We start from the raw sequence: 72,089 nt of genomic DNA on the forward strand, positions 1-72,089 counted from the left end.
ACTAAACTAAATGGTGGGAAATGGAATCTAGCTTTGCAAAAATAAGCTTTGGTGCTTATCCCTTCATCTCCCTCCTCTCAATCATTTGGAAGGTGAAAATACCTAGTTTGCTCACTAAGGAATTATTACAGGGCACAGCAAAGGCAGGGTGTTGTTAGTCTGTTGCTATTAATCCTGACCCAGCTCTAATGGATGTGAAAACTCCTAATTGTTAACCAAAGCCAAGAGTGATAATGGATGAATCTGTTGTTCCAATTAATCAAATCTTGATATCTAAGTGCCCTCTTCTGTCTTCTCAGGGTTTTCATAGTTTGGGCTTTGCAATTATGATGAATTAGGGTTCATAATGCATTAATGCAAAGAGTTTCAGTGAGCATCCTGGTTAATTTTCATTCAAGCAGTTATTGAATAAAGACATGACAATTTGTGAAAACAGTTTGCACAACTGGTGAGGGAATCAGTCATCCAGCTGACCATCTCATCCGTCCGATGTGTCTAGTAGAGCAGGAACGTCTCCTGATTACTGCCATATCCATAGGCTCTTTAACTACAGGTTGTTTATCAGAGGAGAAGCACAGGCACCACAGCAAGATGTGTTATATTAATCCATCTAGTCCAGTACTTACTAATATGACTAGGTGCAGTTTCTTCAGGATCTCAGGTGTTTGGTTTTTCATATAATATATGTTTTCCATATAACAGGTGTATGCACATGCATGCATTGTGTTTGTTTGTTTGTTTATTGATTGATTGATTGATTGATTTGATTTGATTTGATTTGATTTATACCCCGCTCACCTGGTCAAATTGACCACTCTGAGCGGCTTCCATAAAAAGTATACAGTGAAGCATAAAAAAATATTTCAAATAAACAACACCCCATTTAATATAACAAATAATAAATGGAAAGAGAAAGGAAATTAAGTATTGACAGGAGGGAAGGCCTGAACATATAACCATGTTTTTAGTTGATTCTTAAATATGTCCAGCGTAGGGGCTGCAGAAATCGCTGGAGGAAGGTTATTCCAGAGGCGAGGAGCCATCGTCGAGAAGGCCCGATTTCGTGTTCTTTCCTTCCGGCCTCCCTCGGCGTTAGGCTCCTCAGCCTCACCTCCTGGCTCGTGCAGGTGATCCGGGTAGATCTAGGTGGGAGCAGGCGTTCCGCCAAATATAGAGGTCCTAAACCGTTTAGGGCCTTGTATGTGAGCATTAACACTTTGAAGTCGACGCGGAAATGGATGGGCAGCCAATGCAGCTTGGCCAGAATAGGAGAGATATGATGGTGTTTTCTCACTCCAGTGAGGAGTCCGGCCGCCGCGTTCTGCACCACCTGAAGTTTCCGCATCAGCTTCAGTGTTTGACTTTAAATGCAATGCATGCATGGACACAAGCATACAGAGAGATGTCAGAGGCTGACCCTGGGCCAGAATGTTATAGTGGTTCACATTTCAGAATAAGAAGATCCAAATTTTTATTAGAGATACCCAAGTTCTGTCTGTGTTTTAGGAAAACAACCTGATTTGCCTTTTGTAGGCCTATACACAGATCAGAACGAATCTATCTGAAGTATTGTGTTGTAAGTGATGTTAATAGTAACATTTTTCTTTCTGAGGTAACAAGGATGCAACAATATCCCTTTTGCAAAATAATGTAATAACTGGTGGTGTCGTTAGGTTTTTTTGGGTGTCATGAGTAATGTTTAACAGTGGTTCCTAAAATGTTTTGAGGAAGTAAGACATGGGAAAAACATTTGAGATTGTAAAGCAGATGGCAATTACAGAGCTACTGGAACTGTCTGTCGTATTTACACCAAGACAATCTCACGCCTACAGGAGATGGTCATGGATTCAGTTTATGCACAGAAGTTCTCACTAAGGAACAGAATTCATAACTGTGCTGTGGGCTGATAGTTAAATTGGGTGATGTCAAACAACACTATGATGACAATAATGTTCTCATCTAGTCAAGCCAAAAGGGGGAGGGGGACAAAACAAAAATAAAAACCCAACATCCTGCTCTGAAAAGTAATCTCCAATTCCAAATTTACACCTAGGTTTGGACAGTTGCAAAACCTCAATACATCTTACATAGAACAGATCTTCCAAAGTACAGTACTATGGCATTTCATAGTATGGCATTGATTATGGTGCAAATTAATAAACCTCTCTACTAGAAATAGTCAGCAATGTACAATTAGAAATGTTAATCTCTGAGGCCCTGAAAAAGCATAAAATACAGCAAAGCAAAGTAATCAAATTGCAATATAAAACAAAGTTCAAACACTTGAAAAAACAGATCTGTTGTCCACAGACCTTATAATACTAGGCAGAGTATCAGAGAAGTAGAATGTAAGGGAAACTCACATTCTAAGTCTTCTTAGAAGACTTAGAAGTCTTCTTAGAATATACCAGAGAAATAATGTTTTCTGGAGAACACTTCCAAGAATATTTCAGTCAAACTCAGAACAAATTGTGTTGTTTCAGCCTTAGAATTCCATGATGCCAGCCAATTTGTTTATTTCAAATATAGAATGCGGGTGAATAAATTCAGATGTAATAATAATTTTTTAAAATGATTGAGAACAACCAAAAAGGAATAACAAAAAAGCTGTTCCATGACATTCAAGAAATTAAAAGGAAATTAAACTGAAAATAGGGAAGCTGAAAGATCAATAGGGGAATGCATTACCTGATCAGGATATGAATAAAAGATAGAAACAGACAGAGAAGATGCGAAGAATCCTTTAATAATGAATCTGTGGTTTTAGAAAGCTAAGTGAAAGCTGTTCTTAAAGCGGTAGGAAGAAATAAATCACCAGGAGTAGATGTGATCTATCTAAGCTTGTCTGAAACTACAGACACTGAATATATCAAAATCATTAAAAGAATATACCGACAAACATGGAAGATAAAACAATGGTTCACTGACTGGAAATGCTCAATATACCTTACAGTCCTAAAAAAAAGGTCACACCAAAAATTGCAGTCACATTGTGGGCACAGACCAAAGATTGGGAAGAATTTTTTTCTATCAAAAGTTTCGGACTGATAGAACAATTATTACTTTTATCAGATATGACAATGAATTTCCGTTAGTTCCTAGGCTGAGAGCTAGGTATGATTTGACAACTTGATTGATTGATTGACTGATTGATTGATTGATTGATTTTGGGGTGGGTGGGGTCACAAGGCTCACTGCAGAAGACACTAATGTTAGAAAAAGTGGAAGGCGGTAGGAAAAGAGGAAGACCTAACATGCTTTAGTCTCATTTCCAACACTTCATTAAAACTGTTAATAATAGGACCTCTTGGTGGTCATTAATTCATAGCATCAACATGGGTTGGAAGCAACTCAATGGTACATAACCACCGGAAGTCCAAACTAATCTTTCCGAGGCCTTCTGTTTATATTTGTGGATTTTAATCCAAAGGAACTCTGAGGCTTATCTCTGGAGCACATTTCTTGGATTGGCAGCAGAATATTATGGAATGAAGGAGCTACTTTTAAAAATGTATATATCGATTGAATGTCTTTTGAACACAGGCTTTCTCTCTCACTTACAACTTTACAATTGGATATTCTCAGGAGAAAGTGCAAGGCAATCTGCAGTCTGCAATATTTAAAGGCAAAATTAAAAGTTGACCAGTCCCAGTCAAACAGACCGAATTGCCCCAAATAACCTGATGGGTGTAGCTTCAAAGTAAAAACTTTAATAAACAATAGAGGCAAAATTGCACAGCCTCATTCCAGTGCACAGAGAACATAGGCCATAACACTTTCTTAAGGAAAGTGCTGTGGGTGTCTGTTATATTTCCAGTTTGTGGCACAACAGTTTTACTATTTGTTATTTTAGTGCTTCCAGTGGTTTATTTGATGATGGAGTTAAGAATTTAAGGCCACAAAATTCTGCTTCTTAACACAACCAGCCCAAATGCTTTTGCTGGAGCTTATTAGGAATGGGTGAGAATTTGGGGTCAATTCTTATTTGAGAAGAATCTACCAGAATTCACTTATTTCTTCACCATTCCAATTGAAATAACTTCAGAATTAAAAAATAAATAAAATAAAAATGGATTCATTCTGCTCGGCCAAGTACTTAACTTTTTGAATGTTTAACTCTTCAGCGCCTGGTTTTGCAACTCAAGTGTTTGTTTGTTTTAAAAGAGAGATTTCTCTTCTCTAATACCAGTCTAGTATTCAAGTGTAACAAGCCTTCATACTGGCAATAGTGCTACTGACTGAATTTTGCTTCTCTTTGTCTTTGAAGCATTTGCCAACATTTGCACATTTCCTCATGTTCAGGATTGAAAGAATTTGGGATTTTAAAATGTTGGAGAACAGGAGGAAGTGAAATTGACAGGTTTGTGCATTCTTAGAAGCTGCATGGCAGATAGCATGCAACCCTACTTTGTTATTTATTTCTAGTGACTGATACTTCAGAGAGATATATCTAAAAATAGGGGCTTTATAGGTAACAGTGAGAAGCTGAGATATCTTCCATAGATATGCCTTGCTGTTTCGGAAAGCTTTTAAATTCAATTGCCACTGGTAAGTGTTTCCCACAGACATCTGTTGATTCTTATGTTGCTTCACTAATATTGTATATGTCTTCATCATGTAACAAATTTCAGGAAGAAATGGTCCATTTATCATGTAAGTGATTTTTTTCTCTCTAAAAGGACAATATGGCACTCTGGACAAGAACATTTTATGACTACTTCATGAATCACCATAAAAGCACCCGCCCTTGCTGGATTTTGGAACCTAAGAAGGTATGGGACTGGTTAGCAACCAAATTGGAAACCACTGTGGTATGTTGTGGACTTCATGGAAAGGCAGGACCTGGTAATCCTGCCTGAAGCCCTTCAGAGTCAAGCAGAGATGTCTGTCTGAGGCTAGATGGACCAATGGTCTGACTCAATATAAGACTGTTACCTACCGTGTTTCCCCGCAAATAAGACAGGGTCCTATATTAATTTTTGCTCCAAAAAAACCACATTAGGGCTTATTTTCAGGGGACATTTTATTTTTTTCATGTACAACAATCTACATTTATTTAAATACAGTCATGTCATCTTCTTCTGGTTGCTGCAAAATGGTGGAGGGCAGGGTTTCACTAAACGAGGGCTTATTTTGGGGTATGGCTTATATTACAAGTATCCTGAAAAATCCAATGTTTGTGTTGGCTTGGGCATGTTGTGAGAATGGCTGATGGTCGGATTCCAAAAGATCTCCTGTATGGAGAATTAGTGCAGGGAAATCGCCCCAGAGGGAGACCACAGCTGCGAGACAAGGATATCTGCAAGCGGGATCTGAAGGCCTTGAAAATGGATTTCAACCTTGACATCTGAGTGTTCAGCCTGGAGGCAGGCGGTGCATCACGGCTTCTCCCAATTTGAAGAGACCCTTGTCCAGCAGGCCAAGGCAAAGAGGCAGACCCAAAAGCAGCAAAATCAGGGAGCTGGACAAGGGACAGATTGTATTTGTCTTCAGTGTGGAAGGGATTGTCACTCTCAAACTGGCCTCTTCAGCCACACTAGATGTTGTTCCAAGTCCTCCATACAGAGCATGTTACCATGGTCTCTCAAGACTGAAGGATGCCTAACCTGAAAAATCATACTAGGGCTTATTTTCAGGTTAGGTCTTATTTTTGGGGAAACAGGGTATGTTCCTACAGTCATCATGGTGGAAATTGATAGACAACCTAGATCAGTCTTTTCTCAGTCTGGTGCTTCTGTATATGTTGGACTACACGTCACATCTACCTCAGGCAGCATGGGAAATATAGAGACCCTATACCACATCTTGAGGACACCAGCTTGAGGTAAACTGGCCTAGAGCCATCATTATTTTAAATTCAGCCGAGTCATTGTCATTTCTCTGGAATGACATCTGATTTGAGGCAGCCAGGCATTAAAATACCAGACAAAAGCTGGGCTCCTTGAACCTGACTGAACTATAGGAACACACATTTCTGGTAAGCTGCCATGCTGATGTGACTGTTTAAGATGCTGCTCTTTGCTGAAGGGGCAAAGGTTCAAGCAGGTTCACTTCTTACCTCAAGACAGGCTCTCCTTCCTCATTTTAACATAGTGTTCTAAGCCTTCCCTCCCACCGTCTCTTCTTTCTTGCCCCCCCTTGCTTGTCATCTCTTGCAGAAAATCCTGCAAATGTAGATATGAAAAGCATTCATGAGATTCTGTTTTAACAGGACTTCTCAGAGAAATATGAAAAACATTCTGTCCTGTCCTGGGAAGCTTTTGCAAATAGCCTTTCAAACGGGAAACAATTTTTCTCTGTCTTGGGTGTGATATTGGACAGGTGCACTTGAACATCTCCAGCATGACCTAAAAAGCAATAATAGAACAGACTGGCGTTTCAACTAGAACTAAAACAGAGACATCTTTTTTTTTCTGAGAAAGCTCCTGAGGAGATCGGTATTTTTCTTTTTTCTTTTCCTCATCCTCTTACAGAAGGAATGCCACTTTGTGGATTCCCCTCCATTTTTGGTGTGGTGGACATCACTTTATGGATTGGTTGATTTACTGCACTTCTACGCTGCTTTATTCTCAGCAACGGGACTCAAGGTGGCACACAGTTCATTAAAAGAGACAGGAATTTAAAGGACAGAAAATAAATATAACAATTATTAAACATGGAGATATTAAAATTATTATTTCAAACTGCTTTAAGGGTATAAAAGCATTTTCAAAATCGCATTAAAAGGCTCATACTGGCAGCAAATGTAGGGCAACGAGCTACTGTTAAAGGCTGTTGTACCAAAAATGTTTCCAGCTGTTGCTGAAAAGACAGGCCAGTCTGGCCTCACAGGGGAGGGCATTTCATTACCTGGGGCAGGTAATGTCCTGCTCTCAAGTCCTTCACAAAGAGGGCCATTCCAGATAACCCTCGAGAATTATTATATGGGAAGATGTGTTCTGTCAGATAGCCTAGGCCTAAGCTGTATAGGACCATATAAATCATAACCAGCACTTTGAACTGTTGTTTGGAAAAGCACTGGTAGCCAGAGAAGCTGTTGCAACAAGGAAGTCACCTGCTCTCTGTAATCAGCCTTGGTTAACAGCCTGACTGTCGCATTTTGCACCATCTAAAGTTTTCAAACCATCTTCAAAAGCAACTCCACCTAGTGTGCACTGCACTAATCCAAACAGGATGTAATTAAAGGCATCTGTTACTCTAGCCAAATCAGATATTTCAAGGAGTGGGCACAGCTGGCATTCTAACTTTTAACTATGCAAACGCACTCCTGGTTGCTGCCAATACTTGGGCTTCCAGGCTGAAAGGTGAGTCTACAAGTACTTCCAAATTGCAAAACTGATTTTTCAAGGGGCTATAAACCACCTAGCATAGATTCAATCCTTATTCTTAGATCTGCCTTTCGATTGGCCAGGAGCACCTCTGTTTTGTCTGAATTAAGTTTCAGTCTGTTTGCCCTCAACCAATACTGTACCAGACAGTGATTTAAAAAAGGAATAGCTTATGTAAAGTTAGGTGGAAAGGAGAGACAGAGCTGGGTGTCATCTGTGTATTGATGACACTGAACTCCGAAACTCCAGACAACCGCCCCCAGCAGTTTCACATAAATATTGAATAACATGGGGGATGAAACAGAACCTGGAGGATAGCACAGGGCAGTTCAATGTGTTGGAACAATCCTGGGACTCAGAGGTGTTATGATGGAAGCAGAATGGTGTCCAGGGTGCCAACACAGTAATTGCTGTTAGAACGGGCAATGGCAGGAGACACAATGGCTTACAAAAAAGGAAGAGAAGAACTTATATGGGCCCATAATCAGCCCTACCCTCCAGAAACTGCAGGAGATTTTTTTTAATGAAATAGCTTGCCCCATTACTTCATCTTCAAGAAAAAGAGAGAATAAGATGGGAATAGAACATACACAAGATTTAAGAACTCTTGTGTCAAACTCCCAAACTACTTTTGTAATTTGGGCAGTTTTGTAGGATTGTTAGCAGATTTGAGCGCCTAACCCTTTATGACAGGTAGCATGCCATTAGAAGATGAAATCTGTTAGTGTTTTGGAGATGTGATTCTGACCTTTGTAACTGAAAAATCATCTGCATTGCAAACTTCAGGAGTGAAGTTTGCAATGCACGTTCATTCCAAGTGAAAAACTCTTGTTGTAACAATCAGATAGTCTCAGCACTTAAGGAATTACCTTTTCCAGTGACATGCTATCTGTAATTAATAGCTTGACCTTCCCCCCCCCCCCAAAAAAAAACCCCTTGGAAACTGATGGCAAAAAAAGTCAATGTGTGTCCCCCTTGCTTTGTAAACCTGTTTGTCAATAACTGCCTGCACCCTGTTAGTGAAGACTGCACACATATTCCTCTGGCTATAACTGTACAGCAATGCAGGAGACCTTCTGTGACCTTTATTGCAAATTCTCAATATATTCCACTGTTTAGGAAGCATTTTAGAATTTGTTTTTGCAACACCACAACAAGGGAACATATTGCAGAAACAACTCCAGTCTTTCAATAATTCAGCCCCTACTATTTCCAGAGTTCTCTCTCCATTTTCATCAGTGTGATGTAAAACATTTTTGCTCTTTGTTTCTTTATATATTTACAGTTATAATTTATTTTTTGCATTTCTTATCTATAGCTTTCCCAATTTTATACTACAAAACACAGTATTCAGTGTTTTATTGAACAAGTTCATAAAAGCATAGATAAGTTTAAACTTAGAGAACAGACAAGTTCTTTAAAAAAACAAAGGAAAAAGAAGTATAAACTGCTTCAAAATAAGCCGGTTGTACTTGTCTTGGGAGGGTGCTGTATGAGGCAGGGGGCCATCATTGAGAAGATCCTGTCTCTAGTGCTCTACTGTGCCAACTTTACAGTGGTTCAGGAAGTGGGGTTTTGGAAAAGTAAGGGGGTTCATATGGGTGTAGGTGGTCTTTCAAATAACCTTGACATGGACCTTAAATGAGACAACCAGGACTTTGAATTGGCTCTAGAAGTGTGATACAACACATCTTAGACAATGTCAAGTCAACCAAATAAACTCTGAATTGTTTCCTTTCTGTCTGAGCTCAGAGGCTCCCTGGTCATTAGAAAACAGAAAGCAATCAGACAGTTTTTATGTTATCACAGAGATGATTTTAGATGAAAGGTTAGTTGCTCACAATATACCAGGAGTCCTTTCAGCCTTTCAAAAGAAGCTCACAGTATCATGCTTCAGGAGCCCAGAAAGTTGCTTTAGGCTGAACCTGACTCCTGAATGAGACACAAACTCACTCTCCCCCAAAACATGTGATCTTCCCCAGGTGGCTGGGCTTTTCCTTATATATGGCAGTAAGTGCAATAAATGTTCTGTAAATTATGTCATAGAGATATGTAAGTGACAAAAGTACTTTATATGGAATGTAGCCACCTGCATAATGATACAAAGGCAAATGAATTGATTATTTTTCTGTGTATTTATTCAAGTCATAGCTGATGTAACCCAGACTAACCTTCTCTATGAACATATCAAACTTAAAAAAAAAACATTTCTGAACCTATCAGCTGTCTGACAATTAGTCCTTTGTTTGGATTAGAAAATACTTTCACAGCAAAATCTGAAGAAGGAATTCAGGAGGTATTCAGTTCATTGTATTTGTGGACTCAAAATACTTGAACCTGTTGTTTTAATTTCCAACAGTAATATGTTTATAGAGGGTTTTTTTTTTTTAAATTTCACCCCCAGCTCACTGCATTCCCAGTTCTTGCCTATTATTGCTTTAAAAATTAATAAATGTCTTTGTGAAGTTGTTGTTTTCATATAATATTGCTAACCCTGACCAGAACTCTGTCCAAGATCATTAACCACTTGATTTCCAGTCTAATGAGGACAAAAGAAAGTCAACAGAAGAGTTAATTATATCCTGTGAGTAGAGGGAGGAGGCTACCATCACCTTCTTCCATTCTGTTGGTATTGTTACATGCTGTCAAGTCAGAACTGACTTATAGCAACCCTAATAGGGTTTTCAAGGTATGTTAGATATGTCAGGATTATACCAGTTCCACACCTCCAGTGAGTTTCCATGGCTGAACAGAGATTTGAACCCAGGTCTTCTGAGTCCTAGTCCATCATTCTATCCATTATACCACACTGGGTTATCTATGACAACACACCTCCATTCTAGCTCTGGCCAAATCAGAAGCCTCTATCTGTGGAAGTTACCTGCATCATCAAAAAATGTAACCAATCAGATCTCCTGATTGCCTGAAGATACTCTATATGTGAGACTACTCTCCTCTTCAGATTTAGCTCTGATATTAACTCAGCCTTCTTGCCTTCCAAGGCTGATAAACTGAGCACCCAACTTGTTTGAGGAGGAACAATGTATAGCCTACATAATTAAATTTGTAAACTGCCCAGACAGTGCTTTAAGCAGCAAACGTCTCTTTTTCTCTGTTTAACTCCCAAACAACAGTTACAGAACAGAGTAAGCTAAATTGCAAACTACATGGTGTAAGAAAAGCACTGGCTTTGCTAATCCATTCTTTATAATATTGGGTTATTTGTAATGTATAGTTTGGCCCCAGGACACATCAACAATTTTCCCCCTTGGTGATTTTCTGTTGGGATTGCTCTTGCACCTGTGCCTTTAATAGCAGCTTGAGGTGCCAATGTAAACATTGATAGCATACATCTCTTTTGTAATTTCTGCTTATTAGGTGGCTTTTCAGAACAAGGACAAGTCAAACTCCTGTGCTTACGTTGTAGTTGAAATGATGATAACAACATGCAGACCCATATATGAAAACATTCTCAGAAGTCATTTCTTCAGTATGCTTGGCAATGTTTCTTACCAATATTGTAGACTAATTCTGCTTCTAAGGATTACTCTGTGTTATTTTAAATACATAAATATACATGCCTTCGTTCTTCATTTCCTGGAATGGCACAATGCTTTCAGAATTTTTAGAAGCTTTTAGAGGTATTCACGTTTAAATGATTTTACCTTATTGGGTCGTCCATGCTCAAAATTACTGAACATTTCCCTGTTTTGTGGCTTTTCCTTGTCTGTTAATATCTTTAGAAACACTTGTTAACATTCTTTTTAACAGCTTTCCAATTTGCAAACATTCTTTAAAAGGCTGGTGGTGACAAACTTGGCATCGCTTAAATGCCATTTCCCAGGCCCAATAAGCTGCATAGCTAAAGCAGACTGTTAAAACTCATCGAGAGAGCACTGATCAAATGTCAGGACTGACTAGATCATCCCAAAACGCATGTTGACGCTATCCTTTACGGGCTTGATGAAAGGCTCCCTCCTTTTCCCCCCACCCTCCAAACTGAGCGTCCATAGAATACAATCAAAATCAAGATGGTACTAATGAACAGAAAACCTGCATGGGTGGAGTGATGTTCCCTTCGGAAACATTATACCCCCTGGTACTTTAAGCTCTCCAAGGATCTGAAGTCTGTTATTGTTCCTCTTGGGAGGTCCATTTATACTTAACACACATCTGGCTTAATTAGGCTGACAGCTGCTGCAGGTTCTGTTGGACAAGCTCCAGGCATGAGGGTGCATTAGCATTTGTCTAATGGTTTAACCTTTCATAATCTGATCTCCGCGGCAGAAATGAATTAGCGAGAGAAGATTTATCGCTCGCTAATGTGTTATGTGCACACGACACGCATATTACAAGGCCCAGTAAGTTACACATTTATGTCACATGGAGCTTTGGGATGCACCTTTGGAAAAAAAAAACCAAGTGTAGTTTTATGACCAAAAAAGAAAAAGAAAAAGAAAAGGGAGAATCCAGAGGCTCCTTGCCTCTGGAATAACCTTCCCCCTGATATTCGCGCGGCTCCCTCGCTGGGTATTTTAAAAAAACAACTAAAAACACTGATGCTTCGGCAGGCCTTCCCCTTAGCCAATTCCTGATTTCCCCTCTCTCTCCTTTTCCTAATGTCTGTCCCATCTTGTCCAAAGTTTTTCCCCTTATATAAAATTGTTTTTAATTATATTGTTATATTTTGTTGTAAGCCGCCTAGAGTGGTCTTAATCGACTAGATAGGCGGGATATAAATAAATAAAAATAAATAAATAAATAAATAAATACTTAGGATTGATTAGAAAATGGCTTAAAATTTTAAAATGGCCCCCTTTCTGGGCAATCATTTGCATGTCCACTTATATTAAGTCTCACTGAGGTCAGTGGGGCTTATTTTTATCCGGGGTTGCACGAAACTAGTTACAGATAAGTTACAGTTATGGTAATGAGTTATTTTCGAACAAGCAACTAGTAATTACAGATTTAATTTTTGGTGTAAAAATTACTTTTTAAAGGACATGTTACAGTATTTTAGAGGCATCATGACAGGTTTTTTTTTTTAAAAAAAATGTGCCATTCTCATCAGTCAGCATGCTTTGATTTTGCCTTCTGTATTTTTGTTAATCTTTCTAAGCTGTGATATTATAATTAGACACTAGGGGGAAATGTAAGTATGGATGTGCACTGGAGACCAAGACCAAGATCGTCCACAGCTTGCATACCCAATCACTGTGTATGAGTGTGAAAGTTGGACAGTAAAAAAAGCTGTCAGGGGAAAAAAATATTTGTTTGAAATACGGTGCTGGAGGAGAGCTTTGCCAATACACTGTATTGCCAAAAAGAGGGGAGGGGGAAGGGTCCTAGAGCAAATCAAGCCTGAACTTTCTCTGGAGGCAAAAATGATGAAACTGAGGCTGCCCTACTTTGGGCACATCATGAGAAGGCCAGATTCTGTGGAATATGCAATAGTTCTGGGAAAGGTTGAAGGCAGCAGGAAAAGAGGAAGACCAAATATGAGATGGACTCATTTCCTAAAGGAAGCCACAGCCTTGAGTTTACAAGAACTGAGTAGAGCTGCTGAGGACAGGAAATGTTGGAGATCTCCCATTTATAGGGGCACTGCAAGTTGGACTTGATGTCACCTAACAACAACAACAACAACAACAACAACAACAACGGAGAATCAGAGAATAGTTCCTGTGCTTTTCAGATGCTCATTGCAACAAGAGAGCCAGTGTTGGTGTTGGACTAGAACTCAGGAGACCTGGGTGCAAATCCTTGCTTGGCCCTGGACACTCATTGGGCACTGACAATCAAGTATGTGCAGCATATTTTGGGGCATCTTGTTGTTTCTAATGTTAAATGGCTTCTTTTCACAGGTGGATCTTTGACCATCTAACCTTTCACAGGTGCAAAGCTCTGTAGGTCAATAAAAGGCACCTAAATGAAAAGGTTGTCAGTTCCAGGATTTCCTCCTGACATGCTGGCTCTAGATATATATATATTATAATTCCAAGCATGCTGTTTCCCTCAATTCTGCAAAAGGAAAAAAATTTGGTGGGCAGATGCCTTGCCTCAGCAAGCCCTACTGTTCCCTCTGTAACATCTGCAGTTGACTTGGATATGGAGTGGCTGTGCACAGTTATACTGTAGTGACATAAAACCACTGACTTATTATTGAGAGCTTGCCTTTCCTCCAGTGAGGACAAGGTAGCGGAGGTGGGACCCTTCCTCCTCTTTATTTAACTATCCTGTGAGTTAGATTGTGGGGATAGAGAGAGGGTGGTAGATCTTGTGCAAAGTGATAGTGCCAGGCCTAAAGTCACCTGGCGAGTTCCACGGCTTGGTGAGGACTTCTCGTGCACACTGACTGAAATCCTGTTTGCAGAACCATCCAGGGAGCAAAGATTTTAGGAAATCGCTTCTCCCCACCACATGACACCCAACAGCTTCCCAGTGATGATGGAGAGTCCATAGGAGGCTTGGGAAATTTTTTTTGGGCAGGGCGTATCAGCATTTTTTAATATTCTGAAAAATCACTGCTGTCAAGGGAATTTCACTCACCAACCACCAGTCCAGCACTTTAACGGATATGCTACACTGGCATCTGGCTTTTAGCCACAGATCCACTCTCAGACTAACTCAAAATGTTGCTATTAAAGCACCCCGTCTTCTACTTTAAAGTTGACCCCAAATAAATACAAGAGATACATTTCATTCTTTGATTCAATTTGCCACTGCCGACGACATCATTCTCATTCCAGAATGGATGGAGTTGGCTGCGTAATGGGGTTATGCAGTAGTGTTTACCTAGAGTACAAGTTAAGGTGCAAGAAAGATGAGCCAATGTGCCTACATTTTGTGAGTGCTGCCTTTGGGGTGTGTGAATCTGTGGCCTGAAGTTGCTTGCTTTGGGGGACATAGCATCAAACATAACTTTTTGTTTTAAACAATTGTTTCCTCTTTTGAGCAATAACATTATACATTCCCCTATATAAATGTCTGGTTGGTGCATCTGGAACGCTATGTGCCTTACAGGACATCCCATTCAAAAAAGGAACATTAAAACTGGAGAAAGTGTAAAAAAGGCAACTAAAATGACAACAGGATTGGAGAATCTTCTTTCTGAGAATAGGCACATGCTGTATGTTTGGGGCAATTTTGCTAAGCAAAAAAGATGTAAGAAGAGAAGGCTATATGGTATTCCTTTATCATATTTTGCATGGCTAAGGGCAGACCTGGGCAAAGTGCGGCCTGAGGGCCACATATGGCCCACGAGCCACTCCTGTCCGGCCCGCCGGTCATTGCTCTAGTCCAGTGTTCAAGCACTTGTTCAAGCCCAAGGCAGACTGGATTTCTCTCACTGAACAAGTTGAACATCAAAACCATTTATAGCTTTTTGTCTAAAGTTGATCAGTTGCTTATCTTTTATTTTTTAAGTAAAGGTGGTTTGGCCCCCAAAACACAGTTGCTGCTCGGGCCCAATTCAAAGTGCTTACTTTGATATATAAAGCCCTAAACGGCTTGGGACCTGGTTACCTAAAGGACCACCTTCTTTCATATGAGCCTGCCCGTCCTCTAAGATCAGGCCAGGATGCCCTTCTGAAGGTGCCATCCCTGAAAGAGGTGAGGGGGATGGCATGTCTAAATAAGGCCCTCTCGGCTGTTGCCCTCCAACTTTGGAATGCCCTCCCTATAGAGATCCGCCTGGCTCCAACACTCTTGGCTTTTCAGCGCCAGGCAAAGACCTTTCTGTTTAGCCAGAATTTTAATTAAACAGTATTCCCTAGCTGGCCACATGAGCAGCAGGACTTATTAATATTAATGTTTTAAGAATTGTTTTAATATATGATATTTTATATTGTCTTTTAAAATGTTTTTAAAGTTTTTAAGTTTTAATATTGTTGTACGCCGCCCAGAAGCCACTGGTAATGGTGCGGCTTAAAAATATCGTAAATAAAAAATAAATAAAATAAAATGTGGCCCCCTATAGAAATTGATTGCCCACCCCTGGCTTAGGGAGATTTTTTTTCCTCATACTTCTGGGATTTCAGTCACCAGCAAACCTGGAAGTAGTTTCAGAACAGACATTAGTTATTTCTACAATGTTATTTGTACAGTATTTATTTATTTATTTATTTATTTATTTATTTATTTATTTATTTATTTATTTATTTATTTACATTCCTAACATTCTTTTCTGAGAAGAGAAGACTCCCTGGAAAAGACCCTGATGTTGGGAAAGTGTGCACGAGGAGAAGGGAACGACAGAGGACGAGATGGTTGGACAGTGTCATCAAAGCGGCCAACATGAATTTGACCCAACTCCGGGAGGCAGTGGAAGACAGGAGGGCCTGGCGTGCTCTGGTTCATGGGGTCACGAAGAGTCGGACATTACTTAACGACTAAACAACAACATTCTTTTCATTTTAAAATGCTTTATAGCTGTTTAAAGTCCTAATATGCTAAAAAACCACCAAACACATTAAAATTACATAATGAAACTATACAACAGTGATTAAACAGTAACTCAGCTGGAGCTATCAAGTAGAATTATAAACTGCTCTGTCCCAAGTTGACAACTCCCAGGGGTGTGTCTAAGGATGATGGCAGCAGTATCCCAATATACAGTACCTGGAAGTGAGGAAACAGCAGTTTATGCAAATATACAAAGGACGAGCCCTGTCTGAGTGTACAAGCCACAATAGCTAAATGAACTTTCTGGATTCAGCACCAGTGTTACTTCTGGTATCTGGCAAAAGCAAATTCTGCTCTTGGGGGCCATTGTCAGAAATAGGGTGCTAGATTAAATAAACCTTAGATGGCCTGGTTAGTGGTGTTCATTTTATCTTTCCATAACAGATTGACATTCTTGCAGTCTGTTCTGTGTAGGCAGCAAAAGACTGCATTCCAGAGCTTGGTTTTAGAGTAGAGCTAATTCTTCCAGACAGATTTACTTCCTGGAAAATGAATGCTGGAGCCTAAGATTATCAACCTCTCCCCCCCACACACACACACACCATGGCCTCTGTGTCTTTTAACAGAAATTCAACAGGTGCCAGCTTTTCTGGGCACTGGGATACACTGATGGGTAAACCTACAGCTGTTGGGTTTTGTCCACCATAAAGCCATTAAAATGTTATTTATTCTCCATTTATTCGTTCTTCATGTTTCACATTTGTGGCAACCCTAGCAAGACCCCCACAAATTAAGTGAATGCAAAATATTCTCTGATATTTATGTTAGTGGTATTTAACACACACATCAGCCCAGATTTTAATGGATAATTAACTGAAAACAACCACTTCCCTCCAAATTTAGAAAGCACATTGAGTTGTGTCCTGTTGTGGTTTGATATGGGATGGAAAATCTTTCAGGGAATGACAGTGTTCTAAAAATTAGTGAGAACTACTCTTACATCCAAAATTAAAAAAAAAATATGGCATCTGCTCCCCTACCCATTTGTAAATGAATTAATCATCCATTCACTACCATCCTCCCATTTAGAGCCATGCAGATTTTGTCATTGCAACATGCTGTATCATATGATTTCCACACCTTCATTATCTTCAAAAAGTCATTGTCACACAATACAATACACAGTTATATTACTAGTGTGGACCCAGGATTTATCTTGTCCAGTATGTGATACTAACAGAGGACATGCACACCAATGCAGGACTTCCTATTCTATATGCATCACTTTCAGCTGATGAACTGATTGGAAATAATGCCCCTTGCTCTTCCGGTTTTACTCATAGCAAGTGGGACACTGAAAGAAAATATTACAGCATGCAATGACTCTGCGTGGGGTTCCCACACTCAATTTCATTGTTCAATAGAACAGTCATTCTCAGTTCTCATTGTTCAGTTTGGTGCTGGCGGTCTCTATCATGAGTTCTGGTGGGGAAGGGTTAACACACTGGTGGCCAGTCTCAGTTACATTAAAATCTTGGATTTCTTCTGCGATGGTTTCTCCTATTTCTTTTCTACCAAGGTGCTGTCCTCTGTCCACCATTTACAGTCATTTCATGTTTCTGTCCTTTCCACACCCTCCTTTTCCATCTTCTGTAGTTAACAGGAGTTTTGGAGGAGTTTCTAGATTTTTGTTTCTTGCTTAACTTCTGCATCTTCAGGGGCATCCTGAATCTACTCAAGTAAAGTTATCCTGCACCTGCCCTGAGTTACCTTCCACTTTGATTTCATAGTCATGAATTGAATCAGAAACGCAAGAAATGAGAAACAGAATGACCACACCACCAGTCAGATTTCTTGCCCTTCAATATTCATTGTTACGCAAGTAATATTAACAATGTTTATTAGTATTTTCTCAACTTATATACTGGACCATAGTGCTTAAAGCACTGTCTGGGCTGTTTACAACATAATTAAGCAAGGAACATTTTGAACGTGTGTTCAAAACACACACACACACACACACACACACACACACACACACACACACACGCACGCACGCACGCACGCACGCACGCACGCACATGCACACGAGTAATAGAGAGAAATGGGGAGAGGTAGCATAGCCTGCAAAACAACTTGTAAAGACTGTAAGATTTTATTCAGCATACTGTTTCATGGACAACCATCAATTTCTTCAGATGTATGTAGTACACCTTAGTAGACAGATGTTTATACATGTGTGAGGAGCTGGTGGTAATGTAAAATGTAAACAATCCCACAAATGTTCCACCTTGGCGATAGTCTTAACAGTGGATATTACAGGTTATTTAACTGTTCCTGGGAGCTGACAAGAACAGATCTTAATGGTAGTTAAGGGTCATTCAAAGATCATTGGTGACTGACAATCCCAGCACAGAATAAGCAGGTTTACACATCCATCCGTGATAATTCTTTGTGCGAGTTAGGTATGACAGAAGGGTTTGCGAAATAGACATGCCCTGTTCAGTCATCCAAAATAGGTAAATGTGAAAGCATGCCTGTTGCTCTTCCTATTTGAAGAGATCCTGCTACATCCCTCCAAACTGGCAGACTCTCCATAAAATTGGGAGCTCCCGTTATTAGGATCCCTAATCACATAGGGAGAGTCCATGGGTAACAGAAGCTTTCTTCTTCAGACAATTCATAAGGCAGGGGTAGGCCTTGAATACTGTTTCTGCTTGTGCTTTCAAATTGACTTTGTTTTGAACACCCAGGTAGTGTTTAGTGTGGCAGTAGGACTGAAGTTAGAGGGCGACAGGAGGAATATGGATGCAAAGATCACACGCAGAGGAAATTGTCCAAAGATAATAGGCATCACACTCACTTCATGAGTTCTGCTGAAAGATCACCTCACGTTTGGCTCTTTTTCTTCCTGAATTGTTAGCATTCCAGGTACTCATTCAAACTATTCCTATTCAAATTTGCAAATTCGTGCCAGAGGTTGCTATTTTCTTCACGCCATGAGATCCCATTTTCTTTTGTGCTTTTGTGTTTATAATCTTGTGGGCAGGGTTGGATTTGTATATCTGAGCCAAAGTCCAGAAACAGAAACATTGGTGGTAACCCATAATTAAAGATGAAAGCCTTTTAATGTTTCGAGAGAGGTTACTGAGGGAATCATCTTGGATTTGTGAAATCAGTCTTCAAAGGGATCCTGTCCTTAAGTTCTGAGAAGAAAGCACCAGACAAAGCAACCTAATTTGCATATGCCTGGAAGTAAGAGAAATTGTATCCTGCTTTTTCATTAATATTCTTAAGGCAGCTTTTTTTTCTTAAAAAAACACACCTTTGCAAACAGTTAGAACCATTAATTATAAAATCATTAAGGATCATCTGCTTGGTTAGGTAACCTGGATTTCCAGTTAAATCTATGAAATACTCCATTTCTTTGTATCCTGGAACCAAAGTATGACAATTTAGTGTTTAACTCATTTCCAAATGAAGCATTAGTATTTTCAGACGTGGTCTCCAAGCATAGCCTAAACTTTTGCAACCACACTAAGGCAATTAACACAGTATATGCACCATTGGAATAGGACAATTAATGCAAATGTTGTACTGATCCTATTCCCTTAGTATCCACAAAAGCTTTATAGTATTGAGTTTGTAATCTGATGAATGAATAGTGGAAGCATATTCACCCAATAAAAGTCAGGGCAGAGATGGGCCAGAGTAGTTTTGTCAAAATTCAGAGTGTAACATGCAGAAAAGACTTTGAAGCTGCCTGTGATTATAGTGCTCTGTATTCTTGATTCTGCTATATCAGGTGTCCGCAACCCCCAGTCTGCGGCTCGGTGCTGGTCTGTGGGCTTCTTCGAACTGGGCTGTGGAGATGGATCTCCACCCCCTGCACGCCCGCACAGTGGGCATGTTGCACTTGTGGGTGGGCGTGTCCTGCTTGCACATGCCCCTCCATGACTGTGACATGCCCCCCCAACCAGTCCGCTGTGGATGATCACGGAACAAAGGAAGGGTGAATCAGATACATCATGATGACCTTCTTTATGGAGCAAATAAATCAAGTCTCTTTTATGTTGTAAGAGTGTTCCCCATTTAACTAAATACTCACTGGGATCCAAAAGAGGATGTGAGGGTGCATCTGGAGCCCTTGCTGGGCGAGGTGAGCTGCTTTGATTGCCTCAGGCGATGTTGATGTCAGGTCCCTGTTTGATGTCCCTGCTCAGGCGCCAGATGTGGTTGACTATAACCTTAGACTGTTATTTTATTCAGTAATAGTGGTGCTTTAAAATTTGACAGGGTTCATGCCAGTTGTATTAAGCTGAAGTATCTGAAAGTCTAAGGGCTGTTTTGTGGGAGAGCACTTTTGAGAAAGCAAATTAAATAAACCCATTCAGATATCATGCTGTATATGATCCTTGCATTCTTGTTGGATGAATGTCATCTAGGAGAAAGAGAAACACCAAAAACATCACTTTATGTTAATAATTTTATTTCTTCACTGATTTCAGAAAAATGATGCAGAGCATAGTTTTGAATCAGGAGTACATGAACAGTCCCCCCCCCCCCCCAATTCAAGAACAGGAATTATATTACAACCTATATTTTCTCCTTGCTTTATGGCATGCAGCTGTTTCTACAGTTTAGGGGCAATTGCAAACCACATTAAGTCTTTTGGGAAGCCGTGGTGTGATGTTAAACTTGCAAAGTGAAGGCATTTGTCACGGCATTCCCCATAGTCACACACCAAAGAACATACCAAAGCACATACCAGAAATATAAGAGGTATCAATCCATAGCAATAAGCCGATTTTTCTAATTAATATGCTGTGGCTTGGAAAATCTGCTCCTCTCCACCTACAGTGAGGACTGCCGTTATGTTCAGGGAAAACAGATATACCCAAGGAAGGTGGCATTATCATTCTCTCTGCTAATTAAAGAGGTGTCAATGTCTGTGCTAATCAAAACGTGCAAGTACTATGAACCTGCAAACCTCAGTTCTTCTACTCTTATCTTTTAGCAAGTTTTGCTGGCAAGATAGGACAACGAACCTGTTCCTGCTTTTCGATGTGATCAGCCAATGAGTGAAGTTATAGAGAATTTGAAATGACAGTGTAACAGGATCTGTCATCCAGTAACTCCAAAGTAAAGATGGTAATTTTGTGAAAAGCCTGGCCTGTGTTCAGATGGAGGTCCGTTTTTTCAGAACTGCCCATAAACAGTGCACAAACAGCAGAGGAGCAATAGAAATGAACTGGGAAAGAGGGATGTCAACAAAAATAAGTATTCATGTAGAACAGGATAAAAGCTGCTAGCGCTATATAAAAATTAGTGGTGTTTTAAGGTGCAGTAGATTCTGTCATTTTGCGGCAGAAGACTTGACATAGAAAAAACAATTATACATCTAGAAAGAGAAGTAGTTCCAGTTTATTTTCCACAAGTTTCTGGGAACTGAGCCCAGTGCTTCTTTCCTTTTCCAGAGGAAAGAAGGAGTTGAGAGAAACCAAGAATAGGCTATTATTAAGGCAGATGTTTACTGTTACTCTTAAAAGTCTGGAAAGAGGTTTCAGAAAATGATAAGGAAATGATAATGTCCTTTTGAAAGGACTAATTCCACATCTGCTTATCTTGGGAGTATAGCCGCCTAGAGTGGTCCAGTGGGCCAGATAGGCAGGGTATAAATCAAATAAACAAATAAATAAATAAATAAATAAGTAAGTAAGTAAGTAAGTAAGTAAGTAAGTAAGTAAATAAATAAATAAATAAATAAATAAATAAATAAATAAATAAATAAATAAATAAATAAATAAATAAATAAATAGTACGTATGGCCATTAGAACTGCTTACTTAAACTTAAATCCTACTTTGCTAAACTGCTCCTACACTTCAGTTAGTGTCCATAGTTGCTGCATGTATTTGTGTTTATTAGGAAGACCATTTGCTACTGTAACATAACCCTTAAAAATGCAAACAGCAGGTACTGGGTTTGGGTTTGTAGGATGTATGTGTTTTGAGCAAAAGTGAAACAAAATGGAGAGTGGAGTTAAGAGGGAAAAATAGTTCAGACTGACTTTTCCTTTCAAACACACACACACACGCACATGCGCACGCACGCACACGCACACACACACGCACACACATTTTAAACTTTTTGGAGGTGGTAACTGTGCTAGCTTGTTACAGAAACATGAAATAGAACAAAAACAAAGAGTCATGTGGCCAGTTTTTGTAGACTGTAACCTCTCTGATGGCTTGAGTTTCATGGAAAGTACTTCGTTTAGTTCACCTCTCCCCAGTGTCTCTTTTCTTATTTCTGGATTTCCATATCCCATGCCTTTTGTTTCTGACTAAAGTGCTCCAGTCTCTATATGACATTGATCCATAACAGTCTAAAATTCATCTTCGACATTGACCTTAAAGATTGTCATCACTTTTTCTTACTGTTTCCTCCAATTCCTCACAACCAACCATCTTTATTTTCTTGTCACAGGTGATTTTACTTACATATAACACATTTTTAACTGTTAACTATAAAACAGGCAGTTGTGTTATTAAGAATGTCAAGTAGTTTTCTCTCTCTCCTGAAAGCAGCCTAAAACAGTATATAAATAACTCCCATGGAGGAGGAGGAGGAGAGGAAGGAGGAGGAGGAGGAGAGAAAGGAGGAGGAGGAGGAGGAAATTTACATTCTCAACTGTAGCAGTGAATTTCCCATTGAGCTGCTTGTGTAATTGAAGGCAGAACTGACCTTGCTGAGTTGATATTAGAATAATGCCTGGATAAATAAACTAAACTTCTGGGTGCTTCGTAATCAAAACTAAGCTCCCCACTACAGGAAAACAGAGTCTATCAAGGTTCTTGAAGGCCGAAAACAGACATGGTTTGCTTTCCTGGTATGTAATCTAATATCCTTTCCCAAAGCTCAACAATAACTAATGTTTGTTTAACCATTTTACCAAGGCCTCTGTTTCCTCAGTGATGGGGATATCCCAGCCATGGCAACCTGCAGGAATTTTGAGGAAACATGGTACTTGTCCCTCAAAGCTGCCCATCAGAGAGGTTTGGGGGATTATCGCTTGTTCAAATAAGAAAGGATATTTATTTACCAAAGTGAGCCTCTGAAGAGCACATCAGTTTGAGAAATGTCATCCATTTTAGCTCATTAGTTATCTTCCATTTACAGTATGTACATTTACTATTTCCCAACTTTATTGTGAAATTTTGAGTCTCCGTTCAATTGTTTGTTCTAAATAGAGTAGACCTATTGAATCAATGATGCTTCTGTAAGTCTTGACTGACTATGTCATTGATTCAGTGAGTCTGTTATGGTTGGGACTAAATATTGGATTTAGGCCTTGGTATGACTAGAAATAAAGAATTACAAAAGGATGATGAGGCATTTAGAAACTAACCTCTTCATGAACAATTAAAAGATGCAAACGTATTTATTCTGTGGAAGAAAAGAGTGAAATTGTAGTGATCTATAAATATCTGAAGGACTGTTGTGTGTAAAGTGGAACTGATTTGCAGGACAAGAACCAACACAGAATAACAGGTTTGGGTTATGCATCAGAGCACCATTTTGATGATAAGAACTGTTTGATGTAAAATATACTGCCTCAGAAGGTTCACATTTGCTGGAAACTATGGCAGACTGTCTGAAATGCGACTGTTCCATTTAGTAGTGCTCCTATTGTACTAAGTTGAACTAAATGACTTTCATGATACCTCTTATGACTTGTAAAAGAACTTAACTCTATGATTCTATTCCAGTCGAGTTGGGGAGAGCCATATATTTATGTTCCTTGTTCAGTGACCATGACATCAACTGAATGTTTTGCATGAAGAAAAGACTATTGGGGTAGGGAGGGAAAGGGTTGACAGCAGGTTCAAACAGGGTGTGTATTTGCATGTCAGCCAAAGGAGGACATATTTACCCTACCCCACCCCACTAAAACAAACAAACAAACAAAAGGTCAGAATAGGACAGTGATTTACTGCATGTGTGCATTTATATGTACAACAGCAATGGCAAGATTTTGATTAAGTTAATGTATTCTTTCCTTTTATTGTCACAACAATGTCAAGATTGCAAATGATTTTTATAATTTAAACAGAATTATAACACATCTTCCTAGTGTAACCAAAAGACTTGCATCTCTGCCGAGTCTCCTGGGAATGAACAACTCTAAAGCCCTGATTTCCCTTCTTATGGTCCTACAGTATGTCTTTTAAGGAGATGTGGACCAGACAACCCCTCAAATGGAGGATGCCTTTGAGAAGAGAATTGTCTTTGGGCAGCATCTTGAAATATCTCTGCGGTAGAGAAAGAGGTAGTTTTATTGACCAAAATGCTGTTGGCTGGGGTCCACCTGAACAACCGAAATGACATCATTGGCAGTGGAAGATTGCCATGGACTGAAAGCTCCCTTTTGTGATTTCAGAATGCACACAGCTTCACTGCATCATGTGTGGGCCATGTGCACCTTGAAATCGCAACAGGGGGCATTTAATCAGCAGCAATCAGCTCCTCCTGCTGCTGCTGTCATTCTTTGGTGCAGGTGGAGGTATGCAACAGGATTTCAGCTGTTCTCTCTTACTCTAGACAGCATGGCTGGTTCTAATGGTCTTAAAATACAGATGGATATTTAATATTATTTATTTATTTAAAATATTTTATACTGCCTTTCTCCTCACAACGACCCAAGTTAGCTCCTATCACTGAAAACAGTGATATTTAAAAGCTAAAACCAGCAAGTATAAAAATATTTTTAAAAGAATTATTATTTTTTATTTATTTATTCTATTTGTACCCTACCTATCTGGTCAACATGACCACATAGAGACGTATTCTATTAAAACCCATAAATAAAATCAATATTAAAAACACATTTTAATGCAACAGAGCACAACAATCCATTTTTTAAACTGTTAAGACTGTCAGTCACTAAGGGAAAGAAGAGAAAGGTCTTCACTTGCTTGTGGAATGACATCAAAGATGGGCCCAGTCTTGCTTCGCATGGGAGGGAAGTCCAGGTAGCTTTTCATTGAACATGAGCAGCAACTTCTCAGTGGTCAGAACAATTCACGACAGCAGCCAATTTCCTTGGGAGGCAAACACCAGAAACCTATCTGCTGGCACTCACTCTGTTTTCCTTCTGTTGAATGGTGGGTTGTAATAGATCACAAGCAGATTTTCCTCCAACTCTCTTGTTTTATGATTCTGTGACATTCATCTAGAGAGATGAATATTGAATGCTACTCCCTGAGCTGGAGCAAAATGAATAGTTAGACATCCCACTGGTCCTTCTCTATGCAAGCTCCCTTGACATTTGAGGGAGATATTCTGTTCTTAACAGAAGCTGGAAACGTATCATTTGGGACTCCAGCTATCAGATTCTCCGAGCTGGTATGGTCAGTGTCAAGCCTGGATAGGGGAACACTGCAGCTATAATCCAAAACAGTAACATTTCTATTCTCTGTTGTTAATAATATAATTGTAGCCTATTTGAATGTTGAATATTTTTACAATTGCAATAATGTTTTATGGATTTTTAACGTATCAGTTTATTTGCATTTTATATAGTTTTTGGGTGGGATTTTTCCCGAAGACTGAAATCCCACCCTGTTTACTGCTAACTGACTGTAGTGACGTTGCTGCTCACATTTTTTTCACATGTTAAGTATTCAGTTTTGCCTAACACCTCATTACTCTGCAGCAAAAGGCACACAGTTCATATAAAACGTCATTTTCTTATAGCTGCCCTGCAATGACCTCTTCTTGCAAGACATTTGCAAGAAATGATACATATCACAGCTAGTGGTCATGGACCAGTATAAATATTTTTTGGTGTGTTAACACCCTCTGGCAGTGGACCAAGAATTTTGCATAGGAATGTACTTGCATTAGAGCTCCTGAGCTAATAAATTTTAGCCAACACACTCAAGTATCCAGTTTTATTACCACGTCTGATTCCCACCCCTTGCTCACATAATTTTAATCTTTCTTAATAATGCTAGTAGGGGTATTTTCAAAGCTCTTTCTTGGAGGCATGATCTCAAGCTACTGCTTAATTTTTTAAAAGAAAGGATCCCCCCCCCAGCACTGAACTAGAACTCATTTCAGACCCCAGTCCAGTTGTTGATGTAGACTTACAGGTGAGTGCTCGGATTCTTCTTTAGAATTCCCCCAGCATTCTTTATTGAATCTATGCTGTTGGAGTGGGACCCTTCTCAGGGCTAGCTTAACTAAACACTTGCATTGATTTTAGGAACTTAGTGACCCACCACCAAAACAAATGAGGAACCAGGACCTCAGCAACAAACATTAGCAAATTCTGTGTGTAAAAATGCACGGAAACAACAGTTTGTTACCTTAATCTTGAGCTTACTTTACCATCCTATTATGGTGCTCTAATTACAGCTTAGAAAAGTTTTTTTTTCTTTTTCGTCTACAACACCCTGAATCACTTCCAGGTGTTTTTTGGTTTTTTTTGTGTGTGTGTGTTATTTCAACCCTTTAAGGGATATATGCTTCTTCAAATAGAGTTTAAATAGATAATTATGCTCCTATAGGCAAGTGTACATTTTTAGGCAAAAACAGAGATTGAGACTGGGGATCAGGGTTACCTTGTGAGTCTCTTTGTGCTTCGTACACCCGTAAATACATCTTAAGGTTAAAACAATTGCACAAGTAATAAAGTTAAATCCAGTTTGAAAATAACATGACAATAACAGCAAACCCCACGTCATTAAAAGGTCCTAGCTTAGCCTCCCTTAGAAGGGAGCTTCAGAGCCTGAGAGCAGACACTGAAAAGGCCTGCTTTCCTGCCCTCCCCAAGCCATAAGAGGTATGGATGGGGTGGGACAAAAACAGAAGCCTCTCTTGAGCATCATAAGAACAGGGCAGGCTTCTGGAGGGGTCTTTGCAAACCTTAAGATGGATTGGACCCAAGCCATATAGGTCATAATCAACACCTTGAATTGTGTCCATAAATGGACAAATAGCCAAGGAATTTGTTGCAGCTAAGAATTTCTATTACTATATGTGGCTCCAGTCAACAGCCTGGCTGTAGCATTTGGGACTCTCTGGTTCCAAACACTTTCCAAATGGTGCCCCATGTAGAACACATTGCAATAACTATAGAATAATGGAGTCCAACTCCCTGCTCAATGCAGGAATCCAAGTTGAAGTATATCTGTCCGATGGCTGTCTCATTTTCTCCTGAATGCCTCTAGCATTGGAGCGCTCACCACCTCCTGAGGTGGATCTCTGTAGAGATCAGGGTTTGGTTTCATTTGAACTGAGTCATACTGTATGTTATTTCAGGAACAGACAGCTCCAGACTAAGACCTAAATAGGGTGGTATTGGATGTTACAGATAACCTGTAGTTAGAACAAGAGAAACCAGACATTTTGTAGCACCTTTCATGAGTTTTTGTGTGTCCAAGCACACTTGTTCAGATGACACTTCTTTTGTGCTACAACAGACTAAGAGCGCTACAGGCTCAATTGTTGTTCAATGTGCTTGTTTCTTAAGCGTTAAAAGCCATCTGATGAGGATCTGAACATGATCCCACAGACTTTTCTGATGTCCCGCAACTTGCAGATTAGCTTGTGTTGTTTTCTGGTTAATCATCAAGCCTTAAATGCTGGCTTAGTCTGTATTCCAGTTGCTCAGACATGGTCCCATGTGTACAGCCCACAGTATTAAATTAAAAAAAAAAGAGACCGTCATGGATAGATATATATCCATGGGGCAAGGACAGGCAAAACCTTTGCTGAATCCCTAAAAAGTTAAAGACATACTAGATGGAAGCTGGGACTTAAATTGCTTAAATTGCAACAGGGTGGCCAGAATCCTAGTGGTATTTATGATACGTTTGGCTAACTTGCTGAGCCTAATTGCCAAAATGCCGGGTTCTGCTTTGACTGTGCAACTGGTTGTGTGACCATGTGTGCGATCAAAACATGACTTGGCACCTCATCAATTAGCTGCAGCTAGCTACACAAATCTTATACGAACACTAGTAGGGTTCTTACCAGTATAGTTTGCAACTTCACAAACTTTATTTCATAAACATGCACGTTACAGCTTGAATTATTTTCTAACTGCAGGTTAGAAAATTTACTTTTTTTGCCATGCACTTCTCAGAATCCTAGGAGTTGTAGTAAGTTTTAAAAGCTCTGTTTCGAACCGAATAGGCAATTCATTTAGGGTATTTTTCTGTGTTTGTATCAGTCACTACACTGAATGGAAAGTTTCAAGGATGTTTCAGGTTAAGTACCCTTTTGACCTCTCTGCTACTCTAACATGCTTGCCAGGTTTGAAGTGCCCTGAGCCAGAGGTGGTGATAAATATTCAGTAGTAGATGGTAGTGGAAAATCAGTTTTTTTTTCGTGTTTTGCTTGGTTTCAGTGTATGGAAAGCTAATTTTGTAACCCATTCCAGGTAATAGTGTTCTTAATCTACTTTTGGCTTTCCATCTTCTTGAGACAGTCATTTGATTCATATTATGAACATTCCATGAAGAATTGAAATCTCAGATAGAGACCACAGTTTCCAAACTGTTACTGAAATACTGACTGGTTATGCAAGCTTGAAAACCTCTTGATTTTTGACAGATTAATGCACTTTACTGTGTGCACCATCACAGCCATGTATATATTTACATCCTTGAAATGCTAATGTAAGTTCATATACCAAATAACTGATCTTTTTCTACTGTGCACACCCCAGTTCAATGGCTAAGCCATGTGCCCTCCACCTTTGAGGTTACAAATTACACAAACAAGGGAAACTGAGAAAAATCATGCTGAATATAACTAGCTGCCTGTTTCTATGGCTCTTCTCTCCTGTATACAAGCTTCTTCAGATATCTCTCTCCAGGCCTCTTCCCACGTTGAACATGTTTGCACAAGTGCTGGTCCTTCTTCGAAGTATGTGCAAAACTATTTCATGCTTTCTTTTGTGTGCATGCTTTCTTTGTGTGTACCGACCACGGTATCCTCCTGGGGAGGCTCTCCGAGCTGGGAATTGGTGGCCTGGCACTTGCCTGGCTCCGTTCCTTCTTGGAGGACCATCCCCAGAGAGTACAGCTTGGGGAGAGTGCCTCGGCCCCGTGGAATCTCAATTGTGGGGTTCCACAGGGGTCGATTATCTCCCGAATGCTGTTTAACATCTTCATGAGGCCGCTGGGTGGGGTCATCAGGGGATGTGGGGCGTCGTGTCATCAGTATGCGGATGACACCCAGCTCTACATCTCCTTTTCACCAACTGCAGGTGATGCTGTCCTTTCCCTTCAGCGCTGCCTGGGGGCCATACTGAAATGGATGCAGGAGAATGGGCTGAGGCTGAACCCGGTCTTGAGGGTGGGTGCCCCCACTGTTGGTGGCTTGGGCGACTCCCTCTCGTTTGGGAGGGGTGACCCTTGCCGCAAAGAGCGGGGTTCGCAGTCTGGGGATCCATCTGGACCTGGCGCTCTCCATGGAGACCCAGGTGGCGTCGGTGGTCCGCACCGCCTTTTTTCATCTCTGGCGGATAGCCCGGCTGCGACCCTATCTCGATGTGGGCGCGCTCACCACCTTGGTCCATGCGCTCGTAATCTCAAGATTAGACCACTGTAACGCGCTCTACGTGGGGCTACCTTTTAGGCTGACGTGGAAACTCCAAGTGCTGCAGAATGCAGCGGCCAGACTCCTAAGTGGAGCGCGAAGATACCACCACATTTCTCCTATTCTGGCCATGCTGCATTGGCTGCCCATTCGTTTCCGCGTTGACTTCAAAGTTCTGACGCTTATGTTTAAAGCCCTAAACGGTTTAGGGCCTCGATACTTGGCGGAACGCTTACTCCCACCCAGTTCTACCCGTGTCACCCAGGGGAGTCAGGAGGTGAGGCTGAGGAGCCTGACACCGAGGGAGGCCTGGAATGAAAAAACAAGAAACTGGGCCTTCTCGGCGGTGGCTCCTCGCCTCTGGAACAACTTACTGCCTGACATTCGCGCAGCTCCCTCGCTGGGTATTTTTAAAAAACAACTGAAAACATGGATGTTCAGGCAGGCCTTCCCCCTTTCCGCCTAATACCTAATTATTCTTTTTCTTTCTGTTATAATATACCCTGTTTCTCTCCATCTTTGGGAAAAAAATTATTCTGTCTTTTAATTATGCAAATTATGTTATGTTATGTGATATGTTATATGTTTTAGTTTTTAGTGTGTGTTGTAAGCCGCCTAGAGTGGCCACAACTGACTAGATAGGTGGGGCATAAATTAAATAAATAAATAAATAAATAAATAAATAAATAAATAAATAAATAAATAAATAAATAAATAAATAAATAAATATCTACATTTAAAACAAATAAACAAACCCTTCAATGGAGGAGAAAAACCACCTTCCTAAGTAGTCCATTCCAGGGTCATGCAGACAATCTTCTTAATGTTTGATTTAAATCTCCTTTCTTTTAATTTGAATCCAATGGTTTAGGTCCTGCCCACTAGAACAATAGGAACCAAACTTTCTCCATCTTCAAATATGCCTTTGGATATTTGAAGACAGCTGTCATAACACTTGACATTCTTCTCTTCTCCAAGCTGAACATACCTGACACTCAGAACTTGTGAAGTTGACAAGAACCACAAGAGTCATTGAGCCCATCTCGGTTGCCCTCCTCCGGACATGTTCTAGCTTGCTGATATCCTTAAACTGGTGCCTGAAGTGGATACAATGGCCTGGACAGGTCTGCTCCTGTTCTAAAATAGCATGAGAACAAGCTTGTGCAGGTGGTAAGTACATTGAAATGTGATGAAGTGTTTGTAGAATGCTTGCATTTGCAATGCTGTAGATTGGGATTGGTGTAGTTTAAACCCATGGCCTTATGAAGGCAAGGCGTGCACTCTACCATTAAGCTAAAAGCCCTTCCCAATATTTTATTGCCTCACTGCATCCTCTGGGATTACTCCAGTGATTCATTATAGAAACCAAGTAAATCAAATGGGATTGTACAGTTTGGCCTAATCTATTGGGTGGGGGGAGGAATCTTTAATGATTAAAAAAAGAAGCATGTGTTTTTTGTCAAATGTATTTTATGACATCCTGTGAAATTTACCTACCACAGTTTTTGTATTGTGTCACTGACAATAATGGGACTGACATTTACAATGGCCTTGTTTTTATAGGCAAATGAAATAGCAAATGGTTGTTTAAACTATTTTGAAGTGACATCTATTACCAATTTTAATGTCATCAACATTTGTTTTGAAAAGATTTTCATTCTTCAAACCTATAGCCATGAGAGGATTAAACTAGGGCCTTGCTGATGTTGCTTGCTACCATAGCAAACAAAAAATGGGCAGAACTCCTCAAGCAAAAAAGGACATGGGAAGATTCTGTATCAGCCTTTCCTGTTGTTCTTGCAAGATTTGCTGTCTTAATGCGCATGTATCCTTGCTACACCAGGACTGAATCCTCCTTGATATATTAGACACACAAGGGTAATTTTCATACAAAGAAAGGGGATGGCTTACAGGAGCTGGCTGAATTAGCAGCCTCAGATAAACATATCAAAAGATGCGCGTCCCGCTGGTAGCAGACATGATGGAAGAGGGAGGCAGAGAGGCTAAATTTCTCCCCATTTTCTTTCTTTAATACATGAATGATGGTTTTGTGCTTTCTCAGTAGCCTCGAAGAACAAAAAGAGTAAGATACACATATGTATACACACACATGCCCACTTTGAGTGTGGTGTTTCTCAGTCAGTGGGGGATATTTGTCGGGGGGGGGAATGTTGCTTTCTTTGGACAACAACTCCCAGACCAGAGAGAGAGAGAGAGAGAGAGAGAGAGAATGTGTTCCATCCTTGATATTTATATGATAGCCTAACCTGCGTCATCACTCCTTAGTAGAGATGGGCATGAACCTCAGTTCGGAGGTTTGTGCTGGTTCATACGCAGAGCACCCCACCTCCCCAGCCAATGGCCCATTCACTAGGCAGCATGTACTCCTTTCCCCTTCCTCTTTGGCTGTTCAACCAGTCCCTGGCAGGGACACGAGGGTGCCTGTCCTGCTTCTTTGTCTGGGTGGGAGATCAAGGTGCGGTAGGGAAGCCCGTGCTCCTTCAAACAGCTGAAGAGGAGGAGGAGAGAAGCACCTACTGACTGGTGAGTGGAGGATCCAGCAAGGGAGGCAAGGCAAGGGAACGTGTGTTATCTGTGATGCCACACGTACAAACTGGCATGAACCTCTGAATCAAGGTTCATGCCCATCCCTGCCCTTTAGCTTGATTGGGAATCAGTCTTTATTGCCTCACATTTCTGTAAAATACACAAATACACATTTTAACAGAAATAAATAGTGGAGGTTAATATAAGATATTACGAAGACAACAGGCATCGTACTGTCCTTTGCTTACAGGGTGTGTGTGTAGCTTGGCGGAACGCCTCCTCCCACCAAGGTCTACCTGGATCACCCGCGTGAGTCAGGAGGTGAGGCTGAGGAGCCTGACGCTGAGAGAGGCCCGGAAGGAGAAGACATGAAACCAGGCCTTCTCGGTGGTGGCTCCTCGCCTCTGGAACAATCTCCCTCCGGCGATTCGCGCGGCCCCCACGCTGGGCACCTTTAAAACCCAATTAAAAACATGGGTGTTTATTCAGGCCTTCCCTCCAGCCAACTCTTGATTTTTTCTTACTTTTCCTTTTTATTTTTACTGCTGTTCTTGTTTGATTATTATGTATTTGTCTATGTTTTATTATTTGATTTTATATTTGGAAGCCGTCTAGAGTGGTCCGGTGGGCCAGATAGGCGGGGTATAAATTAAATAAATAAATAAATAAACAAACAAACAAATAAATAAATAGCTGCCGTGGGAAAGCACTGTCCAATTCCACCACGGACTGACAAGTGAGGTAGTGTCACTGACATGAGGTGGAAGACAAGATTAGCATTCAGAGCTGGCCCAGGCCATAACAGGAAGGGTGCCCTCATTTTAATTTGGGTAATCAGATCTTTCTCAACCTGGATTATGAGCTCTCTAAGGCACAGAGTAGAAACCAGTAAGAACTGTTCTTGCCCAGCCTGAATAGGACATCTTCATCATCTTTCCAAGTATCAAGAAGCCATAAGCCAGCTAAGGTGAGCAGACCTACCCTAAACTCTAGGAAGTCTCTCTTTTCTAGGAAACACTCTGACCTTATAGTTCAGTGGCTCACTGAACAAAGCAGCAGTAGGCTAATCAGTTGCTTCTAGTCTAAGCTGGGCATTGGCTTGCTGTCAGCCTCAAGCAGCCTGCTTTCTGCTTCCTTGCTTCCCAAAAACATTTTGTTGGAATCAGAACATCCAATAAAATTAGGGATGGACCAGCTTTCCTGATGGTGTTGGACTACAGTTCCCTGAGCTCCTCACCCCTGGTTATACTGCATTGAGCTGATAAGAATTGCAGTTGAACAACCGTTAAGGGGTGACATTTTGCCCACCACTAAATTAAATCAGTTTTTACAGCTGAAGCAACATTTGACATCTTTGGACAGCAGCCATGGTCCCACAGATACTGATGCCCGAGTCCACCTTTCCAGCTTATAGTTCGACTGGTGACAGGCAGCTACCAGCTATCCAACACTTAAGTTTTCCTGTAATGCCTTTAAGGGACATTGTTATGAGGCACTGTGAAAAATGTCAGATGGCGGATCACCATTTTAAATGTTTCACAGTGATTCAAAGCAATGTCCCATCAAGATTCATTCAAAGGTTTAAATGGTGGATAAACAGTGTGGAACTGCAACTGATTTTTTGCCCACACAGGAGGGTAAAAAAAGGTGTTGGGGTGATGACAGTGGATGGAAATTTTCCAGCCTCTACCCCCAACTCTAGTATTGGTCCTGGACCTTTGGTCTGATCTAGTAGGAGCTCTCCTACATTATCATTGGCCTAAATCCAATTGCTAGTCCCAACCAGAGTGGAATAGACCAGAAAACAGTGGATGTCACTTATGTGTTGGCACATATCATTCAACAATGGATTAAATGGGTCTAGTTATGGCAGTCAGGCCAAAGTATCTTGCTAGTCTTGCTCAGTTCCCAACTGTGCCCTCACACAATATTTATCTGCCTTCATCAGGACTCGAAAGAAAATTGTCATATCACTAACTCGCATGGCTAGGACATGTTCATGTGTAAGATGGCAGCATTGGTGCTGTGAAGTACATACTGTCTTCCATTTGAACCAGGCAGTCCAACTTCATGTCAAAAGGAATGCTTCTTGGACTTAATATTTCTGATCAATTTTCCTTTGTATATGTTACAGATGATGGATTATAATGGGCCTACAGATGTGGGTAACACGGAAAAAAAAACATAAAACTCGGCATTCTATATAACTCCAACTCCTTGTCACATGTCAAAGGGATTTTTAAAAATGGAGTGAGGAATTTATAGCTGCCATCACATTTGCAGCCATAAGAAGAATTTCAAACGTTTATAAAATGAAAAAGGATCCTGAGAAGCAATAAAAAACCCCAAGAAGACTAAATGCTTAAGGTAGAAAAAGCAGCAAGGAAAAGGAACACACACGCATGCTTTTCTGGCTCTGTCTGAAATAGTTTATAATGTTCAAAAGCTGGATTCTCAATAAAATAGGCACACCCAAAACAGACATTACCAAGAAAAGAAATAGCCATGGAATGTTTCCTGATTTATTCCACGTATTGTCCACTAAGTTCTGGGGGGGGAGTTATCTTATCTTTTAGTCAACAAAGATTATTCTTTGAATGTATGATTCAATTTGTCATTCTTATCCTTGAGTCTAGAATTTACAAGCAGAGACCAGACTGTGTGGTGAACATTGTGTATAACATTCAACACATTTTTGAATTGTTTCAAATTTTGTTCCTGAATCGCTGCCTGTACTGCTGTCTGAATACTTTTGATGTAGAGCAGAATATGAATATTTTAATACAGGAATAAATAATGAAATGAGAAAAATATGGAGTCAGAAACGTTGCGTCCCAAATCCTTCTGCAGCTTTTGGAGGAGACATGGTTTGATGTTAGGATATCGACAACGATGCCTCCAACCCAGTTGCTTAGGCCAACATACACAAAGAGCAAATTAAGTATTACACTGTATTCTAGCCATTATAAGGCCCATTCCAGAGAAAGAAAACTTAGTAATGAATTATCTTAATAACTATACGTAGGTCTGTTGCCAGTATTCCATTCTGGGGCAAATTGATACACAGGGTGGTGGCCAGCCAGCTGCAGACATTCTTGGACAATACAAATAGCCTAGATTCATTTCATTTGGGGTTCAGACCATACCATGGAACTGAAGCAGCATTTATCACCCTGAATGACAATCTCCTGAAGGAGGCAGATAGGGAATGTGTAATCCTGCTTGTGCTCCTGGTTCTTTAAGTGGCATTTGATACAATCAGCCATGGTATCCTTCTGAGACAGCTATAGAGTTGAGGACTTGAGGGCTCCATTTCTTTGTTGGCTCCAGTCCTTCCTTTTGAGGGCTGACCTCAACTTGGGCATGATATGTCCTCCTCTTGGGATCACCATTATGGGGTCCCTCAGGGATTGTCTGTCTCCTGAATGCTTTTTAATATTTACATGAAGCTACTGGGAGAAGTCATATGGAGATTTGCAGTTCATTGTCATTAATATTCTGATGACGACATACAGCTCTAGTTCTCCTTTTCTTCATCTGCAGTTGATGCTGTGCAAGTTCTCGAGTGCTGCGTTAACCACAATAATGGACTGGACGAGGGCCAATAAACTAAAACTCAATCCAGATAAGATGGAGATCTAAATGTTGGGTAGATTGTGAGATGAGGTAGAAGGAAATTGAGTTTGGATGGGGTTACACTCGCCTGAAAGACTGGATTCACAGCTGGTGGGTGCTCTTAGATCCATCTCTCTCTATGGAGGCACAGATATCTGTTGTGGCTAACAGTGCCTTTTAATCAACTCTGGCACCCCTAACTGCACAAGAACTGTCTCACAACAATGCTTCACACATTGATAATTTCTAAAATGCTGTCTATGTAGCACTGCCCTTGAAGTTGGTACAGAAACTCCAGCAGGTCCAAAATGCAGCTGCCAGATTGATTACAGGTACCAGCAGATATGAACATAAATCCCCAGTCTTGGCACACCTTCATTGGTTCCCTGTAGCTTCTGTACCCAATTCAGGGTGCTGGTTATAAATAATATAATAATAATCTTTGAAATGCAAAGCTGGAAGGGACCCTATGGATCATCAGGTCGAGCCCCTGTCAAGGAGGCTCACTGGGGGAATCGAACTCCCAACTTCTGGTTCCACAGTCAGAGATCTCAGCCACTGAGCTATCCAGCAGTGGTTTAATACCTCAACACTTGTTGAAATGTCTCATCTGAAAAATATCAGTCCCACCTGCTAAGGAAACCAAAAGAGCTGATACCAGAAAATGTGTTTCTCACTTGTAGGTGAAGATGGGCATGGTTTGGTGGCTTGTGCCTATCTCTAGTCATGGCCCCTTCCCTCTAGAATAAGCTTCCTACATAGTGGTTGTTGCGGGTTTTTCCTACATAGGTTCATGAAGTGCCATCCCTATCAATTTTCAGGAAGTTAATTAAAACCAAACTGTATAAAGTTGCTTTTTACTAGTATTTTACTAATTGACCTGGGATGCTAAAATTTGCTTTGAATTTCTTTAAATACAGTTTTTATAAATTTAGCTAGAGACAGGGTTTTAATTTATTTTTATTTCATGTTTTTTATATGACTAATTATGTTTGGTGCGTTGTGACCCACCCAGAAAGCATTCACACTGATGGCACGGTATAGAAGGAAGGAAGGAAGGAAGGAAGGAAGGAAGCAAGCAAGCAAGCAAGCAAGCAAGCAAGCAAGCAATGTAATATATGCATTGCAATAAAAATGTGTAGATTTTAATTCCAGGAGTTTGATGAACCTGCTTTTCAAGCATTTTGGTCACTATCGCCATCAGCCATTCTAGCCAGCTGTGGCAAAGGGAGATGTGGTAAGAGGCAGAACCATTTCCTTGGCTCAGTTGAAAGACCTGCTACGTTGCCCAGTTCTTCTCTTGATCCCCAAAGAAAAGCCATGTTATTCTGTTGCAGCAGGTGGAACAAAATCCTAAAACAAGTATTTCCACTGAGATGTATATTTGTCACCACTCAATAACTGTTGAGCAACCTTTAGCAGCCCCTGTAAAGTCCATCGCCGTATTGGCTTCTTTTGAATTTCTATCATATTTCCCTCTTCTACACATGTGTATAAATCTTTATCTACCAAGGTTTCACTCTGTGCATCTGAAGAAGCAGGCTGCAGTCCAGCCAAACTTATGCAAAATAAAACTTTATGGTGGAGAAAGTGGTCTGCTCTCAGAAAGGGAGCAGCAGAAATCCTGTGAAGAGCTCAGGCTAGATGAGTTTGGATTATTTTACACGCGGGAAGGGTTTCTTACTTTTTGTGGGGTTTTTCCCCTTTAAAAAAATATAGCACGTAGTGTTGTTCCAACAGTAATTCTGTCCACTCCCTAGGAAATATAGTGAGATGGCTGCATCAGACCTTATGAGCTGTGTAGCTGCTATTTAAAAACCTTAGCTGCTTCATAAGAATCGAACGAGATGACAACATCCACCATGTTATTGGCATAGATGTTTTCCCCAATACTAAAATGCTTCTTTTTTTTTAAACAGCACATGACTTTCCTCTCTCACACATTTTCCACTTAGCCTGCTTTGTTTTGTAATTTGCAATTGGAAGATAAACATGGACTCAATTTGCAGGTTTAGCTGTTGAAACACCTGTGAAAGAGATAATGGGAGAGAAAAATGGTCATTTGTGAGAAATGCATGCAGTCCTTTACATCTCCTTCAAAGCCCTCAGTTGCTTCCAATGTGGCCTGTGAAACAGGGAAACTCACCCCACATTTTTTCATAGCCAACAAGCTGGGTGATGGAGGAAAGTAAACCAGCATTCCTGGACTGCTAGTAGCAAACTAAGTTAAGCTCAATGATGATAGAAGGGGATTTCACTCCTTATACTTACCTCCAGTAATGATCTCAATGTGGTTTACCTGCTATTCCTTGTGGAAGAAAAACAGCAGTCTCCAAAGGCTATGTGGGCGAAAGAGGCAAAGTCTATTAACAATATCCATAGACTGTTAACCTTACTGTCGTTTGTACACTATTATATTATCATTGTACATAGACGGAGTATATGGCTGAAATTCTATTGATGTAACTTTACACTGTTCAACTGGGATAATATCATCAGTCCATGACAATCCTATCTCCTGTCCTTCAGGTTCTGAGACTTCCCAAGGCTCCCTTTCATCTTTAGGAAACCTTCTGGAGCTTTTGGAATGGTGACGGGGGGTGGGGTGGAGGGATAAAAGCCTTAAATAAAAGAAATCACTGCCAACTTGGTGGTAGTCATCCTGATGCCAGTGGTGGGAATGGCAGTGGCATCATTAGAACTAAGTTGTTCTGCTGCCTCATTCAGACTGCTCAAGGGCAGAGGGTCTTGGCCTCACAGCTTGAGTCACAGTGATTTTTGTACCTATGCTTCTTCCTGTGTTGCTAGAGTATGGGAGTTGGGTTAACTTAACTATGTATATTGAAATAAATAACAATTTTAGGATTCTAGAGCTGGGGCAAGGTGTCTACCATACCCATCCCTTCCCACAGACACCCATGGCATTCTCAAGACAGGATCATGAAGGGCTGGGAGATATTAAATACCCAGTGTTCCCAATGTTGCTGCTTGCTATCACTATGTGAAGGACAGAACAGAGGGAGAAACAGTCATTTTGATGTTTAGCTATGTGTACAGATCTTGGCCACTGATCTGATCATACTAATACTGTGCCCTCAAGGTCAAGAAGGTTTTGCTTGCTCCCTTGAATTATGACATACACATGCAGAGAAGGAAATTATAGTAAACCAAGTTCACTGAAACCCACCACCACCACCAAGATTACTTTTGGTCAAAAGGAAATAATTCCTTTTTGTCATTCACTCCCAAAGAACTGCCAACCAAATATTGGCCAAAATTACGATCCAGTTCTACAAATTTGGACAAACGCATTAAAAACACTCATCCCATTCACTTGTATGACCCACTTTTCACTTCATTGTGACAATGATAATTGATTTATTCCTATTCTTTTAGTAGTTTCCAAACTATGAGACTGTTAGCATACAGTGTTACAAATTCATAGGAATTTGTACGCTTGTGCCCTAGACTGCAAATAAAAATTCCACTTCCTGTTTAGTGAAGGATGATTTACTCACCTGGACAGTCTCTGTGTAATGCCTCTGAACTTTCCTTGGAACAAGGTTCATATAGGGTAATACATTGTTTGATGAGTTTTCCAAGAATAAACTAATGTGGCAAGTTCTATAATTCCCATTATCTATTTCATTTGGCCCTACCCTTAGGCAAAGTGAGGCATCCTCCTTTCAGTGATTTACGAAGTCATAAATTGTTGTAGTTTACAAGCTGAATATGAGCCAACAATGCAATGTGGCTGCAAAAAAGGCCAATGCTGTTGTAGGCTCCATTGATAAAAGTACAGTCTCCAAATCCCATGTGGTACTAGTCCCTCTCTATTTGGCACTGGCTAGGCCTCATCTAGAATCCAGTTCTGGACACTGCACTTTAAGAAGGACGCAGACAATTTAGAACAAGTTCAGAGGAGAGCAACGGGATGGTCAGGGGATTGAAAACAAAGCCCTTTGAGGAAAGACTGAAAGAACTGGGCCCATTTAGCTTTGAGAAAAGAAGATTGAGGTGAATATAATAGCATCTTTCAAATACTTGAAATACAGAGGAGGAACAGGATCTGTTCTTGATCATCCCAGAGTGCAAGACATTTAATAGTGGGATCAAAGTACAGGAAACCCGATTTTGACTGAATATCAAGAAAAACTTCCTAGTTGTTAGAGCTGCACAACAATGGAACCAATTATTTTGGGCGGTGGTGAGTGCTCCAACACTGGAAGCATTCAGGAGAAAATTATAAAACCATTGTCAGATCTACCTTTATTTGGATTCCTGCACTGAGGAGGGAATTGGACTCAATGGCCTTATAAGTCCTTTCTATGGTTCTATGATTTTATAATGGTAGTATTATTGTTGTATGTTTGGTTGCCTGGGAGAAGCACTGTGAAATTTTATGCAGCAAGTGCCAGAATAATTTGGCCAGATGTAGACTGCTTGTATTGATGAATGTGGATGCTTTTAATATCCTCGTTATTGGGTCAGTCCTGTCAGCTACCATAGAGGTCACAACAGAACATGAGTTTATACAACATGCTCTCCCTTCCTGGCTCCTGCCATGAGTAGTTATTGGGGAATAGTAAGATAGTAGACAAAGCTGTTAAAACATAGAATAGGGCCTTCCCCCCCCAAAAAAAAAAGGAGAGCAAGATTTCAGTCAGGACAGGAACATAACTATTATGTTCCCACAATGTACTAGCGTTTTTCCTCCCCTCCATGGAACACTCTGCATGACCTAGAAACCTATCCTACAGGTTTTCCAGCCCTCCCAAATTGATTGGTTGTGGGGGCTGCAATAAAGCAAGGTGAATTGCTTTCTCCCAGTTTCACTCCATTTTGCTCTTCTACTGCCAGACATCCTTCCTGGATCCTGGATCCTTTAATTGTCTTCCATCTCCTTCTTTCCATCCCCTACTTTGAAGCAGATGGTTTACAACATTCGTTCATTTCAGCGGAATTTACTCCTAAGGAAACATCCTTAGGATCCAGTCTCAAATATTGGCTCAGTATTGCTAAACTGAATTGTGAAATCATTTGTTTGAAGGTACTTAAGAATTATAGTTAAGACTGGTAACAATTTAAAGTTATTTCCACTTTTAATACCAGTGTAGATGTTATGATGTGTATATACTGATGGAAAAACACCATGAAAGTACATCCATATGTTATAAATTTTTATTACCATGATTTTGCTGCAGGCTGCTGAGAAAGAAATTTGCACTTAGTACAAATTGTTGGCTCTATACATCTGTTCTCCCACATCAACCGAACGTATAAATCTAAAGCTGAAAGAAGAAGTCAGTCAGTCAATAAATCTTTGCATCTTTCCCGCCCTTACTCCACACTCTTTTTAAGTGGATTTGCCAAATGGACCACTCGCTGAACAATAATGAGATGAAAGGTAACAATTAACTTTCTTGATAATTCTGCTGCGAGACTACATACCAGTGCAAGTGACACCTTAAATATATTCAGGTTGTGGACAGCGTCACTGATAGTGGAGTTCTCCAAATTCATTGCCTTTCACTTACAGGAAAACAACATAACTGGAGAGAGAGGGAGTGCTCTGAGTTGGAGTATTCCTGTCCACACTTTTTTTGGCTAAAAGTATAATCTTAATGGGATATTTGTCTACACAAGCAGGAGAATGAGGTGGATCCATCCTGAAGAGGTAGTATGGATTGTATTGCTGTAGGTTTGCATATGGGAAGCCATTTTTAAATAATATTCATGTTTTTTTTTCCAAACAGGCCTGTGAGTACAGAAAACAAAACAAAACAAAAGCAAAGAGCATATCAGAAATGAAATGCTGGTGAAAGTTCTGTGTTAAATTTATGCTTGTAGGGAACTCTTTGTTTTAAGGAGAGCATAAGAAATGCTCCCCATGCCATGTAACCAGGAATATGCCATGCTGTCATTTCAGGACTTCATTCCACAACAGTGGGATGTGTGAGAATATCAGGACTCCCAGAGGCCTTTGGACATCTGGCCATCCAGTCATAGAAATGAAAATGACAGGTGAGAACCCAACAGGGGCTGCTTCTGTACAAATCACAGTGAAATGATTATGTTGGGGGAGGAGTATTGGATTATGGGAAGGGCTCCTGGCCCATGATTCTAGGTACAAGATGTTTAGGTATGAAGGATGCCTAAAGGGAAGGCTTTCAAGAAAAGGTGGTCTATTGTCTATTCATGTACATGGATATATAACGGATTTTTTGTAAGTATAATTTAAGGTAAAGAGCCTTTTCATATTGCATTCTTTAAAACATTATTAATATGATAGCTCAGTGAAGGAGCTCTTGTGTCATTGGACTTTCATACTAATTTTATTCTCATAACATTGGCTTGTACTGGACATTTTCTTTCCTCTTTAGCATTATTCTCTGCCTAGGGATGGTTGCAGTCCTCTAGAATAGAGGAGATGTTGAATGTGGACAGCAGATTTTAGGTGGTCGGTGTTGGTTTAGATCCAGAGTTTCATCCAGAGTCACATCCAGTCCAAAAGTGATCTGAATATTCAGGCTATAATTGGATCCCATGCCCATTTGTCTGTCAAAATTATGTACAGAAGCCCCAGGGATAGTCAAAAACTCCATCTGTAACCGAAGCACCATTCCTTAACATAGCCCCTCCTATGGTTCATGGTCTCATGAGAAGAGAAGACTCCCAGGAAAAAGACCCTGATGTTGGGAAAGGTGAAGGCAAGAGGAGAAGGGGATGACAGAGGACAAGATGGTTGGACAGTGTCACCAAAGCTACCAACATGAATTTTACCCAACTCTGGGAGGCAGTGGAAGACAGGAGGGCCTGGCGTGCTCTGGTCCATGGGATCACGAAGAGTCAGACATGACTTAACAACTTAACAAAAATGGTTCATGGAGGCCAAGGGTTATTGTAAGGGGAAATCTAACACGAGAGGCCATTGCCCTGCTGGTTGATGGAAGGCAGAGGATTTGATCCATTTCTTTCTAGGATGCAAGTTATAATAAAACTTCACTTCTCAATATCTTGATCCCCTGCTTTGATGGTACTGGAAATAATGGTAAGGTGCTACTCTCAATATTACAGGAAGAACCAAAGCTCCTAAAAGTCATATTTATATGGAAATAGGTTATGTAATAACATTAAGGGTTGCTAAATACATTAAACTAGCCTTAGGGGCAAGGATAATTCTAATTCCTTCTGGTGATAATATAAGCTCCTAGAATTCTTTTAATTAAGCCTCGTCTAATGAAACAATTATTTGATATAGCATTTTAATAAATGCTATAAATTTAGCAAATGTAAACATGATTAATAATCATGTGTCGTCAAGTCTATTCTGATTTATTGTGACCCTTTTTGGGGGTTTTCTGCTAGAAAATGCTCAGACGTGGTTTACTGTTCCTGTCTTCTGGGGGATCCTGGGACAGTGCAGCTTTCTCAAAGCTGCACTGGTTGACTGTTCCCTTACGAGGCACAGTGGGGAATTAGACTCCCAGCCTCTGACTCCTCTGGTGTCAATACCTAAACCTCCGAGCTATTTGGACTCCCTTATCATTATCGAAACAATTATTTGCTATTGCATTTTGTAAACCTTCCATAGTTAATTTTACAGTATCTTACTTATTACTGAGTTCTTGTTCTTTATTTATCTCCTTGTTTGTTTTCATTCAGTGTTTGTACAAAAGACTGCTGCAGTAAATTAAACTGGAACAGAGACACTGAATGTTCCTGTACAGGCCTACGTTCTTTATGAAGTCAGCTACAATGTTTATGGCACCCTCACCTCCTAATCCTAACCTTCACCTCCTAATCCTAACCAATATTCCAAAAGGGCCTGGGCTGCTCTTAGTTCATCCATGGATTTAGGGACAGCCCAGATGCTCTTTAAATTACAAGGGGCTAAATCCATTGTATCAAGCCCAATCACAGAAGACACAGTGAATCACTGGGGCTTATCTAATTGCTTGCTTGAGAAGTTCAGTTCATTGATCTGGGATTAACTACTGAATTTAGCTCAAGACTGGTTAGCAACCATGTCAAGTTGTTTTGAAAAACTCATATTTAGTGTTCACTGGAATCAAAGAAGGCAGAAAGTAGATGGTTAACTCTTTTCTCAAAGTGCAATCCTGATGAGAACTACTTGCCACTACCAAAAAGAGACAATGGACATGGTAGTGGGTAGTGGTGGGGAAAGCTCACATCTTTACGAATAGGAAAAAAAGGCCACTTGTTTCTAATGCTGATTGCAGCATAGGAGACAATTCATGTGTTGGGGATCAATAGTTTTACCATTACCATTCCTACATCTTGCGATCTCAGTAAAAATCTCCTTTCCCTACCACATATTAAAGTAAAACCAATACCTGGCACATAGTACAAAATCATGGAGGTTAAATGATGGCATATTTGGCCCTTTTCCTAAACTTTGCAGTCCTCTGGTTTTGCATTTTAATCAATTTCCATTATTTGATTGTTGGTTTTCAATGTTTTGCATGCTGCCTTGAGTCCCTGCCAGGGGAGACAGGCAGGATAAAAATTAATCAATCATTCAAACATTATCATTGTCATCTGAAATAAAGTACTGTAATTCAAGAATCCAGCAGTGCTCTGGACATGGAAACAGAAGGCAAGGAATGAGCAGTGGGGAAGAAGGAGACAATGGGAGGAATTAGAGACCATTGAACTTATGATTCTGGGGGCCTCCAATGTAGACCAATCCCTTTCCTCCCCATTATTTAACAAGCCATAAAGTGACCATACCAGTATGTCCAGTATGGCCAGATAATGGAATATTACACTCCAGACCAGAATCCTATCCTTTAAGGCTCTGAATTTTGCAGGGATTGGCTGGAATTGGATGCAAAGAAGTGATGTGAAACTGCTTAAGGCCTCAAGTACGTCTTGAGTTTCAAGGTCACAAATCAGAGCCTTTACCATCAGATGCGTAATAGGAAAATATATAGGCCTCCGCTTATTTCATTCTTGCAGGTGAAAATGAAAAAAATCCTAAATTTTCTGCCTAGTGGGGGAGATTAGGAAAGTTGTTCTGCATTTTTCAACTGTTCTGATTTTGTGTGTGTGTGTGTGTGTGTGTGAAAATTTTGCCAAGGGCTTTTTTTGTGTATTTTGTATTTTCTTCAAAAGGCCAATTTAAAAAAAAATAGAAAATATAACTTTTTAATCTGGTGGATGGAAGCCAGAGTTTGGTTGAATATCAGGAAAAACTTCCTAACTGTTAGAGCACCGCAACAGTGTAACCAGTTAACTTTGGTGTTGGTGAGTGCTCCAACACTGGAGGCATTCAAAAAAAAAAAAAAAAAAACCTTAGATAACCACCTGGCAGACGTGCTTTAATTATATTCCTGCATTGAGCAGGGGCTGGACTTGATGGCCTTGTAGGCCCCTTCCAACTTCACTTTTCTATGATTCTATGATTCTATTATCTATGGTGAAAATGTCTCACAAGGAGTCTCAATTTGTTCTATGGGTTTTCCTGACGTGTCACATAATCCTTTTCATAAAGGATTTTCAGCAGGATTTATTAATATTAATGTTTCAATGTTTGTTTTTAATATAGGATATTATTATAATATTGCCCATTTTAAATGGTTTTCATGTTTTCAAAGTTTCAATATTGTTGTATGCCGCTCAGAGACCACTGGTAATGGCACGGCTAAAAAAAAATCTTGTAAATAAATAAATAAATAAATAAAATAAAGGAAATGAACATTTGTTATTTGTTCACTCCATTTTTACCTCATAAATAAGGCAAAGTGAGTGAGAAAGAGTTTAATGGTTGCCCAGATGCCCCTGGTGGTCCCATGGATGCAAGATATGTCTAAGGTAGATTGACATCACAGGATAAACAGCACACGTGAACTATCTTGGGCCTGCAGCATTGAATGCCAAAGACTTAGTAATGGCTTTAAGATGTTAAACTTTGTTTCCTGCACCATCCTTAATTTCTTCACAAGTAACATAAAGGAGAGATGTTGAGGAGAGCCCAGTTAACAGCCTAAAGGCTCAGAAAGTACTGGGTACTTGGCCCTAGCATGTAGCAATGATGTCAGGGGCAAACCCAATCTGTACCTAATCGGTAGGCTGGAATACTTCCAGAACGGATGGGAATGGCAGGCCACCCATCGTTGCTCGCCTCCCAAAAGACTTCAAGCTGATGAAATCCTATATTAGCAACAAGGTATTATTTTCCATGTTCTGTTTTTGTATGCAACTCTGTGAGGGCACCTGAAACTCGTTGATGCCTTACTAAATGAACTGATATCAATACTTTATTGCTTCTACACAGGGCGGGATTGTGTATATTGCTCCCATCTGTTAACCCTCTATAAAGTTGAGAACAGGGCCTGGGGAAGCCCTATCCCAACCATTCTTGACATTCTGAAAAGGACAGCCTTTCCTCCCAGCTCTCAAATTGTATTTTTTTATTATTATTACCACAGTCAGTTTTGTGATGATTTTGACTGGACAGAGAAACTCTGAGTTCTGAACACTGGCTGTCAGGCACAACAAAATCCCTACCATAGCAAACTCACATCCAGAAGCAACATGTCATTTGGGTTTTTCCAAATACCTTGGAAAGAGAAAAAGACTCAAATGTGGTTTGGAAAAAGGAGTGATATGTTTTTAAAGTTCAGCCCCAGAGTCAAGGAAAATGTTTTTTTTTCAATGTTGTCTTTCCTAGGTTATTTATAAATCTATAAATCATTCGACAAGGAGCTTTGTTTTGTTTTCATGGCTACAAATTGCTTCTCCCTGTTATTCACATGAACATTTCTCATTCGATCCGATGGGTATGATAAGCAGATTTTATATTCCTGATGAGAAATATATCCCATAATAAGTCCTTCCTCTAGGAGATCATTTTCCTCCAAACAATGTATTGTGTGGAAAAAGCATTATACTGTACCTGAAGCTGTCATGAGAGAAGATTCTGAATAGCAAACATTCAGTGACTTCGCCAGTGGCTGATCAACAGGAAACCCTTCAACAGTCTTGGTTACAAAATTGTAAATAACAGGGACTGACGTCAAATTGAAGACTTGCCTTCAGTGTTATGCTCCCTGAAATAAAGGTTATTGATGTCATGTATTTTTTCTCTACTGAAAGTCATCTCTTGCTTCAGAAATCCTACATTCTCTTGTTGCAGTCTGACAAAATCCATTATATTCAAAATTTTGCCTGCAATTATTACAGCAACAATAAGAAATATTTTAATGGACTATTGTTTCATTTACATAATGGTGAACTTAAGCCCTACAGATTTCAAATGCACTAGGGTAAGAATAACTCAGTCTGAATCCAATGCATAATAATTAGCATTTCTACAACACCTTAGGTATGATGAAAGTATGTGGCAACTTTTATACTTTGGTGTGGTGAGGATTTTGCTCCACAATATCGTGCAGTCATCAGGAAAAAGGATACCAAGCTTTACAAAGCAAAGGGCAGCCCGAATGTTGATGACACCAGTGGCATCAGTTCAGATAGTCTGCACAATACACTTTTGTGCTCACTATCTTTCACAAAGTGATATCAAGTAAAATCCGGAAGCTAACTCAATTTTTCATCAGTTAACCACTTCTCACCCAAAGACAAAGAAAATGTTATTGTGTTACATCCAGTCAATATATAACAATGTCATTATTTTTCTTTTTTGAAATGCCTTTATTGAGGATTAGTATTTCATCTCCTGCAGCCTGGATTCTTTCCAAATAAAAAGAGAGGGTGCGGGACAAACATTCTTTATCAAGAGAAGCAAGATGGGTCTTTCCAATTTATAGGAGCTGTTTTAAATCTGGGGACATTTTAGGATTGCTTGTTTTTGCATGGGGGGGGTGTTAAAACATTTTTACTTTTTAAAAAGCCATAACTCAAAAACCTTTTGGCCAAACTTCCCCAAATTTGGCACAGGGAAACAGCAGACTATCTGCACCTCTATGCCAAATTTGGTGCTAATCCTAATTCCAGTTTCTAAATTGTATTTTGTTTGGTTTGCCCCCATTTTTAGAATTGTCTTGTAGAATATTGATTTGCTCTGCCAGCATAAAATTATTGCTGCATTCTTGTGCAACAGTAATGTACTGAAATGTAAATAACAATAAACTTGCATATCTACATACAAACTGCCATATGTAAACTTAATGCAAATCTACATCTTTTTCTGTCTCTTTTCAGAGATGGATGATGACCACCTATGATGCAGTTGGCTACTACCACCTCCAATAGATGGATAAGTGCAATGTTTGTTAGGGCCACTATTCACTGATGCTACAGCTCTGTCTCTCAGTCCTACCTTCAGAAAGCTTGCAGTCTCTACTTATGCCTTTTCTTCAAATAGCACACTGGCACTTACAGAATGGCAATTGGATTTTTCCAACCCTTCTCCCTCTGATAGGAATAGCTTTTAGTAAGTACATCTGATCCAGGAATATGTTTCCCAGCAGAATACCAACAGCAACACCTTTTTGAAGAACAGGCTTATAATAGCAACACCTTCTCTTTTGGATAGATGTGGTTTCCTTAGAACTTTTTGGAAGAAGTTGGTTTGCTTTCTATTGTGAATCTGAGCTTTAATATTACAGTTAACTGTTTGCTTTGTTATTCAGATACTGTCTTTTAGAATTCTTTGTCTTATCTCTTGCAAGTAGATAAATAAGTACCACCACGGTGGGAAGGTAACAGTGTTCCATGTCTAGTCGCGTTGGCCATGTGACCACGGAAACTATCAACAGATGAATGCTGGCTCTACAGCTTGGAAACGGGGAGGAGTACTGCGCCCTAGAGTTGGACATGACTGGACTAAATATCAAGGGGAACCTTTACCTTTACTGATTCTTATGTCAAGTTGTTCAGTAAAGACAGATTCTTTCCTCAACAATGTGTTTCAGTGCTGCAAAAAGCAGGAACATTCACAAAGAGAGAGAAAACTTCAATTTAAAGTTTTGGCATGCACCTCAAAGGAAAGACAGCTCAATTCCCTGGGTACTTTGATATATCCTTTTTATACCTTAACTTCTACCCCAAATAAACACAAGGGGTGGATTCCAGTTCTATGAAGAAAAAGACAACCTATGTATAAGCCTGTTAAATTTCCCCCCACAGTTATGAATCAGTTGGACTAGTAAAGAAGTTAACACAGAAAGGGGGTGCATTAGTGTGCCCACTTTATGAGTGAGGAAGGTTGTCTGAATTTCTCTGTCTTTGGAGATATAGCTTCGACAATAACTTTTGGCTTTAAACTGAAAGAGTCCGTCCCCCCTTGGAATAAAATAATAGGTGGGAAGCACCATTAAATGTTTCAATAACATATTACACATAACTGGTATGCTAAATACAGATGCAAAATTTCACTAGTGCTAAATCTAAACACACGACAGAATGAATTAAAAGCAAAGGGATGGAGTTCTTTGATGGTAAAGTGAACTGTTCTACTTTAAACTTTAGAAAGAGCTATCCTTACCTTATCACTCAAGTGTGATACTGGACTTCTTAGGCAGCTGATCTGGGATGTCATCAAAAGGCATCAAATTGTTAGTTATTTAATTTATTATTGTTGTATTTTTCTGCCAGGTAGCTGAGAAGAAATTCTTGGGATTCTTTGCCTTGGATGCTAAAATGCACTGGAGGGCCCCAAATACTATAATGTTGACTTGAGGGAGGGGGCATTTGCTTCTGTACCTTAAGCAGCAACATGTATTTTGAGAAATTATATTTTTGAATGCTTTAATTAAATAACTCTAAACAAAAACAAAACAGGGTTGCAGGGAGGAGGGCTGGGCAATATATGTGGACGAACATCATATTGTACTACAGGTTCAGTCTTCAATCTTCATTTGTAGATTTTAATTTTTGGTTGCAATTTTGCAGTCCTTTACCTAGGAGTAAGAATTAGGGCTATATGGACCTGAGAAAACCTGTCATTCACCTCCATTTTTACTGATTATAGTCAAAGGCAAATTTTAGCTCACCTCATTTCCTATGTCCTTTGAAGTAACCTTCTTAATATTTGTTTTATCGGTGAATATCCAGTAGAGACAAGTAGAGGCCAGTAGATGGTGTTCATTTTGCAGTTTTCTTTAAACTTAAAGCATAGATAGCATTCTTCTCATGAGCAAAATTGAGTTTTAGTATACATAACAAGATATTTCAGCTGAAAACTAATAACATTGATGTAATGTTGTGGTGTAAAATAGGGACCAAATAGTGGGAAAAAAATGAAAAGTACATTGAATTAGAAGTTCATTCCTGCAGCGAGATGAGAGATGTAATACAACTACATATTCAGGGACATATAGTCATAGATTTTTTAATACAGTGTTACAGCTCTTTCAATGCAGCAGACTTTTAAAGAGGAAGAGCTTGGCTACTGCAGTTTTACTACTTTACTAACTGTTAGAAGAAGAGAGATGAGCTTCGTAATTCATAAATCCCGAAAGATTTGTTATCAGTGCTTAAAAGGGTATTTAGTTCATTGTCAGCCCCCTCCCCCTCCTCTTCCAACAATTTCCTTTGTCTAAGTTACTGAAAGAAGCTTGGATGAAATAGGCTTTTAATTCCCCTAAGTAGCAGTAACAGGAAGCAACAGTTAGCACTGGATCTGGAACAACTGATTGGTTCAAAATTGGGAAAGGAGTAAGACAAGGCTGTATAGTTTCTCCCTGCTTATTTAACTTATTTATGCAGAATACATCATGTGAAAGGCAGGACTGGATGAATCCCAAACCGGAATTAAGACTGCTGGAAGAAATATCAACAACCTCAGATATGGAGATGATATCACTCTGATAGCAGAAAGTGAAGAGGAATTAAAGAACCTCTTAATGAGGGTGAAAGAGGAGAGCACAAAAAATGGTCTGAAGCTCAACATCAAAAAAAAAAAAACCCACCACCAACAAAAAAGATCATGGCCTCTGTCCCCATCACCTCCTGGCAAATAAAATAGAAGGGGAAGATATGGAGGCAGTGACAGATTTTACTTTCTTGGCCTCCATGATCACTGCAGATGGGGACAGCAGGAACGAAATTAAAAGACGCCTGCTTCTTGGGAGGAAAGCGACGAGAAACCTAGACAGCATCTTAAAAAGCGGAGACATCACCTTGCCGACAAAGGTCGGTATAGTCAAAGCTATGATTTTTCCAGTAGTGATGTATGGAAGGGAGAGCTGGACCATAAAGAAAGCCGACCGCCGAAGAATTGATGCTTTTGAATTGTGGTGCTGGAGGAGACTCTTGAGAGTCTCCTGGACTGCAAAGAAAACAAACTTATCCAAACAAACTTTGGCCATCTCATGAGAAGAGAAGGCTCTCTGGAAAAGACCCTGATGTTGGGAAAGTATGAAGGCAAGAGGAGAAGGGGATGTCATAGGATGAGATGGTTGGACAGTGTCATAGAAGCAACCAACATGAATTTGACCCAATTCTGGGAGGCAGTGGAAGACTGGAAGGCCTGCCGTGCTCTGGTCCATGGGGTCACGAAGTGTCGGACACGACTTAATGACTAAACAATAAAAGTAGCAGTTGTTATGATGATGATGGTGGTAGTGGTGGTGGTGGTGGTGATGTGCTTTCCACACGTCTGACTTATGGTAATCCTTTTCAGGGTTTTCCAGGTAGAGAATACTCAGAAGTGGTTTACTGTTCCTTTCTTCTGGGGCCAGCCTGGCAACTGTGCATCTTCCCCAAGGTCACACAGGCTGACTCTACTTTTAGGAGTCACAGTGGGGAACTGAAGTCCCAATCTCTGGCTCTGCAGCCAGATCCCTAAACTACTGAGCTATCCAGTCAGCATTATATATTATATTACAGAACAATGCAATTTTGGTAAACTTGAATTACTGCTGCAGTCTGTGTTGATGTGCACAACCCCTTAAATAGGGAAGAGTCCTCAGTCAGACAAATATCTGGATGCCAAAACAAAAGGATTCAGGGAGAATTTGTCGGATGAGGTTAAAAAGTTCCTGATAGGGATGGGTGAATCTTTTTAAGAGCCACATAGCACAGTGGCTAAACTGCTCTACTGCAGCCAGCTGTGCTCATGACCCAGAGTTCAATCCCAGGTAGCTGGCTTGAGGTTCACTCAGCCTTCCATCCTTCCATGGTTGGTAAATTGAGTACCCAGCTTGCTGAGGGGGGGCAATGTGCAGCTTCCATAATTAAACTGTAACCCAACCAGAGAGTGCTTTAAGTACTATGGGGCTGTACATAAAGAGCACGCTTTTTATTTCACTTTCGACACTGCTCATATTTTTTCAAGCATATGTTTATTCCACCTTGTTTCAGTATCCATTTGCAGTTTGAACAATTATATACAGTACATCTATATGCATTCAGCAAACCACAAAAAACCCAGAAGAATAATTGCATTCTCATTTGTATTTTAATTCAGGACTTGAGAATTTCCTTAGGTATATTTTGAACTACTAACCAAACAAATTCCACATAGTGTCTCAGCAAGTCCTACGGAACGTAATTATACCTCTTCCCAAGTAAATCAATGACTCTTTATTCCAGTGGTATATTCTCCCAAGTATAAGGCTTCCTGGTTAGTTACTTATGGGTTGTGCCTATGTATGTCGAACAATTGAAAATAACAGCTGGCAAAGGTATAATACAAGAAATGCAGGGACTGGTTACCTGGGGAAAATATCTGACAGCATGGTACGAGTCACATCATGGAAAAGTTCTGCAAGGAAAAGACTGTGTGAAAATCCAGTTCCTTGGGACAGTTAAAATTATGAATAATGAACCATTATAGCAGGACCACTCCTGCCTTTACTGGAAAACAGAATCGACCTTGTGACCAAAGGGAGGCTTGCCATTTTTGCTAGTGGAGTCCAGATGTCCAAACTTTATGGTTACAAAATTACAAGAGGATAATGGGAGAGCAAACATACTAGCTGCATAGTAGGGCCATATCCAGGTGCTATTCAACCTTGCAGCATGAATAGCAGTGTAAAAGTGGGGGGGGGGGGGAACTACTTGGAAGTATACAAAATATATTTCTACTAGTAGGGATAAAACTACACATTATAGCTAGACAATAATTAGATGCGGGAAGCTGTTAATATTCCTGAGAGATAGTTCCCAATTTTGGGTCCCCAGATGTTTTTGGACTAAAACTCCTAGAAGGCTTCACCACCAGCTGTGCTGGCCAGGATCTCTGGGAGTTGTAGTCCAAGAACATCTGCTGTTCCAGAAACATGACCCAACCTCTGTGCTTGAGACATCAATCATACTCGCAAACAAAACTTGTATTTATTCTCAATGACTAATCAAGGAAGAGGAAACAAGTTACGTTGCCAACAATGAGAGGTATGAAAACCTCTTGCCATAATAATTAGATATTCTCAGCATGCAAAAAAATCCTTCTTCTAATAATCTCTTAGTATGGCCTGGTTTGGTTTTTTTGTCCTTCCAAAGTAAGAGCTATGTCTCTTTCTCAGTCATCTTCTACATTCCTCATTACTATTATAGGAACAGTTTCCAAGTCACAAACATTTCAAGATCCAAAACCTGACACCAATAGGCAGACCAGCCCTCTGTGATGTCAGAGGATGGTCCTTTTGAAATTACAGAGGCAAGGAGGACAAGCATTGGGAGGGAATGGTGTTCTCATTCTCTCTCTCTCTCTCTCTCTCTCTTTTTCTTTCTTTCTTTCTTTCTTTCTTTCTTTCTTTCTTTCTTTCTTTCTTTCTTTCTTTCTTTCTTTCTTTCTTTCTTTCTTTCTTTCTTTCTTTCTTTCTTTCTTTCTTTCTTTCTTTCTTTCTTTCTTTCTTTCTTTCCAGGGATTGCACCATAGGTGGCAGAACTTACACAGCATAAAAGCTTATAGGTTACTGTGCTTGTGCTTACAAAGGTGAGAGCTGATATAGGTGTATGCACTTGCACCCATTGTACCATATGGAACAACACACATAGGCATACACTCCTTCAGAATGAGCCAATGAAAATGAAAAAAAAAAAAGGGGGGGGGATTTTCAGGTTTTAAAACCACCTCACACAAAAATCAGATGATCTCTGCACACCCTAGGGTCAGACTCCCTGACTGGAAACTTGGAGAAACATTGCAATTCCTGGAGACTTCAGCTGGCAAACCGAAAACCTTTGAGTAGAGATAGGCCCAAATAAATTCAGAACCCTCTCTCTATCCAAATATCGTTGCATGGCAACACAGCTGCTGAGTGGTCTCTCTTCCCACTCCCTGGATTGGTGGAACAATTAATCTTTCATCCCACACCATCAGGGTCCTTCATCACTGGTGGTGTACCTGCCTCCACAGGCAGTGTCCACTTGTCGAGGAGGTGGGATGGGGATTCTCCCTGTGCAGCCAACAAGTGGACAGCTGTCTGTGGAGGTGGCGATGGGCCAGTTAAGCTCCTGCCTGGATTGGCATGCCACCAGCTATGAAGGACCCCGACATTGTGCAATGAAAGGAAAGTGGTTCTGCTGTTCTGGGGTGGGGTGGGGAGAAAGTCTGTGTAGCAGCTGTGTTGCTGTTTGACAATATTCGGATAGAGGATTCTGAATTAATTCGGGCCCATCTCTAACTCTGATACCCAGTCACTCTAGCAGCAATGATGAAGTAATTTGAATAGTTCCTTTTTTTTTTTTGACTATAACTATTTTTGGACTAGAACTCCCAGCCAACATGGAGGATTCTAGCTGAAGCACATCACTTTGCCAAGTTCTTCAGTAATTATGCGTGTAATTATGATGGGGATCCATACACAGGAATGGCTATATTCAGGTCTACAGGCAAGCACCAAATAGCATATTAACTGATGGCTTTAAAAAAGATTATTGGTTTTGAATCTTGTTGTTTAGTTGTTAAGTCGTGTCCGACTCTTCGTGACTCCATGAACCAGAGCACGCCAGGCCCTCCTGTCTTCCACTGCCTCCTGGAATTGGGTCAAATTCATGTTGGTAGCTTCCATTACGCTGTCCAACCATCTCGTTCTCTGTCATCCCCTTCTCCTCTTGCCTTCACTCTTTCCCAACATCAGGGTCTTTTCCGGGGAGTCTTCTCTTCTCATGAGATGGCCAAAGTATTGGAGCCTCAGCTTCAGGATCTGTCCTTCCAGTGAGCACTCAGAGTTGATTTTGAATCTTACCTTACTCCAAAAATTCACTTGAAATATAAAACAAGCTCATATTAAAAACCAGAAATACAATAAAACTTAATACTGGAAACACATGCATAAAACATCTCCATAAGAAATTTCGAAAACACATCTATTAAACAAAAAAGGAAATACAGGAAATAAATAACAATATCCACTTAGCAAAATATCTCTTCTTTGGGAACCTGTTTGTTACCCAAAGCTCTCCAAGACAAAAAAGGACTTTGCTTGCCAGTGGAAGGACAACAAGAGGCCAATGAGCTGATCCTCCCTTCCTAAGGACTTCCAGGCCTTTCATCTTCTGAGACTAAGGAGCTATCTGGATTCTAACCACCTTTTAATATGTTTTCACTCCATTCTTCTATTGCTTCATTTTCCCCACTGTGGAGTGGGGCAAGGCACAGCTAACTGGCTAGATGTAGCCATACAGATGCACATTTGTATTCCCAGGACAACCTCAAACTCTACAACCAGAGCTGAGAGAGAGAGAGAGAGAGAGAGAGAGAGAGAGAGAGAGAGAGAGAGAGAGAGAGAGAGAGAGAGAGAGAGAGAGAGAGAGATTCATTTTGACAAAAACAATGTTTTGTGTTCCTGAAGACCTCTAGAATTGGCTTCTCTCTCTCCCTGTATTAGGAGGTTGGGGGTCCCTGAAGCCACCCACCCCAAAACTGGGAGTGGACATCTTAGAATCATCACCACCACCATCATCTAAGAACTGCTCAGTGGTTTAGGTCTCTGGCTGTGGAGCCAGAGGTTGGGAGTTCAATTCCCTACTGTGCCTCCTTGATATGGGTAGACTTAATAATCCATCGAGTCCCTTCTAACTCTGCAGTTCTAAGACAACTATGACGACAATTCAGAACATGGAAAAATGGCTTCTTTGGCCATATTGGCAGAGGTTTCTTGGAGTTGTAATCCAAAGAAGTGGCTATTTTAAGGACAGTATATATTATACCATAAGGGAAAAGAAACCAAGAAGCAATTAGAACACTCCAGAATGAAACAGGAAGATTCCAGAAATCCTTGCACACACACAAATTTGACATTATCTTTCAAAAGTACAATTCTGTGAAGAAGAAGGCAGCTTATAATTGGCATACTTTTCAAGAGAGAGAGAGAGGGAGAGGTGGAATACATTAGCATTCCACTAGAGGGTGGTCTGGTCTCCTTCAAAGTAACTAGGAGGTATGCAACCATGTGAGCTGTTTTATTAAGCCTGTCTGTATCACATTTATGGAGGGACATCAAAGGAGTCTTGCTTCCAGCATTTTCCTATCCCTTCATGTCTCATCAATAGTAGACATAACCTCAAATTTCAAAAGAACTGCAGAAATCCCTACGTCCAAACTAAATGAATATTAGTGTCCCCTGAAGAACCACCAAACGCTGCTGACGTACATATGAGAAGACTAAGCTCCTGCTTTCAAATATCCATCTTGTTCTTCTGCATGGCTGGTTCTGCATGAGAATTAAAACTCCATGCATCTGAATATAGGGGAATAATGAGATATCAAGTACTATCCAGTGTGCTGTTGTAGATAGACTGGTGGATTAGGACTCAGGATACCTGGGTTTGCATTCGCACTCAGCCATAAAAGTTCACTAAGGGTGTGTGGCACTAGTAAAACCATTCCTTAAATATCTCACTTATCTTGAAAACTCTAATAGTATTGCTATAAGTTGGATGCAACCTGACAGCATGCAACACAAACACAAGTGGGAAATCTGCCCTAGTTCCACTGCCCAGGACACCGTTACTCATTACCTTGATGAAAAAAAAGAAATTGAAGTAGACCAGTGACTGTTGTAAAGAAATGGTTCTCAGCATTTGGCCCTCTGTATGTTCTGGCCTTCAAATCCATTACCAAAGGCTATTGTGTGGCCAGGGTATCTTGAAGCTGAAATCCAAAATGTCTGAAAACCTCACAGGGGAACCAATGATATAAAGAAGCCTCTTAGCAAAACAGAAAGGGCTAGACAAATGACATGTCTAAAAGTTTCTGCAGTTGGAAGTGGCCACAATCCAGGAAAGAATCTATTGCTGGCATCTCTGTCTACCTGCCTTGGTCAAAGATGTGTGGGACAGTGACAAGAGCAAGGAGGGAGAGTGGCCTCCACTTATTATTGTTTCTTTTCCTTCTGCATGGCAGTTGTCTGGATTGGACCCAGAGATGAAGAGGAGACAATGAGCTACAAGTGCAAAGAAAAGTGAGGTCCACCATAGGCATTGGGCACGAAAGCCCTCCAAAACCGAGAGTCCATATTGAATGTTCCCAGATCTGACTAATCCATGGGTTACTACAGAGCACACACTGCTATGGTGTTCCCTACACTGGACTGTCTTCATTTTTGCCTTTTGTCCCTGTGTCAGAGCTTCAGAAAGTTTTTCAGCTGCAACCTTCAGAATCTCACAGTCAGCATTGCTATGCTGGTTCGAACATTCTATTGTTTGCAGTAAAAAGAAGGAAGAAGGATCTCTCTTTTTTTGGTGTGTCCTGGCCTGTGTTTTTCACCTCTGAGAGTAGTTGGGTTTAACAAATGTTTGTTCACTTCTGCAGGAGCTCTTGCATGTGTAAAGAATGTGAAAGCAAAATAGCTTTTTGTATGCCCTGGAGATTTCATCTCATAAAAATATGTTCTGGCTTAAGCTGCAAGAGGATGCCTTGCCCCTCGACAACAAATAAGTAACTGGAGAAAAATGGCAATCACATATTTAAGAGTTGCTGATTGAGTCAAGATGGTTTCTGTCTTCATAGTTTATCCAAACTTCACATTATCTGAATATTTTGAGACCTGCAGGATAAACGGGACTGCACTTTAGGAATCTTTGCCAACATGCCTTTCCATTAGCTTTTGGATGAGACTTTTTAAAACAAGATCATCAGTTCCTTGACATAGTGTACTGCAGAGATTTTGAACCTTACTTCCCAGCAAATCCAGCTGTCATAGGTTAGTGGTCAGGGAATATGGAAATTTTAGTCCCAAATAAACCAGAGTGGTCGACCAGACCAGATGGGCAGGAAATAAATAAATAAATAAATAAATAAATAAATAAATAAATAAATAAATAAATAAATAAATATCTGGAAGGTTTAGGCTGGCAAAGGCTTAAATAGATATCCCCCATTAAGGTACTGATCCAACTATTAAGTGCACATTTAATATTATTTATTACTTTGTCTTTGTGTTACACATTGTAACCACTGAGTGAACACTTTCATCATTAAACAATATTTCATGTACAAATTTGTATTTCACAATCCTGGAAACCTGCAAAATAAGGACTACAACTCATGTGGAAAGCTTGAACCTGGGTTCTTCCTTTTCAGATAATTACTTTCTCTGTGGAGAGGATGATGGAGATACATGACAAGGGGACAGATCCTAGCATATTCAATGTCCTCGAAATAATAATGCCTGAAAAGGTAAGGTTGATGCCACTGAAAAAACTAATGCTGTTGAAAATATCTTCATTATAACTGTTAAAATACCAGTGTTTTTTTGATCCTGCTAACACCTACTTTTGATTTCCCCAACTTTTCCAACTCTTGCTTAACCTGCGTAGAAAAAATCTTCTCTAGATGAAAAATGTGCCAGAGGAAACCATTGTGGATAGATTTTGCTTACTTTCTTGTTTTGTAGAAATGATATCCAGAGCTTCGAAGTAACTTATTAAGAGTAATGAAGTCAATTGCTACCTTAGAAATGAAAAAGGAAGCACTTGGGGCAACTTCAATACTTTAAATTACTTTAATCAAATAGTGTTAATGCTAGAATGTTTGTATGAACAAACACCTCTGTTTTGTCTGGATTAATTTTCAGCCTGTTTGCCCTCAACCAACTTCAGACACTGGTTTAGAAGAACTGCTTGCTTCCTTGGAGCTAGGTAGAAAGGAGAGATAGAGCTGGGTGTTATCTGCATGTGTGAACAATATTTACTCAGTTCCAGAAATATTACTTTGAGAAGATAATGGCAGGGGGGGACAATGCTTATGTGGTTTGGGGGTCAAAATATTGAGTAATAAGTAACAGGCAATTCACTATCCTTGAAAGCCAATGTTTATCTATTAGCACATATCTTTTTTGAGTAATAATCTCTGTTTATTAAGTGGCAACATTTCTAAGAAAAAATGGGAGGAATAACACATGGGTTTTTCATTTTCAAATCATTTTCAATACTTGCGGAGACCTGACATAAATGGCGTCATGGTATCCAAAGGTGTAAAAAGCCCCCTAAACATGTTTACTTAAAAGTAAATCACACTGGGTTTTTTGCTTCTAGTATTTTGCCTACAGTCTTTAAGGAGATGCAGTCCTTTTAACTTCATTCTCAAATTAGTGTGACTGTACTCTGAGGAATTATGCTTTGAAAAGAAATATGGCCATCTTTCCATACACAAACTTTCACTGAATCCTCTGGGAGACTTTCATGAGGCATGGCAATATTGCCATGTCTCAATTTCAATTTTATTAAATTATTCTTATGAACACATTTTTACCATTACATGGACATACAAATGACTTAATCTGACTGAATATCAAATTCATTCCTTAGAATCATTCCTCCCGTAGCAATAGTCTGACATCTGCATAAGCCTGGAGAAAAGTTCTGAATTGTAACATGGAACATTATTCTCTACCACAGTAAAAGGATAAAAAAGGTCATAAACGAAGGAAAGGGGAGTTCTGAGCAATGTGGCTAATACAGAAACAGATGTAAACCAAGCTAAAGCACTTGGAATTAAACACTGGATTCTGTGATATGACTTCAACATATTTTAAGAAGGTGAATCTATTTTTCTTCATACGGCTTGCCTCTTTCACAGGGTTTAGACAGCAAAATCATTTAGCATCATTAGAGTACAGCATTAATTCAATGACATTTAAGCCATTTTAAGAGACAAGGCTCACCTACTACTAATTTATAGAACATCAAAGCTTCAGCTATAAATATGGACCAAAATCATACTGCAACCAGGAGTAGATTACTAATTCTAAAAGTGAATCATTGGCTGAAATCCTGATGTGCAGTTATGCAAAAGGGATAGCGTATAGTCATGAAGTAATGTGAGTTAAGAAAGCTCTGTAAACATTACACGCTGCATAATGACTTCTGAAACTCAGCATGCAACAGGAAATGCCTATGGAGGTTTCTTAACTTGTGAAAATTTTCTGCCAAAAGTTACACTTTTCATGTAACTGTACAACAGGATTTTGGCCACTGAAGTCAATTGTTCTGCCTTTTCAGTGCAATTCTAAAAGATAAGGAACAGACAGGATCCTCTCTCTGTGTCAGCATCACATTCTTCTGCTGCCTGATCTCAGAGATCTGCCAGCAAAGGGATCTGTGAGCAGAAGATACCCATAAAGGAGGCAGAGAGGGATGGAGGGAAGAGGAGCCAAATATTGCCAGGTCCAAACCTCTTCTTCCTCTGGCACAAAGTTCGACCAATGAGAAGGTAGTCCCAAGTCATTTCCCAAATCCTTGCTAGGCTGATGGAGGTTAGGTTCACCACAGCTTCAGCTGACTTGTGTTAACTAACCTGGCCCTCTGCCATCTTGGACAGTTATGATGTTTTTTCCAGTGGTGTAAGTAAAAACAACACAAAAGCATGCACACACACATACACACACAACACACACACACACAATGCTCCCAACCTACAAATCAAAGACAATGTTCTTCACTAGGTAAGGATTTTTCGTGCTATGTCATTCAGGATTCAAGGGAACAACCTATCTGCGGCTACCATTTTCACCAATTGTAAACAAATCAATTTGCCACATCGGGGACCTGATTTATTATCGTGCAATTTTAAGATTTCTTTCATATTCATTTTATTGTGGGATTTCTTTGGCTGGTGAGGTGGAAAACATTTTTAGGAAGAGTCTATGGCAGTTTACTGGAGAATAATAGACAGTCTAAAATCCTAGGTGGCCAATTCCTTCATCTACCTGTGTCCACAGTAAAGAAATATTACCTTTTTTTGGGGAAGGGGAGAACTACAATTCCCATAATCTCTCAGACAGGGAATTCTGGGAGCTGTAACAAAACAAAACAAAAAGAGTAATGTTTGACAACTGCCATTTGAACTGTAGTGTCAGACGCAAAGCAACAGTAGCCCACAAAGCCCCTTGCAATCCAGCTTGTTTTAATAGGTTCCTTTATTGCAAAAAAGGAAGAAGATATTCCCCCCCCAACACACAAAGCCAATTATAAAAGGAAAGAATACCCAGAATCCATTGTCTTCAGTTCCCTATGTGAAGTTATAACCCTGAAGCATGAAAACTCTGAGAAGTGTAGTTACAATTAATGAGGTTTTTCAGTTAAATGCCTTGTTTCCCCACAATATGAAATTCTGACCGGAGATCAGCTGCCATCCCAATTCGGAGATCAGTTGCCATCCCATTTAATGAGATATTGGAAGATATATATCTGTGTGTGTATCAATTAAAACATAATTAAATGGCAGACTTCTATCTCTGAAAAAGAGATGAAAGGTTCTAGTCAGAATCTTTAGGTTAATCCAGCTGTTTAAAATGTGTGTTGTATTTGACAGCTTGCCAGGAAAAGGATGGAATTACATGAGCCAGCTGGCATAGAGGGTAGCTGGTGGGAAACTCTCAGCTGATTAGGACCATTGCTGACTGGGAACCTTGATGAGAAAAAACCCAGCTCTTCAAAAGAATTCTGTAAATAAAAAAGAAGAAGGGAGCTCAACTTGGCTGGACAGCTGTTGCTCCAGTATTAAAATCAGTACTTAAAAACAGTACTTGCCACTTCCAACCTTTCCCCAAATATTATTTGTGACTCATGTTACCTGAATCATAGGATCAAACAGATTCCATGTAAATGGTTGGGAGAAACTATACATCAAAGCTGTATTTCTTTGGAATCACAGAGCAGATGATTCTGATTCAGAGAAACAGGAATTCTTCTCAGAAAATTTAAAACTGGAATGTATGCAGTCTCTGCACACCTGGAAGTGGAAAGCAGAACAAGGGGACGTGACTTTCAGAATAGCCACAAAATCCTGGTTGTCTTACGTGAAAGTCCAGATGGTGAGAAAGATGGACACCATTTTACTAAATCTGTGAATTAAGAGGTGTGTAGAATAGTCACTAAATTCCCGGTATTTGTCAATTAGGCTCTCCTGACATGAAACCTGAAAAAGGAATTTTCATGCCCTAAGATATATTTTAGCATTGGTATAAAATCCTAACAGTGATCAATTTTTTTCTTTCAGTTTCTGAGATTTGTGCAAAATATTTTTACTCAAAACTAGTGTGTGTTTTCTTTGTGAATCTAAGCACATGTGCAGATTATCTACAGAAAGACTGACTGATTCATCAAAAAGACACAAACAACCCAATTGATGCTTAAAAGACTATGCAATGAGGCATTTGTTAGCTGTCATATTTGTGTACAATGTACATTATCTGCACAAATATTCCTACAAATGTTATTAGATATTACAGAGAAAAACATTCTTGCTGTCTCACAGGCAGAGAGAAAAATGTGGCATTATGATCTCATGTATGATAGCATGGCAAGTGAGAATATACAGTATATCTCGGTTTATGAAATTAATGCATTGTATGGGACATTATGTAAAGTGAAAAATTTGTAAGCCAGAACGCGGATCACCATAGGAATTGGGGTAGTGCTATAAACCTTCAGGCACAATGCATCCTGGGGAAACTTCCTTTGTAAACCAAAACAAACAAACAAAACAATGTAAACCGAGGCATTATTTTCAATGGATTTCTGTTTGTAAACCGAAAATTATGTTAACAGAGGCATTTGTAAACCAAGGTACTACTGTACAGAGAACCATAAAATTATAGAATAATGGAGTTGGAAGGGGTGTATTAGGCCATCAATTCCAAACCCTGCTCAGGCAGACTAGTAGCGTCACAACTAGTTGGGAGAGATGAAAATGTAAATAAATAAATCCAAATCAAAGTATATCTGAAGGATGATTGTCTAATTTTTTCTTGAATGCCTCCAGTGTTACTCACTACCTTCCGAGGTAACTGGTTCCACTCTCAAGTTTTTTCATGATATTCAACTGAAATCTGGCTTCCTAGAACTTCAGCTCATTATTATGTGTCCTGTACTTTGGAATGATCGAGAACAAATCCTGCCCCTCCTTTGTAAGACAATCTTTCAAGTGTTTGAAGAGTCTATCATATTTTCCCTCTGTCTTCTTTTATCCAAGCTAAACATACCCAGTGTCTAGCTTCAGTCTGTCTTCACAGGGCTTGGTTTCTAGGCCCTTGATCATCCTTGTTGTGCTCTAAATTCATTCCAGTTTCTTGGCATCCTTCTTAAATTAGTGAGTCCAGAACTGGGCACAGTACTCAAGATTTTGGAGTTGTATCTGTGTTAGTCTGTGCAAGCAGTCAAACAAGAAACAAACAAAAAAGAAAAGCGAAGGAAGGAAGGAATTGTAGTAATTTAAAGATCAACTACTATATTTCAGTGAAAGCTTTTATGGAGCACCATCTACTTCAGACATATGAGTTAGAATAAAGAGACTTAATGCAAGGCTTCAAGAGACAGTGGTGTTTGCTTATATTTCACACCTTGTAATGATTTATGACTTCTACCATTTTAGACAAGAATCAGAAAGTCATTAAACACGTAAACTATTAAAATGCAAAATAGAAGTCATAATAAAAAAATAACATATTTGCTGGCGTACAAGGCGACTGGCCGTATAAGACGACCCCCCAACATTTCCACTCAAAATATAGAGTGGATGGCTCTGCTGCGGCGGCTGTCTGGGGCTCTGCCCGGGCCCACCCTGGAAGTTCATGGCCGGTGGGGAGGAGGGCGAGGAAGAGGGGAAGAGGCTGCGTGGGCAGCGGCAGGAGGAGGAGGAGGAGGAGGAAGAGGGGAAGCGGGCGGGTGGCAGGCGAGTGAGCACGCAGCTGGCTCAGCGGCGTGGGCCGGTGGGCAGCCTGACGGCGGGCTCTGGCCACTCATGTATGGCCATCTCTGCTTCTCTCCCTCCATCCGGACCGACTGCTTGCCTGCCCCCTGCCTTCCTCCCCGGCCAGCACGGCCCTGCGTCACTCACTCAACGGCCACGGCGGCTCCTTTCTGGCCCAAAAGAAGTGCACCCGGTGTACAAGACGACACCCCCCCACTTGGAGGCATGTTTTTGGGCCAAAAAGTCATCTTGTACACCGGCAAATACGGTACTTCATCAGAAATTTTTAATAAGGAAAAAATCAGCAGGGCCACAGAACAGAACCAGACAGTCAATTGTATAGTATAATCATACCACAGATTTATGTATTTCCTATGATTAGGAAAGCTTAATTTGAACAGTTGGACAGTTAAGGAAGCTGACAGGGGGGAAATGATTCATTTGGAATGTGGTGCTGGAGGAGAGCTTTGTGGATATCTTGGACTGCCAGAAAGACAAACAAGTGGGTCCCGGAGCAAATCAAGCCTGAACTATCCCCAAAAATGTCCAACTTGGGACTGTCCTACTCTGGGCACATTATCAGAAGGCATAATCCTGGGAATTATGGGAAAAGCGGAAGGTAGCTAGAAAAGAGGAAAACCAAATACAAAATGGACTAACTTAAAACCCCCACAGAGCTGAGCAGGGCAGTTGAGGGCAGGACATGCATAGGGTCACCATGGGTTGGAGGTGATAGCACATAACAACAAATGTTCTTCCATGACTGATGGAAGCTCCTCTTCCACATCCATAATCTATGTTATCTGGGGTGTTGCAGACTTTGCAGGCCAAAAATGTACTTTTATCAAGCTGTTCTGTTTTTTTCAAGGTATCCCTTTTATGCAACCACTTGACTGAAAGGAGACCGCCAGCTTCTATTAGATGGGCCACTGATGTATCAGGTTTATTTATGAGGTAGTTAAGGAAGGACATTTCTTTCACCACAAGTCTTCGAAGGAGTTATAAATCCCCCACTTCCAACCTCATTTAAACAAGTCAGAGAACTGACCTCAGCATGGAAGGCTGGGAGAGACATATTCAGAGTCATTCCAATTGAGAGAAGGCATTAATTTAAAACAAAACACATTGTTTCTGCAGCTCTGTGACAGGTAATGAAATAAAAGGAACCCAGAGGCTTTCAGATTGCGACATTAGCTGGGTTTTCCCTGCAACGAGATCAAAGTAAGGGCATTTTAAGTTGCTGTCAGATAATATCAGACTTGGAGACTCACCACAAAGCTTGTGGGCCCTAATCAATCCCTTCCCTTGCCCTGTTAACAACCACCCACCTTTACTGCATTTACCCACTCTCTGTGTTTACAATATCCTGCCCTTTTGTTCAGCTTTCTGGTCCATTAGATACAGAAAACCTCACGTAACCTTGCTGTGGGTCCCAAATTTCCAGGAACTCTATGGCTTTGCTGCTTCTTTGATCAATGAGGAACAATAGGCAGGACCTTGCTGGGAAATTTGTCATAGGCTAGGTGTCAATTTCTAGAGAAGACCCTAAAGCTTTTCTTGGACCACCCTGATCTTATTTTACCTGTATACTCTCCACCATTGCCTAACAATCTCCTATCACGCTTCTCCATTCATGTGGCAGTCACTGGTGTCTTCTCCTTACTTACTGTTTTTATGGATTATGATATCTGGGGTAGGGAAAGAAGGCATTTAAGTCTTCCAGAATTTAATAGTCCTGTTCCGTTTAACAGAGGCAAAGGAAGAGATGTTTTGGGCTCCAAAAAATTCATGTTACTAAGGATGTGAGCAGCTATAAAACAGCTTTCTACATTTTTGCAGGATGGAATCTGTACATTTTTTGCTTGGTTCTCTTTCTCAAATGCGAACATATATTACATTGGAAGATGTTACATAGTAAAATCGTCTGTCATTATTTACTTGAAAAAAGCTATTGCAAGTACAGTAACATAATTCTTTCTAATGAATTATTGCAAAGCTCTGCTTATTGCATGGTGTCTGGCTTGTTGGTTCAAGACGGGGAGCAGTAATGAAGGTGGTTAGACAGGAATCTATGTCTAGATTTCTGAATTTGGTATCCAGAAATATTTGTCAAAAGCATAATGGAAAGCATGCTCTGTAGCGCTTATATATTTACTTACTACAATTCACAATTCACATTTATACTCTTGTCTTTCTTCTGGCATGTTCAAGGCAGCATGAAAAAACTGCTGCAGCAATAACTAAGATATTCAATGTTTCTGAGGCCCTGAGTAGTTAACTACTGTTTCCATTACAGCTGAAAGTAGCTAGTACTTATATTTTAACATAATTAGGAGAAGCTTCTTCCATTCTGGGGCTTATAGTCCCCCAAAATAACCTTGTCCATCACTGTGTATGTGTGTTGTTTTAATGTGAATGCTACAAGTTGCTGGCCTGTGATGGAAACCGCACACTCCTTCTCTCCATCTCCCTGTTGCTTCACTACTCAGAGCAGCGTGTGAGCATTATCTTGAGGCATACTATGAGGAACACTTGAACCATGTGATATTCCTTCTCCACCGTGTTCCCACAACTATAAAAGCAACTTTAAAAGTTAGTCATGCTGAAAACAAGGAGTGAAATTTCCTCTTGCTAAGTTGCAACTGTAATATAATGTACAGGTATTCTTGTAGTTACAGTGTGTTGTGTTACTGAGATGGGAGGGAGACCTTTTCTCACAGTTTATGCACACTCTTCTTCCTCTGACAATGTCAATCAATTTTACACAATACAATAAAAAGCAAAGTTTTATTTTAAAGAAAAATCACAACAAAACAAAATCTTCACAATAACAAAAGATATAACATACTGCTGAAAGGTGATGACTTCCCACTTTGGAAATGGGCAATATTAAACCTACCAATGCTTACAAATTCAATCTACTGCAGAAAGCCCAGCATTGGTACTTATTTTGCTTTTGTTCAGAGAAGAGAAACATTATATTTTTAAAATCTAACTCCCAGAAGACCCTGCCAGCATAGTCAATGTCCAAAAAAGTAACTTTCTTCATCTTTGTTCTTGTCATTTAACCAACAGAAATTTAGCTTCCACTGCTTTGTGGTAAAGCCGTTGCCACAGGACAAGGGAAAGATTTGCTCCCTACATTTTTTACATGGCTAGCTGCTGTTAAAGGCACAGATCAGTAAAGAGTGAAAGGAGAAAGCTTTATAACCTCATAGGTCTGGTATCCAAAGTCTGAAGCCGCTAAATGCAAATGAAGAAACCATGTGTTTTTGTTTTTAAAGGCATGTCAAGGTTAGGTCAGCTGTTTATGATAAAGAAAGCTCTAGTCTTGCTGAACTCATATATAGAGGGGATTACTGAGTTCACCACAATTTGGAATTCCAAATAAACAAAGTAATTCTAAGTGTCTCTGGTATTTGCTGGAATAAAATTTATTTTGTACCAAATGATGTCTTCTTACAGGTGTTCCGTTGGTATTCAGTATAGGGAGTAATAATGACCGTCCAGTGCTTAAGCTACGTAAAATATAGCTTTTGAGATTCTAGAGTGCTGTCAAGCAGCAGGATTAGGGGATCACTTGGGATATAGCAGGTTTGTATCATATTGCAGCTGTGTCTCCAGACAGAAATAACCCTGAGAATAAAAGCATAACATTCAGGGTTGTTGGATTGAGTACTACGAAAGATGAATTCCATTAGCAACAGGGCATTTAACACACAAATCTAGGAGGATTTTTAACTTTTAGTTTTCAAGAACTGCAAAAGAAATATTGCAGAATATTTGACTTAAGTGGAGAAATAAACAATTCTTTACTCTGCAAACAGGCTTTGCTATCTCATTTGCTAGCTCCAAAAGTTTGCCTACTGTGGCTTTCCCATTCTTTCACTTTCTATTTCATTTCACTTCTACAGTTCTATTCCTGGATTCTTCCTGTATGTTCTAAATTGAAGTAAATCCCCTTCACAAATAATGGAACTCTTAATAATTTAGAAACAAAAGAGCAGTTCTCTAAAGGCACCTTAAAACATCTACAACTGCCTTCCACCCATTTACTGAGAAGGAAACCCCCCTGAGCTCAGTGTGACTTGGTTCTGAATACAGTGGTGCCTCACATAACGAGTGCACCGTTTAATGACGAATCCGCATAGCGTTGTGTTTTTTGCAATCGCTAATGCGATCGCATTGCGATGATCTAAATGGCCGAAAATTACATTGCGATGATCAGTAAGCGTTTCGCTTACCGATCTTCGCACTGCGATGTTTTTTTAAACAGCTGATCCGCGGTTCCAAAATGGCCACTGGGTGCACAAAATGGCAGCCCGCAGCGTTTTCGCGCACTACCCTCACTTACCGAGGCGGCGAAAATGGCGGTGCTATGGAGAATCTTCGCTCAACGGTGAGTTTCCCCCATAGGAACGCATTAAACGGAGTTTAATGCGTTCCTATGGGGTTTTTTCCCATTTAGCGATGATTCCGGATAGCGACGTTAATCCTGGAACGGATTAACGTCGCTATGCGGGGTACCACTGTATACATATATATAGGGAATTGGGAAGTAATGAGTGATAATTTAGTGGGATCTGCTCAAATGTGCTTCCTGTGGCAGCTCCAAATTAATATAGACGTGATCCTCCAGCCCCTGGCTATGCAGTGCTGCTACACTTATATTCCATCTCAGGAGCCTGATGCTACATACCTAGCTCAATGATGAACCAGATGTGGCAGGCAAAGAATAGATAGAAGCCTCTTTTGTTAGCAGAAATCCCCTCATGTCAGCGGAAATAGTTTCCCCTGACTTTAGAGATCTGCCAATAGATCCTCTCTGATAGCTAAGATCTGCCAGCCAAAGAGTAGGAAAAAATCAGAGAATGAAAGGAGCACAATCCCTATATCAGTGATGGTGAACCTTTTTTGAGCCCGAGTGCCCAAACTGCAACACAAAATCAACGTATTTATTTCAAAGTTCCAATGCTGCAATTAAAAACTGAATGCTGAGGTTTTAGTTTAGAAAAAAAAACTGTTCCTGCACTGCAAGGGTTAAATGCTTGTTTCCCCCCCCCCCCCATGGGTGGTATTAACAAATAAATACTTACTGCTGGGGCAAATCTGCCTTCCAGTGGGAGGGAGTTCCAAAGGCTGGGAGAGTCTTTGAAACACAGCTGCATCTTTGATAGTGCAGGGATGGTGTTTCAAAAACTTAGGTTGTTTTCTTAACGGGCTCCTTATAATATCTTTTTCATGGCAAGGACAAGAAAAAGTTGTATAAAAAGAGGCAAAACAAGGGTCAAAGGTTTCATTGTGTGACTGTGCCCATCCTTATTCATTTATTACTTTCATTCCCCCCCCTAGCTCAGGGCTTAGGAAAGTTACTTTTGGTGCAAATGCTGGAAGATAACTTTTTGGAGCACCAGCCTAGAATCCTGTCAGAAGGCCAACATGAGGAGATTTAACTATCAGAGGGATTGGTGACAGGGGATACATTAATAGGCCACAAATTTAAAAAAAATCATGCAAAATGTGGATGAATCACATGATCAGAGGGACTGTCAACATCATCTTCAGGACTCAGCCAATCCCAAGGGTGCTGCTGCCGCCGCCTTGGGAACCCAACCCCAGTCTCCTGTGTCTTTGTGACCTCACAGAGCCCCACCTCTCTGCCGGCAGATAAAAGGGGCTTGCTGGGCAGGACAGGAGACCAGAAGGGAGCCCAGTGGCCAGAGAGCAGTCCGGCAGAGAGAGTAGCAGTGGCTGCAGGGGACCCAGCCCTTCTGCCCAAGGAAAATTCTCTTGCGAAAGCAGATGAACTTGCTAAGTGGGCTTGCGAGTTAGCAGCTTGAAGCTGGCATAGATCCATGGCTTGAAGCTGGCTGATGTCGGCGATGGACTGGGGGGGGGGGGGGAAGTCAGTGGATGTTGGCAGACAGAAGCTGGTGGAATCTCCCTGCGGAAGCTGGCTGAGGCCGCAAGGCAGAGGCCGGCAGAGGTTGGCGGATGAAACCAGGGGACGTTAGCCTCCTGAAACCAGGTGGCGGAAGCTTGGTGGATATCGGTGGATGGAAGCCTGGGTATGTGTGTGAATGGCTGGTGGAGTGAAGGTTTGTGTGTGTCGGGGGGTTTGGCTGGTGAATGTGAGTGTGAATGTGTGTGTGAATTGGCTGGCTGGCATTCCATGGGGATGTTGCCGGGGTGTGTGTGTGACCCAAGCATTTGGGAGCTGATGGAGGTTGGCTTCAGAAGTGGAGTGGAAGAGATGAACGGGTGATTATTCCTGGTGGAAGCCAGTGGATGTTGGCAGGCGGAACTTTGTGATGAAGTTGCCAGAACATTGGTCGTTGGATACGCCTGGGTTGAAGCCGGTTGATGGCAGTGGACGAGCTCGCCCCTTAGTTGTTGTTTTTTTTCTTTCTCTTTCAGGGCCCGATGCATGCTCTTTCCCAGGGGGATGCAAGGGACCAGAAGGCAGGCGTCTTGCTGGAGCTAAACCAGGCCGTTGTCTCCCCGAGGATACCCGTTTAGCCTCTTTTCCAAAAACAATAAAAGAATTTTCCGGAATGGTTTTGAAGTGTTGTCTTGTTTGTCAGAGGCTGTCATGGGATTATCTTCCCCATCCCCTCATTATATCTGGGGCCAAATGCCTGGGGTGGGTCTTTGTAAAGTCATGGTGTGGGGCCTTGTGATGTCGCAGGAATTGGAAACATAATAATGCATGATTGAGGGAGTGAGCTAGGCATTGTGGGTTCCCTGTCTGAGCTCCTAAGCAAGTATATTATGTGTCATGTTGGACAGACACAGGAAGCCAGTGAGCCCTGGTGCCATTCGGAGAGGGTTGGAGCTGGGTACCCAAACACTATGGCTACCCCGTAACAATAAATGAGACTTGCTCCTTCCCTTCCACTGCTCCTCACATTTGTCCGCCTGGCCTGGAGATTCAGGGGAGCCCAGCCATTCCCTGGCATAGCAGCTCATTCTCTGAGACCTGGCAAGCCTCAGCTTCATTATCAACACCATGAGCACTCCATGGACAGTTCATTGCAGAGTACAAGTGGGGAGAAAATATGCCACTTCGAAGAAGCTTTCAATCCAACCTCTCACGCCAGTGCCAAAACTGAGGAAATGGAGATGGGCAATGATTTGGAGATGAGCGTACGTTAACATTCATGTGGATCCATGCCATGGATAGATGGCAAAAAATACACTGGTACTGCAAAATCTGCTGCTTGAGGGCAGTGGCTGCCTCTGAGTGCCTAGTGCAGTGATGGTGAACCTTTTTTGAGCCCGAGTGCCCAAACTGAAACACAAAATCAACTTATTTATTTCAGAGTGACAATACTGCAATTAAAACCCAAATGCTGAAGTTTTACTTTAGAAAAAACAACTGCTACTGTACTGCAAGGGTTAAATGCTTCCCCCCCCCCCCCATGGGCAGTATTAACAAATACTTACTGGTCCTCCAGTCCCGCATTGGGCTAGACTGGTAATGGTCACCATTGCACCTCTCCGCTAGACTACTGCACCAGCAGACGGGAGTGCCAAAATCCAGGACTGGAGGACGGATAAGTATTTCTCTATGGTGACTTATGGCTCGTGTGCCAACAGAGAGGGCTCTGTGTGCCAGCTGTGGCATGCGTGCCATAGGTTCGCTGTCACTGCCCTATATCATAGGGGTTGTGCTCCTATCTTATATCAGTGTCAGATCAGAGAACTGATGCATAATCCTCCCTAGGAGACTTACAGAAATGTATTGATTTCTCATGGGAAAAAAAACCCAGAAGCCTATGTTCTCACATCTGGTGTTAATTCCAGAATTAAACCAGACAATCATTAACAATCAAATCAAAATTCATCTGGGTCAAAATGTAAGTCTTTTCATTGTTGCAATAATTCCTGGCAACATCACTTTGTCTAATTCTACAAACTTAACTACATTGCTTCTATGTTCCATATGCACAAAACACTTCAAAAGCCATTTTTACAGCTATGAGGAAAGCTGTAGGCACAAATACTTTACAAATCCTTCCTTGCAACTTGTAAAAAGGTGTAGGTGTTAAAACGTAAATTGTAGGCAAATATAATGTCAGAATTCATTCCAGAATACAGGAGCAAAACTACAATAAAATATCAAAAAGAATGTTTTAAGTTACATTCTATAAATGCAAGAGCTTATAGACTAATAAGGTACATTTAAAAACAAGACTGACAATACATTTCTTAAAATATTAAAGTTCTTAAAAGTAAAAAGTATTTATAACTTCAATTTTCAGCCGTACTTAAAAAGCATGGAAAAAATATGAAAGTTCTTAAATGTAAAAATATATAAAGTAAAATGCATTACTTAGTCTTTAAGCATGTTAAGATCACACACAGAAAATAATACATTTTTTAAATTGCTGACCCAGCCAAAACAATTTAAAGTTTATGGATTAAAATCCATATTGATTGTTATTGCCAGTATCTGGAAATGAAGCCTGTTGTTGCACAGCTATATGCTTTTTGTTTTTTGATGTTTGG

The 72,089-nt window shown here is 40.4% G+C and overlaps 1 long non-coding RNA gene across 1 annotated transcript; it reads left to right on the forward strand.

Moving 5' to 3' along the window:
* Positions 1-892: 892 nt before the first annotated feature.
* LOC140705391 (uncharacterized) lies at positions 893-35,450 on the forward strand. The gene is made up of 3 exons (XR_013543375.1): positions 893-4,772; positions 30,323-30,514; positions 34,026-35,450. It is a non-coding gene; the product is annotated as an uncharacterized LOC140705391 (long non-coding RNA).
* The last annotated feature ends 36,639 nt before the right edge of the window (positions 35,451-72,089 follow it).

Source organism: Pogona vitticeps, chromosome 3 (assembly GCF_051106095.1).
Source record: "Pogona vitticeps strain Pit_001003342236 chromosome 3, PviZW2.1, whole genome shotgun sequence".
Classification (NCBI taxonomy): Eukaryota; Metazoa; Chordata; class Lepidosauria; order Squamata; family Agamidae; genus Pogona; species Pogona vitticeps.